At 42.9% G+C, this 67,511-nt stretch overlaps 11 protein-coding genes and 1 long non-coding RNA gene across 20 annotated transcripts; 7 read left to right on the top strand and 5 right to left on the bottom strand.

Annotated features, from left to right (window-relative positions):
- Window positions 1–22,502: 22,502 nt before the first annotated feature.
- LOC108115911 lies at window positions 22,503–22,754 on the bottom strand. The gene has a single exon (XM_017227548.2). It carries the CDS (start codon window positions 22,752–22,754, stop codon window positions 22,503–22,505), a length of 252 nt encoding a protein of 83 aa, XP_017083037.2.
- Window positions 22,755–23,990: 1,236 nt separating this feature from the next.
- LOC108116089 (M-phase inducer phosphatase) lies at window positions 23,991–27,494 on the top strand. The gene is made up of 2 exons (XM_017227807.2): window positions 23,991–24,551; window positions 25,357–27,494. The coding sequence occupies exons 1-2, from the start codon at window positions 24,496–24,498 to the stop codon at window positions 26,732–26,734; spliced, it is 1,434 nt and encodes a 477-aa protein (XP_017083296.1). The 5' UTR covers window positions 23,991–24,495; the 3' UTR covers window positions 26,735–27,494.
- A 1,395-nt stretch (window positions 27,495–28,889) lies between these two features.
- On the top strand, window positions 28,890–34,434 carry LOC108116073 (aminopeptidase Ey-like). Of its 4 annotated transcripts, none has more exons than XM_017227788.2 (7): window positions 28,890–28,979; window positions 30,833–31,310; window positions 31,377–31,532; window positions 31,602–32,459; window positions 32,519–33,068; window positions 33,498–34,018; window positions 34,076–34,434. In XM_017227788.2, the coding sequence occupies exons 2-7, from the start codon at window positions 30,841–30,843 to the stop codon at window positions 34,302–34,304; spliced, it is 2,784 nt and encodes a 927-aa protein (XP_017083277.1). In that variant the 5' UTR covers window positions 28,890–28,979; window positions 30,833–30,840; the 3' UTR covers window positions 34,305–34,434. The 4 variants fall into 4 exon arrangements, with proteins under 4 accessions (XP_017083277.1, XP_017083279.1, XP_017083280.1 ...); XM_017227790.2 differs by having other exon boundaries at window positions 28,894–28,933; XM_017227791.2 differs by lacking the exon at window positions 28,890–28,979 and adding an exon at window positions 30,318–30,341.
- Window positions 34,435–34,602: 168 nt separating this feature from the next.
- LOC108116098 (aminopeptidase N-like) lies at window positions 34,603–38,565 on the top strand. Of its 4 annotated transcripts, XM_041819356.1 has the most exons (8): window positions 34,847–35,047; window positions 35,371–35,848; window positions 35,903–36,058; window positions 36,119–36,976; window positions 37,029–37,578; window positions 37,629–38,149; window positions 38,211–38,469; window positions 38,529–38,565. In XM_041819356.1, exons 2-7 carry the CDS (start codon window positions 35,379–35,381, stop codon window positions 38,437–38,439), a joined length of 2,784 nt encoding a protein of 927 aa, XP_041675290.1. In that variant the 5' UTR covers window positions 34,847–35,047; window positions 35,371–35,378; the 3' UTR covers window positions 38,440–38,469; window positions 38,529–38,565. The 4 variants fall into 4 exon arrangements, with proteins under 4 accessions (XP_017083307.2, XP_017083305.2, XP_041675290.1 ...); XM_017227818.2 differs by lacking the exons at window positions 34,847–35,047; window positions 38,529–38,565 and adding an exon at window positions 34,603–34,671 and having other exon boundaries at window positions 38,211–38,521; XM_017227816.2 differs by lacking the exon at window positions 38,529–38,565 and having other exon boundaries at window positions 34,816–34,869; window positions 38,211–38,521.
- Window positions 38,566–39,098: 533 nt separating this feature from the next.
- Window positions 39,099–43,317, top strand: LOC108116028 (aminopeptidase N-like). The gene is made up of 7 exons (XM_017227715.2): window positions 39,099–39,132; window positions 39,639–40,110; window positions 40,167–40,322; window positions 40,378–41,235; window positions 41,302–41,851; window positions 41,904–42,424; window positions 42,492–43,317. The coding sequence occupies exons 2-7, from the start codon at window positions 39,647–39,649 to the stop codon at window positions 42,727–42,729; spliced, it is 2,787 nt and encodes a 928-aa protein (XP_017083204.1). The 5' UTR covers window positions 39,099–39,132; window positions 39,639–39,646; the 3' UTR covers window positions 42,730–43,317.
- A 1,219-nt stretch (window positions 43,318–44,536) lies between these two features.
- LOC108116026 (ubiquitin carboxyl-terminal hydrolase 1) lies at window positions 44,537–49,831 on the bottom strand. 2 transcript variants are annotated; one of them, XM_017227714.2, is made up of 6 exons: window positions 49,617–49,831; window positions 49,471–49,492; window positions 48,150–48,689; window positions 46,786–47,809; window positions 46,079–46,724; window positions 44,537–46,022 (listed from the first exon to the last, which is right to left on the bottom strand). In XM_017227714.2, the coding sequence occupies exons 3-6, from the start codon at window positions 48,676–48,678 to the stop codon at window positions 44,922–44,924; spliced, it is 3,300 nt and encodes a 1,099-aa protein (XP_017083203.1). In that variant the 5' UTR covers window positions 48,679–48,689; window positions 49,471–49,492; window positions 49,617–49,831; the 3' UTR covers window positions 44,537–44,921. The 2 variants fall into 2 exon arrangements, with proteins under 2 accessions (XP_017083203.1, XP_017083202.1); XM_017227713.2 differs by lacking the exon at window positions 49,471–49,492.
- Window positions 49,832–51,229: 1,398 nt separating this feature from the next.
- On the top strand, window positions 51,230–52,782 carry LOC108115953. The gene is made up of 2 exons (XM_017227590.2): window positions 51,230–51,760; window positions 52,113–52,782. Exons 1-2 carry the CDS (start codon window positions 51,306–51,308, stop codon window positions 52,780–52,782), a joined length of 1,125 nt encoding a protein of 374 aa, XP_017083079.2. The 5' UTR covers window positions 51,230–51,305.
- A 97-nt stretch (window positions 52,783–52,879) lies between these two features.
- Window positions 52,880–55,853, bottom strand: LOC108116095 (bromodomain-containing protein 8). The gene has a single exon (XM_017227812.2). It carries the CDS (start codon window positions 55,787–55,789, stop codon window positions 53,123–53,125), a length of 2,667 nt encoding a protein of 888 aa, XP_017083301.2. The 5' UTR covers window positions 55,790–55,853; the 3' UTR covers window positions 52,880–53,122.
- Window positions 55,854–56,189: 336 nt separating this feature from the next.
- Window positions 56,190–57,863, top strand: LOC108115948 (fibrinogen-like protein 1). The gene is made up of 2 exons (XM_017227583.2): window positions 56,190–57,577; window positions 57,635–57,863. The coding sequence occupies exons 1-2, from the start codon at window positions 56,253–56,255 to the stop codon at window positions 57,762–57,764; spliced, it is 1,455 nt and encodes a 484-aa protein (XP_017083072.2). The 5' UTR covers window positions 56,190–56,252; the 3' UTR covers window positions 57,765–57,863.
- Window positions 57,864–58,002: 139 nt separating this feature from the next.
- LOC108116039 (CDGSH iron-sulfur domain-containing protein 2 homolog) lies at window positions 58,003–59,225 on the top strand. Its single transcript, XM_017227736.2, has 3 exons — window positions 58,003–58,184; window positions 58,656–58,879; window positions 58,932–59,225. The coding sequence occupies exons 1-3, from the start codon at window positions 58,088–58,090 to the stop codon at window positions 59,010–59,012; spliced, it is 402 nt and encodes a 133-aa protein (XP_017083225.1). The 5' UTR covers window positions 58,003–58,087; the 3' UTR covers window positions 59,013–59,225.
- Window positions 59,226–59,371: 146 nt separating this feature from the next.
- Window positions 59,372–61,295, bottom strand: LOC108116038 (elongation factor 1-gamma). Its single transcript, XM_017227735.2, has 4 exons — window positions 61,274–61,295; window positions 61,167–61,205; window positions 60,892–61,041; window positions 59,372–60,833 (listed from the first exon to the last, which is right to left on the bottom strand). The coding sequence occupies exons 2-4, from the start codon at window positions 61,176–61,178 to the stop codon at window positions 59,697–59,699; spliced, it is 1,299 nt and encodes a 432-aa protein (XP_017083224.2). The 5' UTR covers window positions 61,179–61,205; window positions 61,274–61,295; the 3' UTR covers window positions 59,372–59,696.
- Window positions 61,296–62,014: 719 nt separating this feature from the next.
- Window positions 62,015–66,678, bottom strand: LOC108116040. 2 transcript variants are annotated; one of them, XR_001772821.2, is made up of 2 exons: window positions 63,365–66,678; window positions 62,015–62,820 (listed from the first exon to the last, which is right to left on the bottom strand). It is a non-coding gene; the product is annotated as an uncharacterized LOC108116040 (long non-coding RNA). The 2 variants fall into 2 exon arrangements; XR_001772822.2 differs by having other exon boundaries at window positions 65,936–66,678.
- Between the last annotated feature and the right edge of the window lie 833 nt (window positions 66,679–67,511).

Here is a 67,511-nt window from a genome sequence, read left to right as displayed (position 1 = left end):
TTGTAAATTCCGAACTTGGGGCTCTGGTGTCTGGAGATTCAAGTACTACGATGCTGAGGAGATGCTGTCGCTGCTTGGGGTACAAAATTCCGGGCCAGGCAAGCATTCGCAGAAAATGTGGAAACAAACAATTGGTTTAACTGGAAGAAGGCGTGCAAAATGCGTCAAACGCTCTTCACACTTGGCCTAGGCGCTAGTATCCCCAGGCCCTTTTCCTACATCTCCGCAGATTTCATCAACCATTTCCACACTCCTCGCACTTGGCACTTCTCTGGTTTGAGTTTGAGTTTGAGTTTGAGTTCGAGTTCAAGTTTTGTGTTTTCAGTTTCATTCATGTTTCTGTTTATTTTCGTAAGGCGTGAAGTTAGTGCCCAGCGAACTGGGGATGCTTGGGTGGCCACATGGAATGTGTTGCAGATAAGTCGAGTGTTAGTCACTCCGAATAACGGGAAACTTTTCATTGGAATCAGCAAATATTTTTCTAGGAACTTTGTTTAGGAATTCGATAAAAAATCAAGATTTTTAAGTGAATTTTTTAGGATTTTTTGATCAGAACTAACTTCTTATTCCTATATTAAAAGAACAAAAGCCGATTAACTAGATTGCTTCGTGGAATATCATGTTAACAGCATTCATAATAAACCAATTAGCACTTCCCGCCGAGATCAAAGGTCCACTCTCACGAGATCTCTCTTATACGATCTTGAGTCTCCTTTTTTTGCAATCCAATTGCGAGTGCACTTTGTATCTGGAACTGCATCCTACACGTTCCATCCAGTCCATCCATCTGTGTCGTTAAGTACACTCAAAAGTCACGAAGCATTAAAGATGCAAACAAGCTGAATGAACGGCCAGCAGAGGCACAAAATACATAAATACAAAGTGACTACAGTTTGTTTTCATTTAAATTGAAATTGAAGTCCGGCCCCACAAACTCCAACACCAACACCAACTCCGATCTCCAATCTCCCCCAATCCCTCCCCGAGCTATATATGCTGTCCAGGCCTTAGGCTCCAGCTTCAAGGCAACCGCAGACTCATTGCAAACACAAACAAGAGCTCCGACTTCAGCTCAATATGAAACTCCAACTGCGCTGCAGATGATTCTCATTGTTTTGCCTCGCTGTAATTCTCGCGCTTTGAAAATTGCATTACAAACAAAGACAAAAAATCAAGGAGAAGGCTGGCAAAAAAAGAACCAGAGCAAGACTTCTCTTCTGGGTTCTCTTCTGGATTCTCGCTCACAACATGCCACGCACTCTGTGCTCCCCCAATGGAAACCTCCTCTGAAAGTCCAACAGGGTCTTAAGTTTAACTGACCAAGTCGAAGAGTTGATAATCTCTTTGTGGTTTTCATGAGAAGTGCTCGATTTTGCTAGGTAACCAGGTTAGTAAGTTATTAAGCCGTAAAACTTGTATGTACTTTTCATAGACAACTATTATTGTAAAATATTTCTAAAGGTTTTTAATCAATGAATGAAAAAGTTTCCCACTTTTAAAATTCCAAAATATTAAGAATGAATTTTCAGAAAGGGTATAAAGAGCTTTCTTTTGTCCAAGTCAAAGTGCGTCTCGCACCAAATCGCGCGGCTGCTGATGATGTCGTTTCCCGTCCGATAATCATGCCAATGATGAGCTCAAGTCGGTTCTTGACTGGCGGTAATGATGCTGCCCCATCATCCCCACTTCTCGTCCAGCTTCAGGCGCTCTCTCTTTTCCTCTTCACTTCGGACCACATGCGAAAAGGCAACCCATCCCGACCCGTTGCAGTACCAACCCAACCCAACCCATCTCATAATTATAATTACGCCCCGGCACCGACAGACGAAGGGCCACCGCTCTGTGTGACGGTGTCTTCCCCCTGGAATCCCCCCTCTATAAAGCTTCCTTTCGAACTTGATGAAGCGGTGGAATTCGCTTTGCAAATAACAAGCAATTGTCGTTGTCAATGTTCGTTTCCGCTTAGCCTGGATGAGGACCGAAGGAGGAGGCTACTGAAGAGGCTTCAATTCAAGCCTCCGAAGTTGCGTGTTAGGCTCCGGGCAACTCTTCAATCGGGAAGACCCTGCCAGTACACAGGAAACAATATGAGGTAATGTAAACTAAGAACTTTATACAAATATATCTAAGAAATAGTTCAGCTTTCCCTAAAGATATTAAGAAGAACTAATGGCATTAACTTTCTATGTTCTATAACTTAATCTCGAATTTTCTCTCTCTGTACATGCACTTGCAGTGCGTTTTGTGAATGATTCGCTCACTTTGTGCCGCCAGTTATTTACTAATGAGCGCTAATTGAGTTTAAAATGCGACTAAAAGGATATACTTTCGGGTCTGGTGATTTGAAGACCCTGAATTTGTGAAATTGGGTGGCTGGGGAGGCAGGACCATAACGGTAGCCCAACTGGATCACCAAATGCCGCACGCATTTTGGTAAATGAAATTTAACAAAAGTCAAGCCGCAAAACGAGGAAAAACTACAATTACAAGCCACGAAGATCTGAGCAGCTGTCAGTCAATGGGGAGATATGGGATATCGCCCCTCGATCCTCTCGGGGATCTCGAAATAAGTGACTGTTGATGGGCATTATGCAGCAGGATCGCCCCAATTTCCCGCAGCGCTGACAAACGTCTCAAAACTCAAGACTGAAAACTCAAAACAGACAACGCCCCCAAACGATCTCGACTATTTTTAGATACTCCAAATGGAGCAGAAGGTGCCAGGAGATCGGGGAAACCACTTCCGGTTTTGGCGCGTGCTTGAAACCACTTCAAGAACACAGCTCAGCTGAAGTGAAAATCAAACTAATTTCTGTTAATTACAACAGTCAACGACCGCTCCGAAAACTGGATGCTTTCGGCTTTTCATAAATTATGAAACTTTAATGACGCCACTGACATTTATAGGCCCACAGCAAGTTGGCAAAATAGGTCAAGCCAAGCGATAAATGATGACGCAGCTTCCCAAAAGTGCTGCTGGAAACTGGATGAGGGGAACCCTCTCTGGATAATCCTCCTTACCCTTTCGCCCCGTCTCAATGACCAAGTAAATCACAAAGGAAAATAAAACTGTCCAAAGAAAGTGTCCACAAGAGGGGCAACAATCCCAAATAAAAAACAAAGATCCGAACTGAGCTGATTTCGAATGCAAATTTCCCTCCAAGGGGCCATTTGATGGCATTGTCTGGCTAATTGTGCAACTGGGCATTATGCTCTCCTTCCGCCACGGTCATTAGCCGCATCCGTGACCCTATGGCGGACACACATACGAGGATCGAGATCCCTGAGATTTTAAAGTCCTGAGATCGCGAGATGCTGCCCGCCGCACCTTTCTATCTTCCCATCGCAGCTTTTCCACCCCATTTTCCGCGACCTCGGGCCATAAAATGTAGCAACTTTCTGTTTGAGTTTGGGATAGATGTTGGTCCAGTTTTTGGGTTGTTTTTTTGGGCGGAAAAAGGGGCCAGCACTTCATGTAAATTACGAGGTTTTACCCTTGCCGCTCAGCATCCCATTCGCTGATCATTTCGTTTAGCGCTCAAACGGAGTAGAAAATTTTATGCTTAATTTTAAGTGCCCTTTTTTTGGGCCGGAAAAGCGATGGAAAAGAATGGAAAGTGTCTTAAGCTGCTTTATGGGAATTACACTCACCTCTGCAGATGGCCCATGTCAGACCATAACCAGATGGGATCACAAAGGTCGTTTCAGCTTTCTTTTTGTCTTCTAAGATGAAATGCCACATAAAGCTGTCCGAGGGCGCGATGCTTCTATTGTGATCCCAACAACTCCTTTCATTCGAAAGTAAACAGCAACATAAAGGAAAACACTTTTCAAATACAAAACCCAGAAAATTAAGAGCTCGAAACTCCGCTTTTTTCGGTTACAAGTCAATTGCAGGAGACTACCCCCATCGGGCATAAACATCCATTAGATCTCAACAGAACAGAACTTTTATGGCCGTTTCCCATGTCTCAATTAGCTCGAAAGCCCCGGGAAAGGGGCCTCGAGGAACAACTACGATTGATCAATTAGAGGAACATATGCCATTGATGATCTCACAATCAACCCACTTTCGATTCACTTCAAGGAGATCTTAATCGTTGAGCACAACGGCTTCCCTAGTCGAATTACACTAAATCATTGAGAAAACGAAACAAATTTAAATATGGAGAAATCTATTAAAAATGCCCCAGCATAAATTTCAATTAATAACGCCTAGGCCATTGGAAAACAGAGGGATCTGAGATCCCGGCACGAAATGAGGCCACAAAAGAGTACAACGAACCCCCACATATGAATTCATAGAAATTCGACAACATTAGAATCCCCTAAGCAGCGGGAACACAAGTGTTCTAAGCTTACCCCTGCACTGCGAGAAAATGATTTGACTTAATTGAGATTTAAGTAAAAGGTTGATTCATATTCCCTAGTGTCAAAAGTTGGACAAAGTGAAAGAGAGACACTAATTCTTTTGATCAATTTTCCTTTGGAATATATTGTTTTAGGCCCTAACATTTTTCCCAGTGCTCCTAAAAGAAGGTTTCTTGCGGGGGAGCCAAAACTTTTGTTTAAGAAACAAACACTTCAGAAATCCGATAGCTAAATGCCAGGCACTCAAGATTGTTGAGCTTGAATCACGTTTTCGGGACTGGGTTCGGTTCGGGACTGGGCTGGGCTGCTGCTCTACTTTCGCCCCCAGAAGAATCCCACTCATATCGATTATTTACGAGCTGCCGCAAATGGGTTAGACGTCACGTAATATAGCGACAAGCGTTTCCGACGATTAATCAACAGGGCCATTGTCCTATCTTGGGTACTCATTCCCAGGATGCCGATCATGGCCACATGGTTGTAATTGCGTTTTAAGTAGCTCCAACGACACAGGTGGCTCCACTCAGGAGAGTGGATTGCCGCAGGAAATGTATCTATCTCTAGCCGAAACTCGTTTCCCTTCACCCCAAAATGCAAATGATCGGTGAATTAGTAATGCATTCGCCAGGGCTCATAAAGTATTCGGAAATATTCATTAATTTGTGACGCCGCTGGCAGAGACACTGAGATTTTCCATATTCAAATTAGGTTTTTCCAGACTCCCGATTTTTCGCACTCCGAACGCCTGATAAGGGTCACGTACTCGTATATGATTATTATGCAGCAGCTTTGTGCCAAGGCGTCAAGTAAAAAATGCATTTGCCAGCATCCCGCCGCCAGACCCTCCCAGGAAAATTATCTGAAGGATCGCTGGAGAAGGGGGTAAGTGAAAAAAAAAAATGTATTTAAAAAAAAAAACATGAGCCTGACGCCTTTGACGGCATGGCGTGTGAAATCTTTGGGTTTACTTAGAGCCACTCAGTGCAGGACTGGGTGAGCAGCGCGATGCTATTTCTGGCACATCCAGTAGGGTGAGGATTTCTTTAGTTTTTTCTTTCTCTTCCCCTGCTGCTGGATCTGCCTGAGACTGCCAGTCGACGAGGGGTGGCGGTACGGGTGAGCCTGGGTGACTGACTGGCGCAAGGTTACTCCGATCCTCTGGCCTCTTCTGGTTTCCTGCCCAGCTCTGTGCCAGCTTTTTTACTTTTTTCCATGTTTTCCTTTAGGATTGCAGCCTTTTGCTTGGCTGCATTCGCGGGTAACGGCAATTTGTACTTGTTTCGGGTTTTGCTCTCTGCTTCTGGGTTGCCTTCTGTCGCAGGGTATCATTTCAGTGACTATTCTCTGTTCTACGGCACAATAAGCGGTCACAGGGAATCAGGATTCAGGTTATGCGAAGAAAAACGAAACTTAGATACTCTTTAAAAAGGATATTTAGAACCAAAACTGGGAAATTGCTTTATCGTTTCAGAAGAAGATTTTAGAGGAAAACCTGAAAACGTGTTAAGTAATATTACCGATAAGAAAATATTACTTTTAAATATTGAAAGTCATGGGAATTCTTTGGTTTCCTAAGGAAACAATATACCCAGAGAGTGAGGGTATGGACCCCTGAACAAGAATAATAATCAAGCAAACTTTTCATACTCATTCTTTCTTCTTTTTTTGTTTTTTTTTCCCTCAACGTCTTTTGTATTTATGGTTTTTTCATTGAAAAATCCTCAGGGTTGATGCATTTTTTGTGCTATTGCGCCTTATTACAAAACACTTGAAATTTTCAACATGAATTTACCCTTTTCCCTATAATTTATAACATAATTTTGACTGTTTTTTGTTTGGTTTTTTCCAAGACATATCAATGGCAAGACCCGCGGCGGGCTTTCTTTACATGACAAGGGAAAGGGTTTGCCCAAAAAAAGACAAGAAAAAGCATTTTCTTTTCGGGGCAAATGTTTTGTTCGAAATGGGATAAAAATTAGCTTAACAAAATGCTTTTTTTTTTTGGTAAGACGAAGCGTGTTGAGGCGCAAGAAGTCTCAATAGAAAAAATCTCATGAAAAAAACTACAATAAAGGACATTTTTTTCTCATTTTTTTCCTGTAATAAATGTAAATAGAAGTGCCAAAGGCTGAAAGAGCTTATGACACTCAATTTAATACAGTTTTTCTCTGTTTTTTTTTTTGCAATAAATATTAATTAAGGTTTATTGCGTAGCAGGAAAATCAGTGAAATAAATTTGCCATCTGCCAGAGGAATTTCTAATTATCCCTTTTGCGGACAATCCCAGATCAAACCCTCCCAAACGCCTCAAATTCAAATTGCAAAAATGCCAATTTCAAGAAGCGCAATAAATTATTTTGCAAAAGAATAAGACGGAAAAAATTGAGAAAATCCCTTCGTAATGGAAATGCATAGGGAAATCTATTATATATAATGAAATCGAAGGCTGTACATATCGATTCGAGTTCCGATCGATGGGAATCAGCACCCTCGAGACCCACTCGCGCCACCCTGTTTACCTAATCTTGGGCAAGGGCTGAGAACCGAAAGGATCCTTGTCGAGTCCTTGCAAATTGCGAAAATTCGAGACGCACCCAAATCGCAATCCCTTTCCCAAGATGAGTGCGTGGAGTGAGGCTCTAGCAGCACGATATTAACCGTAATGTATGTTCAATAAATATTTGGTAATTAAATAAATAGCAGCTGTGCAGCTTTGATCAATCCAAAGGGTCGGTTTTCGGGCAGAGGGTTGAGCAGTGGCAACTGCCACAATTTCACTTTCCTTGGATTTTTCGTGGGATTCCTATGGTCGCGATGGGAAAGTTGTTTAAGGCGGAACTGGGTCAGTTGCCAGGGAAATATTGGATAGATAATGTTGATGGGTGCTTCCCTGAGACTTTGGGTAAATAAAATTAGAATACACGAGCTGATTTCTATGTCTTATCGTTAAGAGTTGAGCCTTCTATTGCTCTATTATGGGGATTACTAAGTATATTCCTTTCATTCAGATACTAAGTCCGGTCGTAAATATATCGTTAGAAGAGACAGCTGAAAATCTGAACTTGGGTATTAGTTCAGTAATAAGAAGTGTATTTTGATTTATTTATAACAAATCATACGTCGCGTTATGAATGGCCATCAAAGAGAGGCAAGATTATTCCCTTCACTAAACTTAACTTGAGTTCCATTGATAGATATGAATTAAGACGATATATAGCCGTTAAAGAAAATCTTGGAAACTTCGATTTATCACGTGTTCGTCGATTTCCTCCCCTTTTGACATTTTCCAACTCACATGTCTCCTGTGACTTTTCCCAATTTTTGCACAATTGCCCTACAATCGATGCTTTCTCCGCAAATCAATTGCGAAAAAACACAAACAAAACCCCATGACACATTGCGCTGTTGAAAGGAGGAAACCTTACCCAACCCTGCTCCTCTCAACTTGCCAATACCCGACCTACCTTGCCTCACCTTGCCACTCCCTGAGACAGCCGAACAATGGCAGAAGGGTAAGAAACCAGGAAGGGTTGCGATTTTGGGGTACACGGATATAGGAAAGACTTAAGACCAAAGACCAGAAAACCCAAAACCAAAGACGTTTGCTACAAATTTCCTGTGGAAAGGGGCAGACGCAAGAACCAGACAGACCGTGAGGGGATTTAATTGCATTTTTTAAGCGCGCGCGCTAAGATTTTTGCGAATTTTCAGCTGGCTTTGGGCTTAAGGACTCCCTAGGAGTTGCCAAAGGATCGATGCAGCCGACGATCAACGATCGATCGGTTGATCGGTTAGAAACGCTCGAATGCACATCCCAGTGGCTGCTTTGTCATGTTAATGTAGCGAAATGCGATTTTGATTGGGATCAATAAACCCTAATGAGCCTTCAGGAAAAGCCCATTTGCATTTTGCACCAGCTTTGGCCTGAATTTTCCGTTTCGTTGGCGCTGAAAAGCGCGTGTGCCAGCTTTAGTTTAGACTTTGGGAATTTTCCCCCCGGGGATCCTCTCTATTCACATTTAAATTTTCGGAAAATCATGCCGCGCTCGAATTAGCCGCAAGGCGTTTTAAGTTGCTTTCTTTTCGGGTAGCAAGTTAATTGGTTTGAAGTCTTACACATTTCAAAATCACATTTGCATAGGGGAGTTTCAGCCTTTGATTAGGCAAATGAGTTGCTTCTTTGTTGCATTCAAGGTGTTGGAAATGTTAGCGGGTGGGCTTTCTTTGGCTAAGTAGTGAAAGTGACTTATCCTAAGGGCCAGATGGAAACTTTTGTAAGAACCTGCTAATGAAGCAGGCTGCCCAATTTTTCAACTGACTTGACACTTTCTCTTAATTGGTAACTCCCTGCCTAAGCGACCACTTCCTCGAGGCCAACAAAGGAAACCCCCAGCTTGCCAAAACGGAAAAGAAACCCCCCGATGGAACAATGCCAAAATAATTAGCTCCTATTGATAATACCGGAATCGAACTCCCTGGGCGTGACACGTCACAATATGTCCACATACGCCCCTCCAATGGATTCCGGGGCTGCGCTGCCTGCTGGCAAATAAATCTCCAAAAGAAAGTCAACCAACTTGGAGGAAACCAGGATAGAAGTAGGGAAAAAGAAGCGAATGCGAATGTCTTGGCACGGGACAAACGGTCGGGGGATTCCTCTAGATTATCCAAGTGACAGCCAGCCGGCATATCCAGCATTGTTGCAGCTTCATCATTTTCATTTCATTTTCCTCGCATTTTGCAGCCACAGCCACAGCCCAGCAGCTGCAGTGCCAAGGACCTCGAGCAATCGAGGATCTTGATTGTCTGAGGGGGGAAAATGCTTCACTTATTTATGTCCTAGCATCTGTATGTGTGTGAGTGAGTGTGCCTGTGTGTGTTTTCTTGTGTTTATATCAAGCGCATTATTTTTGCATATATTTTCACACACTCGGCTGGCTTGCCTTGCACTTTTGATTGGGTTTTTTATGCGGCTGAGATTTTTGCATTTTGCGCGCATTTCTACACCAAAAAAAAATGTAAGAACAAAAAGCACCACCGGCTGCGATTGCCGTTGCTACTGATCCTTCAGGTCCTGGTGCTGCTCCTGGCAAAGGCAAGAAACGGGAGGCGGAGAAGCCCGTCGTCACCCCATCGGCAAAACTTTTCATTATGCCATTTCTCCTTCTCCCTAGTTTTGTGTGTGCCTTACTGCCGCCCTTCGTTCTCCACACTGAGAGAAAATCAATGCTAAATGATAAAACTTTGAGCTGAGATTTTTAAATGAGATAAAAGTTCATCTGCAGAACTTCAACTTCAACTGACTTTTCCTAGGAATAAATTTCATTCTATTCAAGAAATTGGAAAATACAGTTTCCAAAACGAACTTTTATTTAATGTTCATTTGATAATAATTACAGTTCAAAGACCCCAATCAGTTTTTCCCAGTGCATCTTGCCGCTTTCCTGCTTCCTTCCTTACTGGCTCCTTCACTTCCTCGCTTCGCTCGAATGGCTGGGCTCGCCTGCTTGCGTGTGCATTTGCCACATAGCTCGCGCCAAGAAAACGCATATGCCACCTCGATCGCCCAACGGTAATCCTGCTCCTTGCACTCACACAACAACGCTGGCAAGGACACACGCACACAGACAGGGCCATGCAATCGCATTTGAAATGAAGCAAAAATTTAATGAATCGTGGCAAGGGGCCAAGGCAGCAGAAAAAGCAAAAGCAGGGACTCAGCAACAGCCTCAGTGCGACCCGGAGTCTCGGGGAAAACTCTCCAAGTCTCTGAGCCACAAGGAGCAGCTGCTCGAAGGCACTTCCTTGGCAGGGCGGAGGGTTCAACTTGATCCGCAGATTCGACTCGAGCTCTAACTCGTATTAGCAGGAAAGCACCACCAGTACCAGTAAGAGTACCAGTACCAACAACCATTAACAACCAGCAGCAGCACCAGCACCACCACTACCATCACCACCCGATCGATCGACTAGTTCCCTGAAATCCCAAGAATATTGATGAGGCTGCTGCTGTCTTATGGGTTGTAATTAGGTATTCATGGTAGTTCTCATGGTCCTGGTGTTGTTATATAACCAGAAACTGGAAACAAATTTTGTTGAACTATTAAAAAACGTTTAAGATGTTCAAAACTTAAAGTTTTTCCAAGAAAAAAAAGCTATTTTTTACTATAAAGATAGATTATTCACCTATTTTGAACTATCTAAGCATTAGGGACAACATTCAAGTTCTATAAATAATATTTGTAATTAACAAATATACCACAGATTCTTTAGATCCTTGCTTGCCTAAGAATAGTATATTCTATTCACAAGGGGGATCACTTTCCCCTCCCACCAACACCCAAAACAAACTAGAAAAGGGGACCTAATGAAACAGAGTGGAGCAGTCCCAGACCATAGTGGGTGAGGAGTACGAGCTAAGGGGGACGAAGACAGTTGCCGACATTTATGCGCCGACTATGCTACATAAATAAATGAAACTGGCGGCGTGACAATGACCCCGAGTGTAATTAATATGCTGCTGAAAATGCAGCGGTTCCGTTAGAGCGGGAGGGGATCGGAAAAGTCAGGGTGGAATTCGTGTGGAATGAAATTATTCCGAGCGGCGCATATGTGGGGCACTTATCTTGCAAATGTCTTAGGTTAGGGACAGCAAAGCAAACAGTTCGTTGAACTTCCTTAGAGCGTGCCACGAACACCCCGTATCTATAAGCGATGATATAAAAAACAGACACAAACTTCCCAGAAATCTATTACACACAGTATAAGCAATAGGGCATTAGACAAACTATTCCAAACTATATTTAGATTGAGATACCACCAGGGAGGGGAAGCCGGGACAAGGAAGTGGGTTATAAGCCAACAATCCAACATTCCAGAGTTCACAACATTTCTGCTGGGGATCTGTAAATATTTGCCCTTCCAGTAGAAAGTCTGTTGCAGGGAAAGTCGATCTGAATTGTGAGTTCCAATAGTATTATTGGAGAAATCAAACAAATATTTGTGCTATAAGATTAAGCCAAGTCACATGAAGTAATAACTAAGGGGAAAGTTCTTTGTATTTGTTTGCCATATTCAAGCCTATAGCTTTGGTATCCCCCTATTGAACATTATTTTGGGGCTTATCTCACTATTTAGCCCTTATTTACGATTATAACCTTTAACGGAAAATCCAACTGCAAGCTGTCCTATTTGCATAGGATGGCATTATTTTCACCTTGTGCCCATTAAGTGTTTATGAAAACGGCTCCCGGCTCCCCAGATCAATAATTCCAAATTAAGCTCAATTATGCTAAACAAGAGTTCAATTGGCGGGGATCCCAACCCCTATGGATATATACTCGTATATATAGATCCATTTTCAGTTAATACCAGGCCCCCCAATCGAACTCATTAGCCAGCAATACGCAAACCAATTGATGGTAAGAACCGAAAAGCCATTAAAACGTTTGCTGGGGCATAGTTTGTGAAGACTTGGAGGAGACCCCTTTTAGCTAGGGATCACTTACCGAATTTGTCGCCCTGCGATAAGGTCGCTGGCACCTAGAGAACATCAGTCGGCAGTCTGCGCATTAAAACCGCACAAAATATGGGACAGATGTTTGGTAACGCAAAGGTTCTTGGCTTGCGCCAAGGAAAACACAAATTGAAGGTGTCAGGCTGACTCTGACGCGAAGGAGTGGGATCGAAGGAGTCCAAGGAGACGACGGGGGTGAGTCGCTTAAAGAAGAAGAAGAATAAGAAGAAGGAGCGGTAAAGCCGGCTGGCAGGACCTCATTATTCGCTGCATTTACTTCTCGATCCGCTTGGCTCGGCCGTGTTACACTTATTTGGCCTCCTCCTTCGAGACGAAAACCCCGCGCACTTTGGCACGAGCTATGATCAGCTGTGGACTTCAGGGGGATGAAACGCAGGGTTCTTCCAGGTGGCGGCGTCTAGCTTAGTCCTACCAAGGACTAACTACACTGAACAAAAACTTGGGTTGCTTTAAAAGAAATTTGGAAAAGTGTATATAAGAAATGTCAAGAAAAAGGTTAGTCTAATAAGGATAGTAAAGTAAAGATTCCTAAAATATTTTCTCCTTATTTTATTTTCAGAAGATATTTTTCAACAAGCATTTTCCTCAGTGTATCTGTACCCACCCTTAGGACGTCTTGACGACTGTCTTGAGCATTGGAAATTGTGCAAAATCGATTACAATGATTGCATTTTGGAGACGGAAGAAGACGGCGATCGGGGATGGAAGCTGCTGCCCGGCAGCAGAATCGTAGAATGCGAGCTATATCGAGACAATGGGCCGATGTGCGCCGGAAGAATAATGGCATAAACATTGGGTCCTTTTGTCCCTTTAGAGGAAAGGGAACTGCAAGATGTGCGCCAGGAGCCCGGTGTTGCACTGATTTTCCTTGGCCGACCATTGTGCGTTGCATTGTTGATTTCTTGATTCCATTTCTTCTTGCTCAAGAAAGATTTTTGCACACACAGCCGCTCCTGGTGACATTGCGCAATGATTACCGTTGTGCGCAGCTAATGTCCTGCCAGTAATTTATATGATTTTTGGATTTGGAGAGGGAGAGGGAAAGGGAGCAGGCTGCGACAGAGTGTTTCCTTGCCTCGTGCCGATTATTTTTGGATAGATGGCCCGGTGTGCCCGACAATGTCCTGCGTTTCTGTGGTCAGTTCCTTGCCAGTCTATTGCACAAATTTGACTATTGTCCTGCACAGCGAATATCGAAATGAGTCGACTATATACCCAGCTGCGATTTCAAGATTGTTTGGACGGTGGCATATAAAGCTTTTGCAGCTGTCCAATATTTAAGAGGTTGTCGATGAATTTACAGGAAAATGAGGACCTACTCACTATATCCTTACATATATTAAAGTTCAGATTAATTGGTATCCCTCATGCTTAACATTCTGATAATAAACGTTCATTGTTAATCAGTTTTAAGAACCACTTTATACAAAAAGTATTAATACCTTCTCCAATGTAAAGGGATTAATATAGTTTGTGGTTAATATCATGAAGCACAGGCTGTACACCCAGCTGCTTTATTGAATTTGCTTAGAAGGCGGCATAAAGCTTTTGCAGCTGCCTCTAATGTTGCTGATGTACCGCCCTGATTTATGTCACCCATGTAATCACCGCACTGATTAAGCTGCGCATGGTCGTTGACTCTGCAAGGACTAGAGTGCAGCTGCCGCCCGTAGGAGCAGGAGCAGCATCAACGGCGGTGGAGTGGAATAGCAAACCGAAATCAGAGCCACGACTACGGGACTATCATCAACCGCCGCCAGCATGATACTGCACCTGCCTGTTTACAACTTACAACGGGAACGTGCCATATCCTGGGGGTTGGCAACCACCCCAAAAAAGCAGCAGCACCACCACCAATTAAACACTGAGAGGAAAAACACTGGAAAAGCTACACTATTTTGATATTTCTTTCAGATTTCCTATCGAAAAGAGCGAACTACCCCAAGTTTATATCCTGATTTACAAAGTCCTTACTACAACTTCATATTTTACATACTTGGATATAGATTTTTGGTTCAGTGTAACGCCTGGCACCAGCGATGCCACCCTCTCGCGCAGTCTCAGCCGTTGAATTCACACGGGCATTATCCTGGCGCTGGTCCTGCGCACTGTACCAGGATAACGACGCCGCCACCACCATCAGCCGTATCACCACCGCCCGTACCACCAGCACCACCATTAGCACTAGCATTGCCACCACCACCATGCAGGATCAATTAAAGGACTCGAGCCGTGCGGAAATGGCGTTCACTTGTTTTCATTTTCCAGCCCGGGGGTGAACGCTTCCCGCTTCCCATTTCCCAACGCACGTGCGCTGTGTCCTGATTTCGTTGCTAAAGCTGAATCTGAATCTGAATCTGAATCCAAAATCGAAATCCTGCTGCGCCTGCGCCACACTTTCGCGCATTTGGACTGACAAAGGATCTGCCTGGGCATACACACCCTCTACACATTCCGAGTTCGATATCCTGATGCCGGCCCTCTAACAATGCCACTTTAATGCAAATACAATCGCACATCCTTTCGATCCTTGCTCACAAAAGGGACCTTATTGTGAGCGCTGCATATTAACAATAATATATTTTGTCGACAATATATATACATTTTATGTGGGACAAATAGATGAGTATAGGAAAATACAGCGCAGAACGTGCCCGTCGATTTTCATGGCAATTTCGGTGAAAATTGTATCCGGCACACGTGCCAAATTGAAAGGATTTCCCGAAAATGCAGATCACGGTCTACGGGCTTGTTTATTTTTGTGGGCGTGAGGTGAGACGCGGCAAATTACGTATTTAAATTAAGACATTTTTGAGCAGGCAAAAAGGAAGAAAGGAAGGGCACATAAAAGTATATACTTTTACACCATCCATTAATAAAATGTATTTATATAAAGTTTATTTAAGTAAGAAAAGAAAGAAAGGTAAACTAACCATAGTACCCTGGCTTTCATAACAAGGACATGCTAAATTTCAGAGACTTGTCATTTCATCAAAATATCACAAATTGCGTCATCAATTTTATTACTTATTTACTTTTATTAAGTCTTATTCTCCTCTCAATCCAGGCAACAAAATACCATATAGGATCTCCTTTTCAAACATGATCCCCACAGAATGCCCATGCAGAGGCACTCGCTGAGCCATCAAGACACAAAACTATGGACACATGACTCTTGGCAGATTATAGATAGACACATGTGAAGATAATTTTTTTTAATATTGGAACCCAAAGCCACACCAAGAGGCGAGTCCCACTCCCAGACACGCCATGCAAACGAAGTTATTTTTGTAGAAATTCAAACCTGCAGTGAGTGAATTATGAGCCACGGCTGTCAAGGCTATATGGACGTGGACTTGGACTGGGAATTGGTCTTGAACTTGGGCTGATGCTTGGCAAGCGACACACACACGCTGGGAACGGGGTATAGGTATAGGTATAGGTATTATACCCGATACCATACGATGCGATACATAGGTGTGATCGCGGGAGGAAGGGAACACCTTACGCCGAATGCACAGAACAGGTTGCAGCTACGAACCCTGAGATCCGAACAATAGGTAAACAAACTCACGTACCCGAAAATCAGCGCTGTTGTTGTTGTTGTTGCTGTGGCTGTCTTCTCGTTTCTAACATTTTCTGAAATCTGCGCAATCTGCTTTGGTATGCACGGACCGGGGGAACCTGTCAATAAGGCTTCCCAACCAGCGATGGCAACTTGGGTGATTTAAAGTCATAATATATTCTAAGGTAAAAGAATTTAGCTAGAAAACAGAATTGGAAGATGGATCATGAAAGTCATTATTATTAATAAAGCCTTTTCTGATAAAACCCAAAATTTGTTATAGTTTTAATTTATGAATATCTTAAGACTTTGAGTTTTCAGATAGATTTGGCTAATTTTTGAAATCAAAACCCCGCAACACTATGCGCATCTTCAGGTGGCTCAGGTTGCCCAGGCTGATGATGATGATGTTTGAGTTGATCATCGGCAATGACTAGGAAATATTGGCTTTCCTAAGAAGGATTTGTGTCGGCAAACGTGACTCGAAATACCAAGTTCCGAGTGCGTGTATGTGTATTTGATTGCTGATCCCTTTGTGCGTGCCCATTGTTTGAATAGTTAATTATGGGCTGGATCGGCGGACACTCCTTTCAGGAGACCGTAAGCCCTCAAAACAAAAAAAAAAAAAAAGAAACCTAAAAGAAAACCTTTTCCCGCTCTCAGTGGCAGCTCAGATTGTTTTGCCGCCACAAGCATTTTTAACCATAATTTGGGAATTATTTTTAAAATTTTTTCGAATTTTCATCTACATAGTGAGTGGGCGGGGGGCGGCCATAGGCGTGGCTGCATTGACAACTGCTGACAATGACTTCATTTGTGTGCCAAACGGTCAGGCGCTGACAAGTATCAAAAAAAGAGAAATAAAAGATGACAAGACGAACTCCCACAAATTCTGTTCTGCAGATTAATATTGCACACATATGGCGAGGCTGGTTAGGATCTGTTGATGGATCGATGGAGTGTACTTGTCGAAGAATTCATAAACGTCATGTGCCCATTGTCCGGGCCACAATGTGCTGAATGTGTGCAATTACAGATATTCCGGCAAAAGATTGCATTCCAACAATCCATGCGATGAGCATGTGATTGCACTTGTAACGCCTTCAAATTCTGGATGAAAGACCTTGGATGTTTCGCTGGCCGATGATTACTCACTCATCGGATAATCCTGACGTTCAAAGAAGGTATACCCACTATCAGTTATTGATCAGAGAATTTCTTCATTAGGGTTTCCCAGCAATCCCATAAGGAATACATTCATTTTCCGTCTAATTTATCTATATATCTATTTTATAATAGGCGATTTGTAATAGGATATTACTTTTGGATAATCTTTCAGGCAGTAAGGAAGAAAAATGTACTTAAATTTCATTCAATTATATAATGAACCCAAGAACTATCTGATTTTTAAGAAGTTAAGTTTATGATCTTAAGTTAAATAATTTTTTTTTCCTAATAGAGAAGAAGACCTTAAGGCATAGCACTAACTCTTCCCATGGCCTCCTTAAAAGCAGGCCAAATTTCGAGACTCATTCCAAAGTAGATACTCCCTATTGATCTATTTTCCTTCCCAGAAGATCAACTTTCTTATGCAGCCCATCGCACACCACCCATCAACCCGAAAACCATTGGAAACTGCACAGGGATGGGAGGCAATTGCAAATTGACATGGACCATTTGCTTCAAGTTTTCCGACGGAAAACTCATCCCACGGCTGCGGGGTAAAATGCACCCATGTCACATAAATAAAATTTGTATATGCGATTAAATTTGAAATTCGAATCGTAATGCATCTCAAGGTGAGCAGAGGGGGAAAGGTGCTGTCAGTCAGAAAATGGGAAACTGAGGAACTCAGACAGTCCGTCGATCGCTGGCATCTTGAAAACCCTCCCTCCGCCCGGAAATTTTTTGGGGTGGAGAGAAAGAAGGAACGTGATAGACAAAATCTTGTCATAACTTTGATGTTGTTAAGTAAAACAATGCAATTGGCCGTCCTGCTGCTGAGACTTGCTTTTCGGCTTTCCTGCTTTTTTGCCTTCTTGCCCCTTCCAAGGCGAACGAGCTGTCCTGAACCCAGGACCCATCCTATCCTATCCTGTCTGGGAATGGAAATGGTGCGAAATGGGTGCAGCTGCCGGAGCTAAATACCGCTTTCTGATTATGCAACAACCACGAGCACATCGATGTCGTCTAATGTGCTGTGTAATTCGTCGAGACATTGAAAAATCACTGGACCAGGACATGTTTAAGACGATTTCCTTGACTGATTTACCTTGGAGTGTCATGGGGAATTTGTCAAAAGTCCGACTATTTCCGAGAACCGCAAGAACTGCGCATTAGGCAACATCGAGATGAAGATCAAGATCAGCTTTCTCGAGTGGATCCAGAGATGCCCAAACTTCTCCGACCCTGCCTCATCATCTTATCCCATATCCATTGTCCCAGATCTGGACAGGCCGAAGAAGAAGAAAAAACAAATCGCCAATCTTAAAGGGTTGGGCCAAACGTGTTGAAGGCTGCGCTGCCTTTGTGTTTGTAACGCGATAAGATCGGCTCACATCAATCCCGGGAATATAATGTTATCCCTAAGAACGTTAATCAATTAATTACATGCTGTGCATACACATAGGGATCGGGGTAAAAAGGATTCGCCACCAGCAAAGGGTAGCCTCTAGCCTTTTTCTTGATTAATTTCCGACATTTCCCCAGGCTATCCGGGAAATTGGCTTGGCTCGGGAAATTAGCTTGACCAGTGGTCAGCTCGTGGGCCAGTCGCGTGGCTGATATTAATATACAAATAAAATATTGACCATCAACAAAAGAGTGAGCAATAGATCAGAGTCAGGGAGTTTATTATTATAGTAGGGGATTTTGATATCAAGGAATCGAAGAAGATGAATGGCAACTTCAAGATCAAATTTAGAATTACACACTTTAATGACCTTTACCCCAAAAATCGAAACTTTAATTAGCATAAATCCTACAAATGGAACCTGATTTTATCAGAAAACGCATAAAGATTGCATCATTGCTCCCCCAAGGCAATCTTTATTTAAAAAAACTCTTATCTTGCCGCTCAACGACAAGGTTAGTGCGGATGCTATTTTGGGAACCCCTATATCTGGGCCATACAACCCAAGATTTGCGCGCCAAAAAGTCGAACCACTTGAGAAGTCATCCGAGGCTCGTAAAAAACCGAGAAAAAGGAATGATCCCAAATGCCTGCTGTGTGGGAACCAAATCGGTCCGATTGCATGTGACAAGAACAACAGTATTTTTGCACTGCTGCACTGTCCGCCGGACAGTTTCGGAAGGACAGCGGACAAGCGGAAAGGAGATCTAAACTGTTTCTTTGTGTGGCACTTGTTTTAGTTGTGTTGTTGCACACATTGTGACCCAAATTGCTTTTTGGCGAAAACAAAACCGTGCGGAGTTGCAAGAAAGGAACGACCATGTGCCGAGCCCAGAATAAATGACCATCCACTTGACCAGGACAAAGGAACGGCCGCTGCTACTATTCAAATTATATAGAAAATTGCCAGCAAAACACAAACTAATTGTGTTGGCCAATAGATCGAGCTAGCCAAAGGCCGGGAGGGGGTGCTGTGGGAAACCTTGCCAATCGAAAACAGATCACATTGGAGTTATAGAACTAGGCCTGGGAAACTCAAGTGGCACTCAGCGTGTGCTCTTTGATGGGGTCTCAACGCAATGCTTTCCTTTTCGCCTGGCAGCAATGTGGCAGGCAGATGAGCCCTATTCGGGTCCCAATCTAATCTTTATTTTCGCAACACCCTGAACTGGCCTGGAAACCCCGATATGTGCGACAGGCATATCAAAATCGAATTGAAATGCGCGCAACTCATAAAAATATTCAAATAAACATGGAACTAAGGATGGTTTTCAACATCGAAGCTTGGATGCTCTTTCATCAGTCAAATAAGATCGATTTGAAAAAGATTTATCCTGAAATGTTGATAATAAAATGATATGGAAACGTATTTGAATTTTAAAATTATGCCTGAAATGCCTTTTGACTTTTAACCTTTTCCCAACTAATGATCATACCCCCTGCAAAGGGCATAGGAGTACATGTGCCATATCTAAGCATGTCAAGAACATTGTTCGCTTATTAGAGGAGCGCGAACAGCGAGTGCATATGTTGATCTACATACGGAACTCCCGACATTCCCCACTCACCGATGTTGCCACACAATACTAACTCTTGTTGTACCGCCCAGCCGTTAAAAATATGTGCCGAGAGTGACGGAACAGAGAGCACTCACAGAGGAATAACGTTGATTAGTACTTCCTGAGGCTGCTGTATAGTTCAGATACGGGCCCAAGAATTTTCATATCATTCAACAATGCTATAAAAACATTAGCATAGAGCTCAACCAACAATCAAACAAACAAACAACTGCAACAATCGGAACTTGGGGAGCAAAAGCCACCTTATCAGGGAACCCGGTGTAGGGCAGGCATGTCCCCAAAACCATAGGGAAATCTTATACACTATAACATATCTAAAAAGTTAAAAATAGATATTTAAATCAATTTTAAACTAACTTATATATTCAATGGCGTATTTCCTGTAAGATAAAACTGATTTAATCGCTCTTAGTCAGCGCTATAAAGTTCTATAATGTCACCATGTCATGTTTAGGGATACAATTCTGATAACGAGCTTTAATTATCAGGGTTTTTCAAAGCTAATAGTTTGGAGAAATTAGGGCAACTGCCCTTCTATTGATTACGATAACTTCCTTTCCCACAAATCACATGATGACACAACACCCACCCATGGAGATCCCTGCCAGATACCATTCAGCACTAATGGACAGTTGATTTCCTCTTTCTCAGCTTTCTTCCACATTTAAACCCTGAACCCGGCAATTGATTGTCCGGGAGAGAGCTTCATTCCACGGACAATGGACCGACCGAGCATATGTATGGCTGTGGGGGTATGGGTGTGCGTTCTCTAACATCGAAATGAATTGCTTATTTTGACATTTATTAAAGCTTTAAATAAAATTTATGCAGAGAATCAATTAGTGGGGCAAGACCACAAAGGCGAAGTGAAATGAAAAATGAAAGAGGAACGACACGCAACGGCGGAAAGTCAAGTAACGAAGTGTATCTCGAAGATACAATATTTCTCACAATCAGTTTGTAGACGAGAAAAACGAAAAGAACGCGACTAAAAAAACACATATCACAAAAAGGCAAGAAATCACGGCTAAAGAAGAGGGCAGCGAAAGATAAACATAAGACGGATCGATCGAACTCCTCTTTCGCCCCCTCTCTTTCCTACTGAAACGAGTCCTGCACACACTCGTACACATACTAGTACCAAAAAGGTTTTGGCGCAAAAAAAAACGAAGTAAGGCTATTCCCTGCTCTTCACCTACTTCTTCGGCAGCGCTGCACTTCTTTGCTTCTCTTTCTCCCAAGAAATCTCAGCGCCGCGCCTCCTTCGTCCTTCCTCCTGCCCCCACCCCCTCGATTCCTACTCTCTTTCTCAGCTCGTGTTAAGGAATTTGCGCGCGCACGTTGTGAACGCTCCTTCTTATCCTTGCCCCCTCTCTTTTTCCCCTTCTTGCTCACACACACACACACAGGACTAATTTGGTTTCCCTGCTGTTCATATCCTTCGGCCCTCGATCAGCTGATCGAACATATGAGAGAGGGAACCGCTATCCCTGTCTAACTGTTTCTTCGTCCTACGTCCGTGGATATTTGTTCTAATCAGTATCTGTGTGCGCTTCTCCTCCGCTCTTCCTTTCCCACCTTATGTACATACTTCGAGATTTCCCCTGTCCACACCTTTACCCCTCAGATTTGTTGGTAATAATGCGAATGAGCAGGGGAAACTTCTATTTAGAAGATTTTTTGGAGCAATTATAGATAACAGTTCGATACATATGACTGCTTAGTATTCTTTGATTATATTATGTATAAAATCATAGAAATGGAATTTTAGGACTTACCACGTTATTTGTTGAAGTAATATGTAAAAAAATTATCTGTAAAAGTAATTTAATTAGTTAATCTTGAATATGTGTATGCATATGAATGCATGTATAAAAATACATACAATGTATGTACGTATGTATGTACATACATATGTACTTAAAATAAAAAGTTTTTAATAAGTTATCACCTAGACATCCAATCGCTGGCTCCTCTTTGGTTCTGCTTCTAATTGCATTTCATTGTCTGCCACAAACACACACACGCACTGGTAAAAAGCGGACCGCCCAGCCTTTACCCATTCCTGCCCACCGCACCACCCTTAACCCTTTTGGCAGTGATTTGCGAAACGCGCGCGCGCGCGCAAATGTATCTCAAACGCTTTTTTTCGCACACTTCACAGGCTTTTTAATGCACAAACCGAAACCCGAAAACTAAAAAAAAACCGATGCTTAAAGCTCACTTCTTGGAATTTCGATTTACAATTTAGCTCTTCACATTTTGACGGTCCAGCGTTGTTTTGCGGTCCCCCCGCTATTGTGCTCCATTCCCATTCACATTGTTGCTGCAATTTCTTTCTCCGCAGCCTATTCTCATTCTTTATCAAATTTGCCCACACGCACACATATATACATATGTATGTATGTTTGTACGAGTGTGCTTTTTGCATACGTTTTCGATTTCCACGTTTTGCCCTTTTTCTGCTCTTCGATTCCATTCTGGAGGCTGGCGATAGCACGGTGGTATCTGAAATCCAGACATAATTTTAAAACTATAAATATGACATCACTCTTATATTAAAATCAGCGATACTTTCCAGTACAACAGTAATGCCATACATTACTTAATTAACATTTATTATACTAATAGTTTTCATTTCGTAAACACTTTATCTGATCAAAAAATAACTAAAAAAAACACATGGCCAGTCGAAAATACCAATTGATATAATTTAGAGCCAGTTTATGTCCAGTATTTTTCAGAAATTTGAAGTTATTTTCAAGTCAAAATATTTTCCCTAATTACAGTGGTAATGTGATTTAGCAGTGCGCAACATTACATTTTGAACCACTGTTCATCACGGATCACTATGAATGAGATTCGGTCGGGAGCTTTTTCCTGCCTTTTTTCCCCTATGCGCTTTTTTAACTTGTTCAAAACCACTTTATGATTTCTGCGTCCTTTCTTGTTTTTTTTTTTGCTGCCCTGTTTGTTTGTTGTTTTCCATAAAGATGATCCTCCCGGCTCTTCCTGCAGCAACAACAAAAGTTTGCAAAAGGAATTCAGCGGAATGAAACCGTAGCTCATTTGGTATTTTCGGCTACGGTTTCTCAACAAATCATTTACTTCGATCGTGGTCCCACGTAACGTGAATGATATTGGAGGATTATACTTGGCTATTTTTTATTTGTGTGCTGGAAGTTTTACAAAAAACACACTCGGGTGTTCCATGGGCGTTCAGCCCCCTACCCAAAGCCCCTTGGATCCACCAAAATGACTCCCGCAGGGCCTTGGCGCATATGTAACTCGATTTCTGCTTTAACTTTGCCGATTGCACACAGACACTTGCATAGCTACAGAGGAACTTCAGTAAAACAAACCTTTTTGCACTGATTTCATACAGGAATAAATTTGCTTATCACATTCAAAGATGAAATTATGAAAGTATCATAATTCCTGTTAATGTATTTATTCTACTCACCCAATCATCCAGTTCATCAAATGTTGTTTCTCCTGTAAATGGATCTGTTGCTGGAAGCTTTGCTCATTTAACGACATTGGCGTCTACGTCTGCAGAACACAAAGGAGCCACGCCCCTCCACAGCCGCCCCATCCCGCCGGTGCGGCGATCATATGACTGCGACCACTACCTGCTGATATGTGTTTCCCAACGATGAGGTGGAGCATACCAGGGGGTTCAGGGGGTTACGGGACACCAGGAATGCGTGGATCTCACATTATTACCTGCAAACGACACAATCGATGCCGCCTTGAAATTCTGCTTAAAGATTCGCGCAATTCTGAGGCTGAAGCCTCCACTTCGCTCCTCCTCTCTTGAGGGCTCGGGATCCACTATTTTCGCATGTGTCCGAGGCTTCGGCTCCAACTCTGGGGTCTTCGGCTCCACTTCGGCATTCCCGTCGCGTCTGTATAAAAGCTCGCGCGCCAAAATCAACGGCCTCCATAGAGCTGGCGACCACCACGGCGCCTGTTTCATCTCATTTCTTGGGATTTCTTTGCAAGGAAGGAATGGAAAGGGGAAATGTAGGGGAAAGGATTTGGATTTGGATTTGAGCTCTACCTGTTGCAGAGAACGCTCCAAAAAGGCAGAGCTGCCAAAAACCGAATCCATATGCTCCTGATTTTCCGATTTTCCCTCTCACTGTACATATACATTTCCCTTTGCACATGGGTTTTGGTCTTACGCGCCGTTATGTGCTGGTTTCTCCCCGTCTTCTTCCCACTTCTATTTTTTGGGACTGGAATCAAAGAATCAAAGGAAAGGAAAGGAACTAAAAACTAAGAACCAACAACCAACAACTAAGAAAAAGGCGCCCTCTCTCTCTTGTGCATCAGCTGTGCAGCGGTCTCTCCCGTTCGCTCTCTCGCGATCCTCGACCGGGGTGCAGTTATAAAAACCAGCTGCTCGGAGAGGAACAGCACATTCGTTCTCCATTCGTCGTCAAGTCAACAGCTCTTCTTGTTCTGCCTTCCGGTTTCTCGTTCGGTGGCTTGAGATTGTGCGGTTAAAATTATTAACAAAAAAACCCTCGCACAACCACAAACATCAAAAGAAAATCATGCTTAAACGGACACATTATTAAAAAAAAAAAACAAAACAAAACGTTAACTAAAATGCAATATTAGCCAAAAACAAGGACTACCGTCAACCATCCAAAAATTCTGATCGAAACCAACAACTGTAAATGAGTGAAGAGTGACCAAGAAAAAATTGTGTTTTAGCAATTTTTCGGCTACAACAAAAAACTCGCCAACGAAATCAAAAATCTTCAGTTTTTCGAAACACCCAACACAAAAAACCAACAAAATGCTGTGGGAAACCATTGTGGAGGAAAACAACTGCAGCATGGATTGCAATATCAGGTAATTATACCGCCCAAGGATTAGCAAAACTATTTTGCACCAGGAATACCAGTTAAAAATACAACATGAAAAGTGCAAGTTCAAGAACAACAGCAAAAGCAAAAAGCAGAAAAAAGAAAAAAGATCGGGCCAACAAAAGTAAGAGTTTTTTTTATCACGCTCGGCACGATTACTTTTTGCCCGATTTTTTTTGGCGCTCAGCTGTTGTTGTTCGCTTGCCGTTTTTCATTCATTAAACCGGCTTCCGCGAGGCCCCCCCAAAAAAAGCAACAAAAAGCCCCGTCAGTCTGTCATTTTTTCGTATTTTTCCCCCGTGTTCTTTGCGGTTCTTTGTGCCGTTTTTTTATTATCGCTGCGCTTGCGTGACGTGTGACCCAAAAGTCAAGCTGAAAAGCAGATGCAACGAAAAGCAAAAGGGAATTCCGTTTGGAGTACCGCAAATGTTACTGAGCATCAAGAAGAAAAAGGCTTATATTAAAATTGGTTTATAATTTTTTTTACTGCACTTCTAAAACTTCAGTTTTTCAAGTAACATTTCCAAAATTCAATTGAAAACAATTCTAGTGAAATGCCTAGTTTAGATCTCTCTCACCCATTTACAACACAACCCCTCTGTGTTTCATTTTCGGGTATTTTTGTTGTTTTTACACCACCAACGCCGCCACCACCACCACCACTTTGTCAGTATTTTTAGCTGGGTTTAATGACCCGCTCTTTGGAGAGTTTAGGGAAGCAGAAACCAGCTCTCTTTCTCAATTCCGAACAGTTGACTAATCCTCCCCCTCTCTTTATCTGCTCTTTTTAGTAACACCAACAGTTCGAGTAACATCAACAAAATGAGTGGATCTCGTCGTGCTCGCCGTTCCTTGGAACTGATGAGCATGGACCAGGAGGAGCTGTCGTTCTATGACGACGACTCTGCGCCCCAGGATCAGCAGCGATCGGCCAGTCCGGAACTGATGGGTCTTCTCTCGCCAGAGGGCTCGCCCCAGCGTTTCCAGATCATCCGTCAGCCAAAGGTTCTGCCAGCAATGGGAGGATCGAGCGATGTCTCAACCCACACACCGGCTCGCAGCTTCCGCATCTTCAACAGCCTGTCCTCCACCTGCTCCATGGAGTCCTCCATGGATGATGAGTACATGGAACTCTTTGAGATGGAGTCGCAAAGCCAACAGAGTGCCCTGGGCTTCCCCAGCGGCTTGAACTCGCTGATCAGTGGACAGATTAAGGAACAGCCTGCAGCCAAGTCGCCAGCGGGTCTGTCCATGCGCCGTCCTTCAGTGAGGCGATGCCTCAGCATGACGGAGAGCAACACCACCCCACCACCAAAGACCCCAGAGACTGCCCGAGATTGCTTCAAGCGTCCGGAACCACCAGCATCGGCCAGCTGCTCTCCCATCCAGAGCAAACGTCATCGCTGCACCACCGTTGAGAAGGAAAACTGCCCCGCACCCACCCAAATCACCCAGGTTACCACCAGCCATCCACCTCCACTGAGGAAGTGCATGTCCCTGAACGATGCCGAGATCATGTCTGCCCTGGCCCGCTCCGAGAACCGCAACGAGCCCGAGTTGATCGGCGACTTCAGCAAAGCCTATGCCCTGCCCTTGATGGAGGGTCGTCATCGGGATCTGAAGAGCATCTCCAGCGAAACAGTGGCTCGTCTTCTGAAAGGTGAATTCAACGATGAGGTGGCCAGCTACCGGATCATCGACTGCCGTTATCCCTATGAATTCGAGGGCGGTCACATCGAGGGAGCCAAGAATCTGTACACCACCGAACAGATCCTCGAGGAGTTCCTCACCGTCCAACAGACTGAGCTGCAGCAGCAGCAGAACGCCGAATCGGGACTCAAGCGCAACATTATCATCTTCCACTGCGAATTCTCGTCGGAGCGCGGACCCAAAATGTCCCGTTTCCTGAGGAATTTGGATCGGGAGAGGAACACCAATGCCTATCCGGCGTTGCACTATCCCGAGATCTATCTGCTGCACAACGGCTACAAGGAGTTCTTCGAGTCGCATGTGGAGCTGTGCGAGCCACATGCCTACCGCACCATGTTGGACCCCGCCTACAACGAGGCCTACCGCCATTTCCGAGCCAAGTCCAAGTCCTGGAACGGTGATGGTCTCGGCGGTGCCACCGGGCGACTCAAGAAGTCCCGCTCCCGCCTGATGCTGTAGGATCGATCGTACAGTTCGTTATCTAAATTTTGGGTGTTATCGTATTGTATATATATAGACGTATAGGGGTATTTATTTCAAGCTGCTTTTAAGTTGATTTTTGTTGATTTTCATTTGTTAATCCCTAGACTAAGTTTCTGGCACTCGCAGACACACACACCCAACACTCTCATTCATGCAAATCAGACAATTTCTTTCGGAATTTAACGCTTTTATTTAGTTATTATTGTTTTTATGAATTCGGCTTTAGTTCAATTATTTAAGCACTCTAGTTCAAATTTAAAAGGTAACCATCGAACAAGCAAACGAAAAATGTGCATTATAATCTAAAAACGTGGAGGAACACTGTCATTTAAATTTAAGAGGCCGATCCCCCAATCAGACCCCTTAATCACTTGTAGATGATAAGCAGAAAAAAGGCTAAAAACAAACTAAAAAAAAAAAATCATACAAAAAATATCAAACACACGCTCATCAATCACATCCACATCCATTTAAATGTTTAAGAATTATCATTTAAGAGTTGAAAGTTAAAAACTTCTGCTAGGTACAATTTACGCTTATTATTTGTTTATTTTTATGTAATCCGTAACCGAACAAAAGCCTCCTTGAAAGGCAAATGCATATAAGAAAAACAAATATTTTACCATGTAATGATTATTATTTAAGCAAAGCTTATTTTTGCATCAAAAAAGGCAATATTATTGAACAAAGACCATCAATTTTAAATATACTTAATACACGACTAAAAACAACTGAATTCATTGGCATTTCTATCTGATAAAGGCGGCAAAAGCGCAATCTGGGCGGGATTTTGGGAGTCTATTGATTTTCCAAGAACTAACACTTTGAATTTGGCGCGCAAAGCGGCTGCTACATATTTTCGAAACACAGAGGGCGCTGTTGATGTATAAAAGAGAGTATGACAGATGCGTTTTTTGGCTGGCCTACCTGTTATACAAGCTGTTGTATGTTTCTTTTGCTTACTTTAAGCTAGAGATGGACTCGTGATATATTTTTGAAAATAAATTACAAAATTTAAATAATTTTGTTTTTACATTTAACTACCTTAACTAGCTAGTAAACACATTCAGCCTTAAGTTTTAGCTCTTAAATTATTCGTAAAGATATCTCTTCTTCATATAGAAAATTTCACAAAAATGTATTAACCTGAGTTCTTTAATCTTTCTTTCCTACACTTTTTAATCTGCTAGCCATAAGCTGATTATTTTGTATTTCGACCCACCTAGCCCTGATTCTCGTCCACACCCAGTTGGCTTTCTCTGCCTCTCCTTAAAACTATCGGATCATTAATCTCCCAAATAAAAAAATGTGGATATAAGCCAAATGTGGTTGCCGTCCATTCAGAGCTGCAGACTAATCTCCTTGCCAATTTAACCCACTAAGTTCTCACCATAACTTAGTCATCTTAATTTTTTCATTTATAAAGTTAATCAAAGGTATTATTAAGGAGACTGAAAAGCCAAATAGGAACTTTATAGTAAGCTGAACTTAAAGGGTTAACGCCCAAAGACCCCCTCCTGTTAGCCTTCATGCTGTCCGATTGTCTGCACTTGGTTTGTTTTGGTTTGTTTTTGCCACTTTTCGAGTCCTCTTATCTTCGAAGCTTCCGCCATGGGGGGTTGCCTCAAAGTGGGGGTGCGGTGGGATGGCTGAGTGAACTCTAGGGTCGAGTGCCTGAAGTGCCACTGGCATACGAAATAGAAAGAAATGGGTTAATCAGCGCAATTAAGGTCAAAAACACGTAGTGACTATGTGCATATGTGCGTCTGTGTGTGTGACAGTGCGATGTGAATCAAAATTGCGCATACGCCGGGTAAGCCCTGCTATTATTTCATTGCAAAATCTCCCGCTGTGTGGGTCATACATATGCTATTTTCTTTTTTCCTTTTTCGTTTTAGTATTTACCATGCCATGCCTCCCTTTCCTTTACACATGCTCTATGCTCTATGATAAAAAACAAAGTAAGAATCTCGGATTCTCTGCGCCGACGCCAAAGCAGCGATTCATTCTCTAAGCCGTCGACGTTTCGATGCTCTCCGGTTTTTCCTCCGCCTGTATGGGTGAGCGGTGTAACCACGGGCTATAAGATAAAAGCCTCGCGCTCAGTAAACTTTAGATTCGCGTCGACCGTCGACCGTCGAACAGGTCGCATTCGCTACTCGTCCTTCTACTCCGGTGTGTGCGTTTTTCGGATTTTCCTGATTTTCTAGCTCTACAAACGGTTGGTCTTCAGAATCTTTGTGTGACAAGCACCTCGAGAGTGCGGCTTGAAAAGAATCAAAAACAAACAGCGCCAAAATCTCGAAATTACGAGACACGAAACAACGCATTCGAAACACGAAGCGTGTGTTAAGTGTGTTAAGAACGCAAAAACAAAAACTGAAATCAAAATAAAAAACAACCAAAATTAAGAGAAAACAAGTTTCAAGTGCTGAACTGTGCACCATAAATTACCACTCGGCAAGGCGAATCAAAATTAAGGCAAAACTTCTCTCATTTTAAATGCAAAAATTATCATTTGGAAAAACAAGCAACCTTCTGGGTTAAAAATACTCCTTAAATCAGTGATACAGGCTATCAAAAAGCTGGCTTTCACATTGATAAGCGAGAAAACAAATAAACAGTGGGTGTCGCATTAAAAAGATTCCACTTCCGAATATTAAATACATTATGGCATGGCTTAAATTATACATATATTAGAAATTCGCATTTCCTTTCAAGGTCATTAACTTAGTATATGCTATATGGCAAGTTAACTTCGAAGGGATCAATTGATAGGTCAATGTCACAGCAGCACGTGCTTGATATTTGTGAGAGCTCATAACAAGTTATTTATTTTAATAAATTCACTTTCAAGTGAGCAATTTTATTGTTTTTCAATAAGGAAATTTACTTCCTGATTTCAATCTTCATTAGGAATATTGGGGCAGTGATCTTAAAAAGAAATTCAATGATAACTTTCTCATTTTTCTAGGAGTAGCTTTTTCTGTTTTGGCCCAATCAATATTCGGCTATCATACCTAGATACATATATGATTATTTCTGAAGTTCATTGGCCGCACCCGCATTAACATTTATTTATATGCAACCAAAGAACCAGAAAGCCGCACCGAAAAGAACAACTTTTGCATAAAATTAAAGGGGAAATAAAGAGAAGCACTGAGAAACTTAACTAGCCATTGCAATCTGGTTTGGGCAGTGTTAAAGAAAAAGCTTGCAGTTTTCTTGCTCATTTTCTCAAGATGTTCTTAGAGAGTTTAATCTAAGCTGCTCTTTTAAGGAACTTTAGTTGGATGATTTAAGTACTACTTACAGTTTGAAAATAAAAAAGTTAAAACAAATAGAACGAGAAGTCGTAAAAAAAGAGCTTAGGGCGTGGGAACAAAGTTGACAGCTGTAATAAACTCACTTTGGCTGTCAAAGCCCTGCTATTAAATAATATTTCCTAGTACTAAATGTTAACTAACAGATGAGTTACTTTAACGAGCAACGGGACAATATTTCTTCCTCCCATCAGCTGATCGACTATGAATTCTGCGATTATTTTTAGTACCCCTGGCAAGGGTATAACAAACTAAGTCAGGTAGCCGGCGCATAATGATTTCGATTGCGTTTGCGAGAAGAGTCTCAATCGGGTTTCATTGGCCCAGACCTTAATACGTGAGCGGCATAACGAGCCGAAAAAAAAAACACTGCCAAAGAAAACATAATAAATAAAACAATTTGCATTAATTTGAAGTAAATCAGCGAAGCCGCATAAACAGCAAAAAGTGCGCTTTGATTTATACAGTAGACATCGGTCGACCATCGCACACGCCCATTGTTGTCTTTATAATTGATTTTCTGTTTTGTTTAACAAAAAATAAATTGTTAATTATTGTCTGGGAGAGAGAAAGTTGTAAATTTAATGCAAAGTTTACTAAAAGGCCAGCAATTAGTAACTTATTTAATTAAATTATGATTTTGCGTTAGGCTATATCCACTGTTAACGATTTACCAAAGTGATTTAGTTAATTGCTTCAGCTTGCTCTGCTCGAACGCCCCGCTAACAATGGTTTTTCCTCTCCTCCGCAGAATCGGTCATGAAGTGGTTTCTGCTGTTCGTGGTGGCCGTTGGCCTGGGCCTAGCCACCGCCGACTCCGACTCCACCTACAACTACTACCGCCTGCCCACCTCGCTGCGCCCACAGAAGTACCATCTCCGCATTCTCACGCTGCTGGAAAATCCAGAGGACCTGCGCTTTTCCGGCTCTGTTAAGATACTGATTGAGGCCTTGGAAAACACAAAGAACATAACCCTGCACTCGAAAAATCTGACCATCGATGAGTCTCAGATCACTCTTAGCCAGGTCGGTGGAGAGGGCAAGAAGGACAACTGCGTGTCTTCCACTGCGGTGAATCCCACCCATGACTTCTACATCCTCAACACCTGTCAGGAACTGTTGGCCGGCAATTTCTACGAGCTGTATATGCCATTTTCCGCCGACTTGAATCGACAGCTAGAGGGTTATTACCGAAGCTCCTACAAGGATCCTGTGGCCAATACAACCAAGTGGGTCTTTAGAGACATTGGGAAGTAACAAGGAAAGGCAATTGATGGGGATTTCTCTTCTTTCAGATGGATCTCCGTTACCCAGTTCGAACCAGCATCGGCTCGGTTAGCCTTCCCCTGCTTCGATGAGCCCGACTTCAAGGCTCCCTTCGTCGTTACTTTGGGCTACCATAAGAAGTACACCGGACTTAGCAATATGCCCGTGAAGGAAACCAAGCCACAGTAAGGAATATATATTAAGAAAATACAGAAGGATATTCCCCAATTTGTACAACAACTTTTCCCTTTCAGTGAAACCCTTGCCGACTACATATGGTGCGAGTTCCAGGAGTCCGTACCAATGTCCACCTACCTAATTGCCTACTCCGTAAACGATTTCTCCCACAAGCCCTCGACTCTGCCAAACAGTGCCCTCTTCAGGACCTGGGCAAGACCAAATGCCATCGATCAGTGCGATTACGCCGCAGAGTTTGGGCCCAAAGTACTCCAGTACTACGAACAGTTCTTCGGCATCAAGTTCCCGCTTCCCAAGATCGACCAGATCGCAGTTCCCGATTTCAGTGCCGGTGCCATGGAGAACTGGGGCCTGGTGACCTACAGGGAGATAGCCCTTCTCTACTCGGCTGCCCATTCCTCGCTGGCGGATAAGCAACGGGTGGCCAGCGTGGTGGCCCATGAGTTGGCCCATCAGTGGTTTGGAAATCTGGTCACCATGAAGTGGTGGACCGATCTTTGGCTCAACGAGGGATTCGCCACTTATGTGGCAAGTTTGGGTGTCGAGAATATCAATCCGGAATGGCGTGCCATGGAGCAGGAGTCGTTGTCCAACCTGCTGACCATTTTCCGCCGAGACGCCTTGGAGAGCAGCCATCCCATCTCCAGACCCATTCAAATGGTTTCCGAGATTTCGGAGAGTTTCGATCAGATCTCCTACCAAAAGGGTTCGACGGTCCTGCGCATGATGCACTTGTTCCTGGGCGAGGAGTCCTTCCGCTCCGGTCTTCAGTCCTACCTGCAGCAATACTCCTATAAGAATGCCGAGCAGGATAATCTCTGGGAATCGCTCACCCAAGCAGCTCACAAATATCGAGCTCTGCCCAAGAGCTATGACATCAAGAGCATCATGGACTCGTGGACATTGCAAACTGGGTAGGTCTTGAAGAGTATTGGAGGCTGAAAGTAAGCACTAAACATCTTGCTATTTCCAGCTATCCTGTGATCAACGTTACCCGAGATTACTCTGCCAGGACAGCGAAACTTAGCCAGGAACGCTACCTTCTGAATACCCAGATATCTCGGGCTCATCGCGGTGGCTGCTGGTGGGTGCCGTTGAGCTACACCACCCAGGCAGTGCAGGACTTTAATAACACTACGCCCAAGGCTTGGATGGAGTGTGGCAAGAATGGCGAGAGTCTACCCAAGACCATCCAGGATCTGCCAGGAGCCGATCAGTGGGTTATCTTCAATACCCAGCTTTCGACGTTGTACAAGGTCAACTACGATGCCCAGAACTGGAAGCTGCTGATCGAGACTTTGACCACAGGAGACTTCGAAAGGATCCATGTGATCAACCGGGCTCAGCTGATCGATGATGCTCTGTACTTGGCCTGGACCGGTGAACAGGACTACGAGATAGCCATGAGACTGATTGAGTATCTGCAGCGGGAGCGGGAGTATCTGCCCTGGAAGTCGGCCTTTGAGAATCTGAAGCGTGTGGGCCGCATTGTTCGACAGACCCCTGACTTCGAGTTCTTCAAGGTAGGTTCTAGAGATCCTAGATAGTGCAGCTCAATGACCACCAACAACCTGCTCCTCGGTGTAACCTCATTCTCATTTGTATTTCGAAACGAACCTTTCAAAATTGCTCACACCTAAACTCCATTCATCCGCCCACTACACTTGCCGTGGGCGACCAACGAAAAGTTGTTCTTTGTCGTAAGTCTGAGAGTGTCGTAAGAACAAGTAAGAATGACTTGGTCGGACAGTTCGACTTTAAAATACCCGCCACTTTCAGAAGTTTAAGCAGACTTGACAAAAGAAGTATCCTTTCTAGCTTAAAATACTCTACACTGAATGTTTAAGAAGAATGCGAGATGAGTGTCGGGTATACGATCTTGAATTGGATTCCCCCTGAGTAGTTATCATAACTTTACTTATTATATTTCCCAACTTAAACCCATTATTCAGCGCTACATGAAGAAGCTAATCCTGCCGATCTATGAGCATCTGAACGGCATCAACGACACCTTCAGTTCGATTCAGCAGCAGGATCAGGTCCTCTTGAAGACCATGGTGGTCAATTGGGCGTGCCAATACCAGGTAGCGGATTGTGTGCCCCAGGCCTTGGCCTACTACCGCAACTGGAGATCGGAGGCCAATCCCGACGAGAAGAACCCGGTGCCGATCAATGTGCGCAGCACTGTCTACTGCACGTCGATAAGGCATGGATCCGATTCGGATTGGGAGTTCCTGTGGACGCGTTACAAGAAGTCCAATGTGGCGGCCGAGAAGCGGACCATTCTGACTGCTCTGGGCTGTTCGAGGGAGGTGTGGCTGCTGCAGCGTTATTTGGAGCTGACCTTTGACCCCAAGGAGGCCATTCGCAAGCAGGACTCGATGTGGGCCTTCCAAGCGGTGGCCTTCAACGAGGTGGGCTTCCTGCTGGCCAAGAAGTACTTCATGGACAACGTTGACTTCATCTACAAATTGTAAGTTTGTTGATTAATAATTGATGAAATCCTTAATGACATAACTCCTTCTTTCAGCTACCATCCCCTTACCAAGGACATGTCACGCCTTCTGTCACCGCTTTCTGAGCAGGTCATCACGCTGAGCGACTTCAATGAGTTCAAGGACTTTGTCAACAACTCCCGACAGTCGCTCAAGGGCCTGGAGCAGGCCATCCAACAGACCCTGGAGATAATGCTCACCAATGTGCAGTGGAAGGAGCGAAACTACCACCAGATGTCCCGCTCCATCCAGCAGCTTCTCTAGATTAACAGTCCTGTCCAGTCTCTCATCAGCTCAACAAGGAAGAATCTCTTGATTTCAGCAGGAATATTATGAATGTTTAAAGTTTCTTAAATAAACTATTTAATACTCTAGTATTATTCGTGTATCTCAAGATGAAGGTCTTTTCATTTTTAACTTGGAAGATAACATGTTGTTGGCTATGAAGGTGTTAAGGGGGGAAGAACTCAACTTTTTTAGTAAATTTACCTAAAACTAATTCGTAAGAATATCCAAGTAAGCATTTAAATCAGTTTCAACTTGGTCAATCGATATTATCTGCTTCAGAAATGCTGACTTTCCATTCAAAAATACTTTGAAAAATTGTACTTGAAAATTACGCATACGTCGGGTAAGCCCTCTTTTGAGTCACAGTACTAATTGATTCTCACCGCCATTCGCAAAGCCAATCTCTCAATTTTCCAAATTAGTCTCGCCTTTTAAGCTCTCTTAAATAAAGTTCTCTGGAAATTTAGATTACTAGACGCCGTTCGATCGTCGAGGCACCAGCATTCGGTCACCAGCCTTTGGTGAGATTAGTACTCCATCGGTTTGTTTGTTTTTTTTCATATATATATATATATATAGGTCGTGAAATGGTGAAGCACGTTTCAAAGTGTAAAATACACATTTAGAACACGTTTTATTTACGCTCTCGCAATTGCTAAAACTTAATGAAAGTCAATTTCGCCTATTTTGTAAGCTTCGCTGGGAGCTGTAATCCGCAGGTTAGGCTATAGGTTACTATAAAATCAAAGTGTCGTAATTAAGATGTTTTTGTTTACATTTAAATAATTCAATTAACTCAGTTCTGATTAACTATATAATTCCGGATCGAGCTTAAGCTCATGAGTTCATCAGATTTCTGTTCGCGATAATGGCTTTTCGATAAGCCACAGCAGTGAAAAATGAAACTAAGTGTAAATTAGAAACTATTTTTCTGCTTTCTTTCTTAAAAAAAATACACTTTTCACACCTGAGCTATACTAATTAAAGTTCACCGAACCATCATCATTCTCGAACTACAAATGTTTCTCATTATTCCCCTCAGTTTTGGTTATGAAGTGCTTTCTGTTGTTTGTGCTGGCAATCGGCCTAGGATTATCCGCGGCCAACTCAGTTACCAGTTACAACTACTATCGACTGCCGACGGCCCTGAGGCCCCAAAAGTATTACTTGCGTATTCTGACACTGCTGGAAAATCCGAATGAACTTCGCTTTGCCGGGACTGTGAAAATTATAATCGAAGCCCTGGAAAACACCAGGAACATAACGCTGCACTCGAAGGCTCTGAACATCGATGAATCTCGGATAACTCTTCGTCAAATTAGCGGAGATGGGAAGAAGAGTAACTGTGTATCCTCCACATCGGTTAACCCTGTCCACGATTTCTATATCCTTAACACTTGTGACGAACTTTTGGCCGGCAATGTATACAAACTGAGCTTGCCATTCTCTGGCAACCTAAGTCGAGATCTATTTGGCTACTATCGTAGCTCCTACAAGGATCCAGAGACCAACGTTACACAGTGAGTTCTGATCTACAGTCCTGGTTAAAACTAATAGTCTAACTCTCCTTGTAGTTGGTTGTCTGCTACTCAATTTGAACCGACTTCGGCTCGAAAGGCCTTTCCCTGCTACGATGAGCCAGGCTACAAGGCATCCTTCGTGATCACTTTGGGTCATCACAAGGAGCTCACCGGTCTCAGCAACATGCCCGTGAAGGAAACCAGGCCCCAGTATGCCTTCCTCGCTTAAGTACTTAACAATAATACAAGTAATGAACTCCCTCCTTGCAGTGAATCCCTGCCCAACTACATATGGTGTGAATTCCAAGAGTCGGTGCCCATGTCAACCTACCTGGTTGCCTACTCCGTAAACGATTTCTCCCACAAGCCTTCCACTTTGCCCAATGGGGCTCACTTCCGGACTTGGGCCAGACCAAATGCCATCGATCAGTGCGATTTTGCAGCAGAGTTTGGGCCGAAAGTACTCCAGTACTATGAACAGTTTTTCGGCACCAAGTTCCCGCTGCCCAAGATCGACCAGTTGGCTGTTCCCGATTTTGCTGCCGGTGCCATGGAGAACTGGGGTCTGGTGATATATAGAGAGTCTACACTTCTCTTCTCGCCAACTCGTTCTTCTCTGGCGGACAAACAGGACCTTGCGGAAGTAATAGCTCATGAGCTGGCCCACCAGTGGTTCGGTAACCTGGTGACTATGAAGTGGTGGACAGACCTCTGGCTAAACGAGGGATTTGCCACCTATGTAGCTGGCCTCGGTGTGGACAACGTCCATCCCGAATGGCAATCAAAGGACAGAGGATCTCTATCCGCTCTGCTAGCCTCGTTCCGTATGGATGCTTTGGTGAGCAGCCACCCCATATCGAGGCCCATTCAAATGGCGACGGATATCGAGGAAAGTTTCGATGCAATCTCCTATCAGAAGGGATCTTCCGTGCTGCGGATGATGCATTTGTTTTTGGGCGAAGAGTCCTTTCGCTCTGGACTGAAGTCGTACCTTGAATTGTACGCCTATAAAAACGCCGAACAGGACAATCTCTGGGAGTCCCTCACCCAAGCTGCCCATCAAGATGGCGCCCTGCCCAAGAACTACGAAATCAAGACAATCATGGACTCGTGGACTCTGCAAACTGGGTAAGTTTATATGAAAGTTCTACTGACATTTCCCTAAACGATATATCTCTAGCTATCCCATGGTCAATGTGAGCCGAGATTATGCGGCAGGAACTGCAAGACTCAGTCAGGAACGTTATCTGTATAATACCCAGATACCCCGAGCACAACGGGCTGAATGTTGGTGGTTGCCACTGAGCTATACCACCCAGTCGGAGAATGATTTTAACCAAACGATGCCAAAGGCTTGGATGGAGTGCAGCAGGACAGGCGAAAGTATTCCCGTGACTATTCAGGATCTGCCTGGATGCGATCAGTGGGTGATATTCAATAATCAGCTTGCGGCACCATTCAAAGTCAACTACGATGGCCAGAACTGGAAACTGTTGATCGAGACTTTGAACAGCGATAAGTTTGAGAGCATTCATGTGATCAATAGAGCCCAAATCTTGGATGATGTCCTGTTCTTCGCTTGGACAGGGGAACAGGACTACGAGACCGCACTCCAAGTGACCGAATATCTGGAAAGGGAGCGAGATCTTCTTCCTTGGAAGTCTGCCTTCAACAATCTTAAATTGTTAAATCGCATTCTTCGGCAAACTCCCAGCTTTGGGTTCTTCAAAGTAAGCTTTCTGCATTTTTGTAGCTTTCTTATGTAATTGTTTTTTTCCAGCGCTTCATAGCAAAGATCCTTACGCCAATCTACAACGATTTGGGCGGCATGAACGACACTTTCAGCTCGATCCAACATCAAGATCAGATCCTGCTGAAGACCATGGTTGTCAATTGGGCGTGCCAATACCAGGTGGAAGATTGTGTGCCCCAAGCTCAGACCTATTTCCGTAGATGGCGATCCGAGGCCAATCCCGACGAGAATAATCCGGTTCCGATCAACCTTCGCGCCATTGTTTACTGCGCCGCAATAAGATACGGCTCTGATGATGATTGGGACTTCTTATGGTCGCGGTTCAAGAATTCCAATGTGGGCTCCGAGAAGCAGACGATTTTGGGCACCCTCGGTTGCTCTAGAGAAGTTTGGATCTTGCAGCGATATTTAGAGATGGCCTTCAATCCCAAGGGACACATTCGCAGGCAGGAGTCCTCGCTTTGCTTCCACGCAGTTGCCTCCGGACAAGTGGGCTTTCTGCTGGCCAAGAAGTACTTAATAGATAATGTGGAACTTATCCACAAATAGTAAGTTCAGTTTTTCTTTGAATCGAAAGATAAAGAGTTTAAGATAATGTTCATCTTTCAGCTACTATCCACAGACCAGGAGTATGTCTCGCCTTTTGTCGGCGATTTCCGAGCAAGTTATCAGAAGGAGTGACCTGAATGCCTTCAGGGCCTTCGCCAATAACTCTCGACAGTATCTGAAGGGGATTCAACAGGCAATGAAACAGAACCTGGAGATAATGCTCACCAATGTCCAGTGGATGGACCGAAACTATCACCAGGTCTCTCACATCATCCAGCAGCATGTATAGAGGATTCAGTTGTTCATTTTTTTACATTAGGTATACGAATTATGAGAAACTTAAGTTCCTTAAATAAACAACTTAATACTGACTGGTAGATCTCAAATCAAGCAGATGTCTTCCTGAGTGGCGGGTAGCTTTAACATGGAAATATGGGGCCAAAACTTAAGTCCTTGGATGTAAATCAAGTTGAATTTCTTGAACTATTTTCTACTGTGTCTATAAACCGAGGAGAAGAGAAAGTTTTTAGACGTTTATTTAAATGAAAAGAATAATTAAACGAAAATATTCGGCATTAGATAAGCAATCCAATAATGAGTTCTTTCCAATGAGCATCGGTGACCCTTTCCATCAACCAATTCATGTAAGAATTTGAATATCCTTTATGGCTTTTCCATTTCCAATGTTATATACATTTTCTTTTTAGTATTAAATAAATAAATACATATATTGAAAAACCCAATTAATCATCTTCTAATAAAACATATTTTTCTGAGTACCAAACACAAGATTGTACATAAGCTTGGAATGATTTATTTCATCGAAGGCAAGTCGCTGAGCTATAAAGAATCTCAGAAAACTGTGAGTCAATCTCTATACGGTTCGCCTCTCTCAACTCAAAAAGCTCAAAAACCTTTTTGATCCGTTCGAGCTCATCAGAAGTCTGGCATTCGGTGTTTGCCCTCCGTAGTGTTAAGAGGTGTAAGTAGAAACCAGTCCTAGTAAACTGGTACTAGTTTGAAGATCCCACAAAATGAAAAATACATAGAACCTAAAAAATAATTAGTTTGTTAATACCCGAGCTAAGTAACAAGTTTTTTTTATTGTCGTTAAGTGTTTGCCGTCATTATAATTTCATTCTATTTATGATGATAATCATGTTATTCATCACATTAATGAAGCAGTTATTAAAAAAATAATTTAAATCCGCTTGTTGTAGTCCAAGCTTTAATTATTTATAGTTTAATCACGCTTTTTTAATTTCAAAAGATCTTCAGCTCAGTGGCTTTATAGTTTTGATAACAGTTTCGTAAATCAACATGAACATTTTTTGTTTCGGAAGGGAAGCAACTTTTATTTCTATTAGTTAGTTTGTTAGTCTAGTTAGTTAGTTTGCCATCTCATAAAACTTCGCTCTCTCTTAAAGAGAGTTAAGAGTAGAAACCACTTAATTCTGATAATCAATTTCATTCATTTTGTCATATTAGATCTGAACATGAAGTGGGTTCTGTTACTATTGGTGGCACTTAGTCTGCGTTTTCGAACGGCTGATTCTGTCTACGACTACTTCCGTTTGCCGACGGCTCTGCGACCCCAGAAGTACGACTTGCGCATCCTGACACGACTGGAAGATGAAGGGAATCTCAGTTTCAACGGAACTGTGAAAATCAAACTAGAAGCATTGCAGAATACGAAGAACATAACCCTTCACTCGAAGGATCTGGAGATAGATGAGGCTCAGATCACTCTTCGCCAAGTTAGTGGTGAAGGGTTGAAGGACAACTGCGTGTCTTCCACTGAGGTTAATCCCAACCACGACTTCTATATTCTCCACACCTGTCAAGAATTAGTGGCCGGCCATGCCTATGAGTTGGAGCTGCCCTTTTCAGCCGAGTTACAGGATCAACTGGTGGGTTATTACCGAAGCTCATATGTAGATCCAGTGAGCAATGAGACGAGGTGGGTAACGAGATGATAAGGAGACGAAAAGATATTTAAGGATATATTTTTTGCAGATGGATCACTATTACACAATTTGAACCAGCCTACGCTCGAATGGCCTTTCCCTGCTTCGATGAACCTGGCTATAAGGCAGTCTTCGACATCACCTTGGGCTACCACAACAAGTTCACAGGTCTCAGCAATATGCCAGCAAAGGCAACTAAGCCACAGTAAATATCCGCTAATAACTTATTTAACCATCTCACAAATATTAATTCCTTGCAGTGAATCTCTCCCTGATTACGTATGGTCTGAATTTGAAGAGTCTGTGCCCATGTCCACCTACCTGGTGGCTTATACCGTTAACGATTTCACTCACAAGTCTTCGACTCTGCTAACAGGCCCCCTTTTTCGCACCTGGGCAAGACCCAATGCCATCGATCAATGTGATTATGCCGCAGAGTTTGGACCAAAAGTACTCAAGTATTACGAGCAGCTGTTCGGCTTAAAGTTTCCGCTCCCGAAAGTCGATCAGATCGCTATTCCAGATTTCAATGCCGGTGCCATGGAGAACTGGGGCCTGGTGGCGTACTCGGAGAGTTCACTATTGTACTCCAAAGAGTACACGTCGCAGGAAAATGAGAAGGATATTGCGAGCACGGTGGCCCATGAGTTGGCCCACCAGTGGTTCGGTAATCTGGTCACCATGAATTGGTGGACTGATCTCTGGCTCAACGAGGGATTCGCTACTTATGTGGCTGGTTTGGGTGTCGAATACATTCAACCGGACTGGCGTTTTATGGAACAAGCGACAATGTCCAGTCTGCTTACAGTTTTTCGAAAGGACTCCTTTAATAGCAGTCACCCCATATCCAGGCCAATTGAAATGGTTTCAGAAATTTCTGAAAGCTTCGATGAGATCTCTTACGAGAAAGGATCATCAGTGATCCGCATGATGCACTTGTTCCTGGGTGAAGAGTCATTCCGCTCTGGCCTGAAATCGTATCTAGAAAAGTACGCTTATAAGAACGCCGAACAGGACAATCTTTGGGAATCCCTAACTCTGGCGGCTCATAAAGCTGGTTCCCTGCCTAAGAACTACGACCTCAAGACAATTATGGACTCGTGGACTCTGCAAACGGGGTGAGCTTAGGTTTTTCATTAGCCAGTGTTCCTATCTATATATTAATCTGTCCATCTTATGCATAGATATCCCATGGTCAACGTGACACGAAACTACACGGCAAGGACTGCGAAGCTTAGCCAGGAACGCTACCACCTGAATACCGATATATCTAGGGAACACCGTCGTGAATGCTGGTGGGTGCCACTAAGCTATACCAGTCAAGAGAAGAAGGACTTCAACAACACGGCACCCAAGGCGTGGTTGGAATGCGATAAGAATGGGGACAGTCTCCCGAAAACGATTAGCGACCTTCCAGGACCCGATCAGTGGGTAATCTTTAACAACCAGTTGTCATCGCCGTATAAGGTAAACTACGATGCTCGGAACTGGAAGCTTCTGATCGACACATTGAACAGCGAAGAGTACCAGACCATCGACGTGGTCAACAGGGCTCAGCTTATCGATGATGTTTTGTACTTCGCCTGGACAGGAGAACAGGACTACGAGATCGCCTTGGGAGTGATCAATTATCTGCAGAGAGAGCGAGAGCTTCTTCCTTGGAAATCGGCTTTCAACAGTCTTATGACTGTTAGTGACTTTTTCCGAAAGCTGCCGAACTATATGTATTTTAAGGTAACTGTTACAAAAAATGTATTTTCCTCTTAATGCAATCCTTTTCCCACAGAGCTATATGAAGAAACTGATCACCCCGATATATGAGCACTTGAACGGCATCAACGATACGTATTCCACGATCCAACAAAAGGATAAGGTCACTCTGAAGGGAATGGTGGCGAGTTGGGCGTGCTCATACCAGGTATCCGATTGCGTAGATCAGGCGTTGTCCTACTTCCGCAGCTGGCGAGCGGAAGCCAATCCCGACGAGAATAACCCGGTGCCACTTGGGGTGCGTGGCAATGTGTACTGCACTTCTATCGAGCATGGAAGTGACGAGGACTGGGAGTTCCTATGGACAAGGTACGAGATGGCAAACGTGGCTTCTGAAAAGGAGACCATTCTTAACGCCCTGGCTTGCTCGAAGGAGGTGTGGCTGGTGCAGCGCTATCTGGAAAGAATCTTCGTCCCAAATGGGGAGATCCGCAAGCAAGATTCGGTCTCTGTTTTCCAGTCAATTGCCGCCAATGATGTAGGCTTTTTGCTGGCCAAGAAGTACTTAATGGACAATGTGGACTCAATCTCAAAGTTGTATGTTTATTGACATTGATTCTCCTAATCATAAGACAGCTTTTATTAAGGAATCTTTGCTTTTCAGCTTCCATCCTCAGTTCGAGGCAATGTCCGACATTATGAAGCCCCTATCCGAACAGATCTTTTCCCGCAAAGACTACAACGAGTTCAAAACCTTTATCTCCAATTCAAAGGAACAACTCAAGGATTTAGATCAGGCGATCGACCAAACGTTGGAGCAAATCTTAACCAACGTTCAGTGGAAGGAGCGAAACTATCATCAATTCACCCGAGCCATTCAAAGGTTTTTAGTCTCTAAATAAGAGTTTTCTTGAAACTGATACCCATTGGTATCCTTAAAATGAGTTCGTCTAATTGTTTTCAACTTTAACTAAATTCAAAATTACCCATACGCCACGTAATTCTCATGATTAAGTCATAAAATCTGTGCTTTAAAATTGAACTTTTCGCTTTCAGTCTTCAATCTCTATTCTGCTAAGTATAGGTTCTGTTACTTCAATAAATACAAATTAATAGTAATAAATAAGTGAAAAGAATAAGACCCAATTTAGATATATTTATTGTCAATTTTGGTAAGTATCCGGTAATAATCGCTGTTCTGGTAAAACAAAGAGGAAGCGGAACAAAAATGTATAAGCAAATATATGCTAGCTATTATTACGTCATATGCTTCAATCGTTCCGATTATTTTGTAATCTTTCCTAGAACTACAAGTACCGAAGTTCATAAGTTCAAAACCAGTACAAGAAGATAAGGTACATTTTCATTAACAAAATTTTTAGAAACGTTTTGAAATCGTCTTTAATTCTTGGCATGAGGTTAGCTTAGGATGATTCATTTTAAAGGGAATTGTGATGCTGGTGATAGTGACGCTGAAGGCAGACCCAACGAGTGCCCATTTTTCAGTTTACGGTTCTAATGAGGATTGGGAATTCTTTTAAAGGCTCTAGGTTGCTTGTGGTTTTCGTTGGCCAAAAATAACTTTATGGACAACGTGGACCATATTTGAAAGTTTTTAGTAAGGACAGCCAAAATCAGAAACGGTGTTCCGTCCTAGTTTTATTTCCAGCTGGAAATGACTGGACCGGATGAGCTCTATAATTAAAAGTAGACTATTTTGTTTATATGTAAGTTGTATATATCGTATATTTAGTTAAGCATGTTCTATAATGCTAATCAATAATAAACATAAATATAATTGGAATCAAACGGTTCTCACTTTGACCAAGCCGCTCCGTAATCAAACTTATGAGTTTCATAAAACAGCTGAATCGATTCCTTACGTTGCTCAGTGTTAGTGTTATACTAAATGGTTAAATGTAAACTTTACACATTACAATGTACACGAATCTTTGCTCTGTAAATGTTAATATCACTATAGCAGCGCTCTTGAAAAAAATTAAACTGAACTAAACTAGAGTCATGTTATGCGTGGAGAAAGGAAACTAAGGATAATCCACTAAACATATTGCGTAAGTTGTGTGCTATTACAATTATTACAGATATTATAATTTTATTACAATTATTTATCAATATTACATTACAATCGTGTGTGTGTGTGAGTGTGTTGTGTATGAAGTTCTGCTGCAGCTTGTCATATGAAAACGCTTTTATAAACTATGCAATCAAATTCATAACAATTCTCAGTTGTTCGCTTGATCTATGCCTGCCTGTCCGTCACTTTCGATTCAATCGTCTATATTTCACTTTTGAGGTGTGCCATGAGTTTAACAACTATTCAACACTTCGTATATATTTGTGTTTGCATGGGTAGGTATAGCTCATTGTTTACAATAAACCATTCCAGTTACTATATGTATATCGGATGCTGTAATTATTACAGATTTCATCGTCTGCTAGACCCAAATGTCAACCCCGTGCTGCCAATGCAACTGGGTATCGTATGTCCTATGAGAATATTGGAGATTATTCATTACTATTAATAATAATTACTATTATTACAACACTCGCCTGTTCTGCCATGCACTATTTTGAATCAAAGATTTTGTAATTTTATTGCTTTCGCTTTTAATTTATGTACGAGTATATCGAAAACGTTTTCCGAATGTCAGTTACATTCAATGGAGCAAACAATCTCAACGTTTTAAATTCGTGTTCTCAATGTGACGCGTTCGGTATGTTTATTTAATAACGATAAGAATACTATAATATAATGCTAAATCAAATGCATCGATTGAACAGAATGAACTGATTGCTACTAGTAAAAACAATAGTTATATGATCTTCGGATATGGGGAGAGGGAGCCTTGGGGCATTTGGAATTGAGGCCTCAGTCAAACCACTGGTTAGTTAATGAATAGTTATGCATGTAGATAAACGATAGAGCTTAGTACGATTACATTGTTTAACAAACAGACTTCTTCTTTTGCTTATTATTCTAGGCTAGAGACATCTCCAATCTGATCAGTATGCCGATGTCAATCCACATTCACTTTTCCTACTTTCCACTGGATTTCTGGGATACGACACTGCCTCATATCTTGTGCGATCCGCTGGCCACGTTGTCGTTCGCCCAAGAGCTCTGGGCTGTCGATGCTGGTGGAGGCGTTGAGGATGTTCCTGGCTTTGGCGGAGTGGCCTTTTGCGGCTGAAGATCGAATCGTGCGTAGAAGAGCAAGTAGGGCGTTATTGTAATCTTTCGAGTGGGTGATAGAAGCTCCTCAAACTCCCTTTGGGTCATGGCTTTGATCTTATCATCGTCGCACATGTACCAAATGGGATCTGTGCCTCCGTGGGCGTAGTTGGCTCTGACACCTCCGCGTCCCGTGCTACCGTAACCCGTCGGATATGTAGTGCCCGGTGCACCAAAACTGAGATTGCTGTTGCTTCCATTTTGCAGGGATTCCTCGCTAAAATCGCTGCAACTGGCCGAATTGCTGCTGCTCGTCTGCTGGTTACAACAGAGACGCATGGCACAGCAGTTGACCCCCTGACAAGTGGTGTTCATGCTCAGTTTTCCGATTCCATTGGTGATGTTCTTGCTGCTGGTCCCATTCACCTGCTTAACATTCTTGCTCATATCACCACTGCTGGAGGCCTTACTGCGCCCGAACTTCATCTTCTTCATCAAAATGTTACCTGAGGAGGCCAATGCCGAGGCTGCTGCAATCACTGGGGTACTGGCCACGGAGCTGCTTCCATTGCTTGGAGCTGTGTTTTCATTGGAGGACACCGCTTGCGAAGACATCGTTTGCGAGCCCGTCATTGTATTTCTTCTATCCTTCGGACAATTAACATAGTCACTGGCCAGATCCAAGAAGCACGTATAGGCGATGTAGTGGCCAACAGTCAGAGTGGCTCCGACATGGGTGATCACGCTGTACAGCTTATAAACGTGGAGCTTGTTGCCTTCGCCCAGCTCACAACAGGTGGCGCAAAAGCAGGGCAGAGTGAAGGTAGTGGGCACGTACGTACTCACCTTCTCCATGCCACCTGAAAAGCGGTTCAGCTGAATGACCAGTAGGCGGGGCAGCACCTCGTACGAGATGGACCTTATGGCCTCGGTGTAGCCCGTGCACTGGTTACAGCTGTACTTGTTCTCCCCGCGAAAATACTCCTTCGTGATACACGAATTCTGAAAGATCGATATTATTAAGAAATACGTTCTGTGCTTTTATTTAGCTCACTCACCTGAATATAGGTGCTAGGTTTGTCCTGGAGATCGGAATTGTCATATCCTGAAATGGGAACAGGCACAGAAATATCGAGCATGCCCTGCTTTTGCCTCGTGATCGTCTCACAGCTGAGGCACTTTGTTGTCAGCACCACAATGCCCTCGAAGTCGGAACTGAAGAAATTCAGGTTCAACTCGCGTATTCGCTCCTCCAGACGCATTTTGTCTTTCAGCATGGTGGCCGAATTCGTTTCGTCATCGCTGGAGCACTTTGTGGTCTGTGGTGCTGGTAATGTCGGCAATGCAACACTTGTGGGAACAGCGCTGCTGCCAGTGCCACTTCCACTTCCGCTGGCACTGCCACCACTGAGATCAACTGTGTTTAGATAGAACAGGCTGTTGGCGGTGGCGTGGGCAGTGCCCGCTCCGCTTATCCCGCCCGCCGTGGGACTATTGTCCTTGAGCGGCGACTGAACGCGCGTCGACTTTGATGACTTGACCTCGTCTTTTCTTTTTGATTTGCGGGAGAAAAACGACGTTTTAGTCGTGGTTATTTGACTAGTTGCCAGCGATCCATTTCCGGAGCTCAGGTTTTGTGACGCAGCGGAATCTGTGCGATCCTGGGACTCACCGGTATCGACTTCATCTGGGTTAGCTATATAGCTAAAAATATAAGGAAAACATATTAAATTTAATTCAAAATATTCTCGTATAGATAACTTACCCATTGGCAATGACTTCGGGGCATTCGCCGATGGCCTTGATCAGCGACTGATTAGTTTCGCGGATGCAGTTAAGCACGCACATAAGAAACTCATGAGCATCCTGCTGCTGGTTGCCTTCAAAAGTGGCATTCACATCCTGGATGGCATGCAGCAGCGTATCGGCATGATAGGGCTCCGTGGAGTCAGCCATCTCATTGCCGTGCAGGTTGTTATACAGTTCATGTAATTTTTCGGTTACCGACTGATGAGTTGACTTGCTGGAACCGCTGCCACTGCTTCCGCTATTAACTCCTCCATTGAGGCTGCTGTATTGATCCGTACTGGTGGCTAGATCCTTGCTGCTCCAGCTGCGAGCATTCTCCAACTGAGCGGCACTCACATTCCGACCAAGTGACGCCGACCTGGCCGTTTGCTGGCGAACGATGGTCTGCTGCACCACGTTCAGGTCCTGTATCAGGTGATGCAGACTGTGCAAAAAGTGCGGCGCAAAGCGCAGGGTGTATACCACCGAATTCAAGTAGCAACTATTGCCAATGTTGCAAAGCGTTCCCATCGAAGGAGCGTGGTTCAGGGCCGACGCACTTCCATTCAAAGGCGCGCCCGCTCCCGACGTTATGCTACCTCCATTGGGCCCGTAATACTGATGGCTCTGCAGCTCCTGAGACTCGATGTCGTTAGATGAGGATCCAGTGCCTGATCGGGCACCGTTGCCTCCATATCCGTTCGCCACACGACGCTCATCGGTGGTTGCCTGAAATCGACGATCGTACAGTGACATCGTATTGGTATTGGTCCTTTTGCGGCTGGACCGCGTTCCTGTTGCTCCCGACTTTCCTGCGGCGTTGAGTTCAGCCTGCGCTGCCGCAATTGCGGCCGCCGTTTCCGGCGAATGGATCTCGATCTCTCTTAGAAGTTTGTTACCCCTAGTTCGTTTGGGTCCTCCCGCAACGCGTCGCTTTTTCCCAGCTGGCTTTGTCTCCTGCGCCTCCTCAACGCGATTCCAAAACTCCGGACTAAAAAGTTCTGGAAAAAAGATGAATGTTATTAACACGATTAAAAATTGTAAAACTTTAAAACATGAGAACTACTAGGATAATATAAAATAAAGAATTTATATTCCAAAAAAAATTAACTAATTGGAATTGGGGAACTTGGTTCACATACGTGTGTAGGAGAATGAGATTATTGTAATCAGTTATGTGATAATCAAAAGTAGCTATCTTTCCAAACGTAATCACATAGGTGTTATATAATTTTATAACTACGCTGATCACAATATTTGCTTTTAACATGTTGTGGCGTTTAACGGAAAACAGTGAAACCTGGTATATGATTCTCATTGACTTTCAGAGCCAAATCCTACCTGGTGGAGTGTATTCAGTATATTCTGTGGGCGTAGGCGAAGGTGCCTGAACAAGCGCTGGTGGTGGAGCGACTTCTGGCTGCTTTAGGCCAACTTCGAGTGGATCCTTGGTCGCGGATTCTTGACGGGAACGTAGACTGGAGCAGCGTGAAGTGTCGGCGACATAAACACGACGCTGTCGCTTTTTAACAGGTGAACTCTTCGACGGGTCCGCAATCAGAATAGTCTGACTGGGTGCGACCTGACCGCAGACTACCAAAGGATAAAGGATAGATACTTCGAAGATGTGTGCTTGCTGCTGTTGATCCGGTTGATCTGGCTGTAAATTTAATTGCTCGTGCTCCTTATTTGGCAGATCCTGCAGATGCTGGATGATATTTTCCTGTGAAACCTGCTGGTCCTGCTCTTCTTTTGGTTGATCCTGCTGCTGATTACCCTGGATGTTGCTGACCGTATCACTGGTCTCGATTTGAGTGGGTGGAAGACTGGCTGGTTCCTCTTTGCGCTCATTTACGTCATATTCGTGCATCTTTCATTATCCTGCGGATGTGGATATGTAATTAATACCAGGCATTGTACAGCAGTTACAATATCATATGAAAGTGTGGAATCGAGGTGAGCAATGCCAGGCGACTGGCCACAATCACAACAGGTTCCCAGCGATAAGAGGTCCGCTATTGATAATCAATTACTAATCTACACATGTGGGGACACAAACTCAAGTAGTGATTCATAGCCAGGTAAATACCGAAGTTCAAGGGGGAACGGGAATATATATGGTATCAGTATATCTGTGCCATCTTCTCAAGCTAATAACTTTCAAAGCTTAGCCTGCAAAGCTTTTAAATTCAGCCTCGGTCAGCTGTTTTCTTGATTTTCCTTTTATGGTGGGTGCCTGCACCTTTTGCCCGATCACATGCGGTGTCATCCAATCAGACAATATATAATGTCATAATCCCACGCTCGTTACTGCAGCCAATCAAAAACCAATTGAATAGATATAGACATGAACCCGTGAACTTGGCCATAATTATGTAAAAACGGAAAGGGGGCGGTGGGTGGCTAGGTGGATGGATGGATGGATGGATGCATGGTGGATGGCAAATGCAATGTAAACTATATTACTATTGATTTTGTTGCTTTTGCTCGGATGAAGGTCACTGCGAAATACGGAGGACAGATTTGTTAAAACCCAAAATCGGGTGCCCCAAACTAGGTAAACAGTTAAGCCGTTATAATGGCGATAATTTATGCACGGCTATGGGTATAAGATGCTTAAGTAGGTTTGCACATTGCAAGGCCTCTAAAATATAACACTCACATATCGGGGAAGCAATGCTGCGCTATACGGATCGGGGAAAAAGTTATAGAACGCCGATTTAGCCGCCGATCAAATGCAAAAAAAATTGTAAAGAAATTTTGTTTGCAACGTAAGACACGCACACACATACGTACACCCGTACTCACACATTTACACGCACACGCTACTCGCTGCGTTAACAGCACTTTTCACTTTTTTCACGCACAGTTGCCGGGTTTATGACCATTTGTCGATTTTTATCTCACACACGACAGTCAACTAGCTGCCGGCTAATCAGCATAAGCTTTAGTTCAATTTAGGCCGGACTTTAGTTAAATATTCTCATTTAGTTAGTCCAGCGAAATTATTATATGCAGCGGACGACTAGGGATGGGATGCAGAAACTATAATCGATGTCAGTCGGGCTAGCGATTGTTTTGCTATTTCTACTATCGATATCGGTCGCCAATCGAATAATACTTTTTTGAATACATTTTTGGCGCTTTTCCAAACTTTTAAAAAAAATAAATAATTTGTATAAATGTAAGTAATATAATTTTTATAAATGTACAGTAAGAAACTATACATAGTTGATGATTGCAATCGGAAATATGAAGATTATATTTACGGTAATTCCAAAAGAACACATTTTTATGGAGATTAAAGCATATTTGGAAAGGCAAAAGGTGTTGGCAAAGGTAATTTAAATATTATGCTATTCCATAAAGCCAGCAAAGTGATAATTAGCAGAATACACTCATTAATATGAATAAGTAGTTGCGTGGAATAGCGATTAGAGGGCCTAAATATACTCACAATGACAGCATGAATTAAAATAAGCTACATAAGTGCAATTGACTTGTTTGCTTTGGCTTTTCCTTTCGCGCGCACTGAGCCACTGGACCACTGAGCCACTGGACCACCGAAAACCACGGAGTGGGCCAACGTAACAAGAGGGCGGGCACAATAAATTACCGATGTGCAATTGCCAGTCGGCAGTGGTCGAGCGGGCTGGCTGGTTACTGGCATGACCATATAAAATCACTCCAGGCACACGAGTGGATATATTTTATCTCCATTGTCAGTTTTGTTTTGCACACACAATTTCGCAGCTGGGAAAGCAGCCGAGTCACGCAGTCTAAACTGTAAACTATATCAATTAAAGCCCACTAAAAATTGACCATGAACTGGTTAGGACTGCAACGGAATCATCCACTTCTAGGGTTCGACCTTTGCCTTAACTCTCAAACTGAGATTTGGTGGGTAAATGACCACCACTCTCAAGTGGCTTTGAATTTGTGCCACCGTTTCGGCCACCCACCAGCCCCTTACCACCTTCTCTGATTTATTTTTATAGTCCACCCAGAGAAAATATTTCCAGCATTAGTCAGCAGTTCTTCTAGCTTTCTTATAAAAATATGATTTTCATTGTCAAAACTTAATGACTTCTTGAAAATAGAAGAATAAGAATTTTTATACCAAATTCACAAACTTAGAATTAGAAAACATTTTTTTTAATTTACAAACAATACAATAATTTTTTAATCAAATTATTTGTTGTGTATTTGCACCAATTCTTCCAAAATTGTACACCTGCTCATTGTTGTTATTATTGTTTACGCTGGTCTTACTGTTCGTATTCAGCTGCTATTTTGCTATTAACACGCTTTTGAGCCATTTATACCGGTGTACTTGGTGTTGTTGGCCAAGCAAACTACAAACTACCAACTACCGCATTTCCCCAAACCAAGCCAGCTTCAATTTTCGATAGCCACTCGAGGCGAGCAGTTCGGAGCGGATCGACGGTACAGAGTGTTGGTGTCCATCGAATCGAACGTCAGTTCCTGGATTCGAACATGTTGTGGATAATGGGGCTAGTAGTGACCGCCATGCGGCTCTATTACGAGGCAAATGCCACTGTGGCAAATGTCACGGTGATTGAAGACATTAGGAACGCCTTCAGAGGCGTCACCAATGATACGGAGTTGGTGAATCACATAATACCGGAAATGTACGGGGCGAGCATGCGTAGTGCGAATCCCTCGTTTGTCTTTAAAATGCCCAGAAAATCGATCGGTGGTGGTGATGTCTTTGAGCTGCTAACAATGCAGCGATCCGATTTCGCGGAACCAATCTTTCCCAATGTCACCCACTTGGCCACGGTCATAGATTCATCCGCCACGACTCCGCCGGACACCAGCGTGAAGACCAGTCTGGTCAAAACGCCGCAACTGGAGTGGCAGCAGATGGGACTGGATGGATGGACAGGGGAGTTAAAGCCCCCAGAGCCATGGCTGGAACAGGGTCATAAGTGAGTTAGAATTCAGTAGTTCTAAACCCTATGGTGTCAAATTTTAAAAATATTGTTTCGTAACTTTCATTACCTTAAATGAGATTTTTATAGTTTCAAAAATTAAAAACGAACAGGTGTAAAAGTTTAATTAAAATTTAACTTTAGGTAATGCTAGCTCATTAAACGTAATTAGTAGATTTAGGTTTCACCTTGGGCGAAATTTTGTTTATTGTTAATCGAAAAGAAAGTTCTTTAAATTGGATATATATTTTTAAAAACCATAATTAAAATATTTCATATCACTAATCATATACTCTAAAACTCACCCGTAAAAAGAATTTTAATGATTACGCCTCAAGTTATTTTCCAGGGACACTAGCCCGCCTATCAGCTGGCAGAACTCGTATCCCCATGATGAGATACACCTTGACTTCAAGAACAATCATTTCGATGGCCGGGTGACGGACATACGTGTGATAACATCAACAACTGGTAAACCAGCGGAGGTGGAAGACCTGATGAATGGCCAAAATGTATATATAGCAAGGGTAAACGATCCTTTTGGATTCTCCATGAAGTGGAGCTTCAATAATGACAGCGGTCAGGAGCAAGAACTTTTGCAAGAGGGAGATCGTGGTAAAAGGGATGTAGCTCGGCTATACTCCATGATCAAGTGTTCCACGGGTTGTGACCCGCTGATTTACAAGGGCTATGGCTGCTATTGTGGATTCGGCGGACACGGAGTTCCCGCCGATGGCATCGATCGCTGTTGTCGCCTGCATGACAAGTGTTACGGCCAAAGCAACTGCATCTCCTATCTGGAATACTTTGTGCCCTATATATGGAAGTGTTATCGTGGCAAACCACTTTGCGCCGTAGACCATGGAGAATTCGGTGGCCCCGATTCCTGTGCTGCCCGTCTCTGCCAATGCGACCTGCGACTCTCCAGATGTCTAAAGAAGTTCTACTGTCCGCAACGTCGCTCCATTTGCCACTCATCCAGATCTCGGCGCTTACAGAACCTCATATTTTTCGATTGATGTTTATTGTTAATGGTAGTTTGTGATATGTACTACCAAAATGAAATTTTGTTACTAGAAATCAATGGAATAAATATAATAAATAAAAAAATATTCATCAATTGTTATGGGAGAATATATTTCCGTAGTGAAATAATTACAAGAGCATCGACAGAAAGACTTCAGTTAGCAGATACATTATGCTCTGCTATGACGTCCTTATATATCAATTTTTTTTATATTTAGTTTATGTTTTAATCCAGGACTTACATCATTAATTTAATAACTATTTTCTCTTGGGCATTTTATGTATCGATTTTAAATTCACCCATCATTGAGAGTATAAAATAATGAAAAGAAACTAATGATGCCGTTGACTCTTTCGAGAGCCGCTCCGGGCCTTGCTTCCGATTGATTTCTCTCCTCGGGAACTGTTGCTGACCGGCGTAGCCGTGATCCCTGCAATCTGCGTGTCCGACATTGGTGAGAACTCCTTGATCGCCTGACAGTCTTGCACGAACAAACGCGCCGTTTTGTGCTGGTTTGTATGGGGTTTATAGGCCACCAGAACATTGTGGGCCATCAGAAGGACATCCCTGTGCAGCTCGCTCAAACTGCGAATCAATCCCGAATCGATGTTCCGCTTGATGGTGGGCAAATCCATAGGTCGCAGGCAGAGATCGGCATGTCGCTGGGAGTGCTCGTCATGGAAGGGACGCTTAAATGGGGCTGCATGCTTACTATCCTGCAACATGGCATAAATGGAGAGAAAGAGTTTCTTGGAAGCGGCTCGCGTTTCTCTTCGATCATCTGTGTGCTCGCTAGAGGCGGGAGAGTTGGGTATACTGTCAATTACAGGCGTGGAGGAGCATCTACGTCGGGTGGACCTAGCTGTCGAATGATCACTGGCGGTAGTGGCATCATCATCCACCATTGGACTCTCGGATCGATCTCGGTGTGGTAGCTTTCGTAACAATGGAGTACGAGCTGGGGCAGAGGGAGGTTGAGGTGTTCCACTTAACTCCATCTCCAACTTAGTGTCGTCCACTGTCAATTTCGATGTTGAGGTCTTCGCTCTTGCACTTCTTGGCTGGTCATCCTGCTTGCTACTGTCTGTTAGGGAGGACGACTCTTCATCAGTGTCCTGCAGAGATCCAGGAACGGGAACGGAAACAGGAGTCAAAGGTGTAGCGACCTTTTCCTCAATTGTTGAAGGTTTCTCTATCGTATCTTTGCCTGTTTTGCTTCGTGCTTCTGCAGTGGATTGGTTTTCAATAGATCGGGCTTTTTCTGCGGTTTCTCGTGTATCATCTTTGCTTCGGGAACTAGTTTCCTTTACGGATTTCTCCTGCTTGGCTTCCTCTTTCTTTAAATGGGAATCGATTGTCACTTCATCCTCAATTTTAGTAGGTGGTGAGCCTGCGGTATCCTCACTAGAAGTGCTGATGATTGTGATGGTCTCACCAATCTCTTCCACCGCTATCTCGCTGGCCAAAGGTTCAGACTCTGCTTCCTCGGTACCATGAGAAGATTCCCCACCTGACTGACCACGATCTTTGCTTTCCTGAGATGCTACAGCAGCCAATGGTATATTATCGTTTGAGTCATCGCTTGATCCAATCACCAATTCAACCGATTTTGGTTTATCATTGGCCGGTGAACTCTTACTTTGCTCGCGCTTCAAAGCATCCAACTTGTCCTCAAAGTCAATGACCTCGGCCTTGTCGCTTGAAGAAGATGCCACGGCGTCCTCTACACCTTTTAGAATCTCTTCATCAATGACACTGGCCATGTCTATGTCGATGTCATCGATTATCTCGTCAATATTTTGAAAGACTTCCAACAGCTGGTCTTCGTTGGGATCAGCCTCATCGGAATCTACTGTGCCAGTGGTCGCCCCTGTTGTGTCATCCACTAATGTCTGCTCCTGTCCTCCTGAACCCTCGGGTCTTATCAATACTCCGCCTTCATTAACCTTCGCAGCTGCTTTATTCTTCTCAAGCAGCATGGAGAGGGTAGGTGCCGACTGGGAAGGACTCCGTTCCAGAGTGGGCGTTGTTGGAGTGAGTGCCTCGTTAACCGGAGGTCCACTAATAGGTCGAGACATGAAAGCAGCATCTGTGGGACTCTTCATGGTGATGGCTGGCTGATTGGAAACGGAGGAACTGGCGCCACTAGTTAAGAGGGATGTAATTGTCGGTGCTGTGACCCTGGCGACGCTACCAGTTCCAGCTGCAGCTGCACTTGATCCACTTGTAATGGGCGCGGCAGGAGCATTGCCTGTAGGGGATTTTAGAAGAGATGTGAGTAGAGGGGATGGTCCCGTTTGCTGTTTTCCCATTCCATTGCCACTACTATTTATATCCTCCACGTCCATGTCTACAGAAGTCGTGTCCGTAGTTTGGTTGGGACGTCTGGGGGCAGGACTGCTATTTCGCCAGTTGCTAGCCAAATCTTTCTTCCGCTGCTCCCGTTCCCGCATGCGATTTTCAAACTTCATCTCCTCGATGCGCCGCGTTTCCTGCTCCTTCTCTATATCCAGCCACATTTCCTGCAGTTCTTGTTCGGACACAGCATTTGATTGCAGGGAATCAATCTCACGTTGGATGCGACGATAAGTCTCCTGATCATGGCGCATTTGGGCCTTAATCTCCGCCTGTCGTTCTTCTGTGAGGCGCTTGAGAAGAAGTTCCGTTGGCGTTTCCACTGTGGCCGGCGAAGAGACTCCGGCGCTACTCTCGCTACTACGTTTCTTACGCTTAGTGGCCTCTACGCTCTCGAGAAGATTGCCATACTGGACGGCGCAGTTCTTCTGGGAAAACCAATCCGCAGGTCGGCTGTGGTTATTAGGACCACCGCCGCTTCCATTGCCGTTGCCGCAAATCGCCTTTAGCGTGCGACTCACCGTTATCCAGTTTTGGTCGCCGCTGCAGGAAACCGCAGACGCAAGGATGAGCTGCTCACGCTTCGACCAAGTGTCCAGCGGAACTCGACTCAATTGCAGGCGTTCTTGAACCCCTGCAGACATTTTAAACAGCAAATAATTGGTGCGAATTGAATCGAATATAACAATACTATAATAGTGAGACCATATTTTGAAAATCCCATGAAAAACCAGTAAACGATAACGATTACACCTTTCTGGTCACACTATTTCATAGAAATACTATATTTGTATATCGTACCCTTTATTTTCAAAAACAATTAGGCGTTCTGAATTTCCTTTTTATTATTATTATTCTTTTTAGAAACAGTTTACAATATAGTAAATAAAAGTATAAAGCGGATTATTTCTATAAACTTAGTAGTTCAAATGCACAAATTTTGATTGACCAAAGAAGAAAAAGGCACCTGATAGGGTATTTTTGCGTATTTCCGAAATCAAAAACATCATCCGACTTGACCTTTCTTATCCTATAAAACCACTTTCATTTGCATTCAATTCAGTTTAATTCAGAGTGGGCTGCAGTTGAGTTCGCATATTCAACATAATGAAGACGTGGTTTTTTACCTTTTTTATGATGACTTGGGTCTTGGAAAAAATATCTGTTGAAGGCAGTGCAAATAGGCTTCAAGAATCGTCTTCGCCTAATACAAATCTGGAGAGTACATGCAATTTACGCTGCTTTTCAATCCTTAAGCCAATCCTCGATAACTATACATTGCTCAAACCGGAAGCTGATGCCATAAATACAATGTCAAATAATATTAAAGACTTGGAGAGTAAGTTGGCGATTGCTGTAGAAAAAATAGGATTCAAAGAACTTATTATAAAGGAAAAAAATGAACAGCTCAAAATTAAAGATGATCATGCAAGCACTCTTAACAATTTGCAAAGTCGTTTGGCAAATCTTGAGTGTGAAACACGAATTAAAGATCAAGTAATAATAAAAGACAAGGAAATTACCGAATATATTGTACAACTGAAAAGCAATGAGCTTTTAGTAAAACAGAAGGATGAAAAAATAGAAGCTCAGAGTGAACTCATAAAGGCCAATAATGGTAAAGTGATTAATATGACAATAACTATAAGTAACTTGCAAAATCGGATAGAAAGTGCTGAACGTCAAATTAAAATCCAAGAAGATCTATTAGTTGTTAAAGATAATGAAATTAAAAAGAAAACAGAAGAAATTAAAACAAGAGATAATTTTATTAGGTCAAGAGATGAAGAAATCAAGGTTCAACTTGATAAGATTACAAGTAAGGAAGAGGAAAATATGTCTCTAAGAGCACAAATTTCGAGTAAAGATAATCAAATCGATGGTCTTAACAAGCAAAATAAAATGGATTTGGAAAAAATATCGGAAATAACCCAAGATTATTCACTTTGTCGGGGCTTTGGCAGTTGTCCTATAGGTCAACCAAATGGTATTTACACAATAAATATACCAGGAATGACTAAATTTTATGCTCCCTGTAATATCGATGGATGGATGATTATTCAAAGACGAAAGGACGGGTCTGAGAATTTCAGTCGAGACTGGCTTGATTATAAAAATGGATTTGGTAATATAAACTCTGAGTTTTTCATCGGTCTAGAAAAACTACACCAGCTAACTAAGAAACCCCACGAACTGCTCATCGAGCTTGCTCATAAAAATGTTAGTAAGTACGCCCGATATGATAATTTCAAAATTGGAAGCGAGCAGGAACATTATATGCTTACAACATTGGGAAATTATTCTGGGACAGCCGGAGATTCATTAAAATACCATGAACAGAAAAACTTTAGCACTTGGGATCGGGATACTTCACCTAACAAATGCAGTTCTGATTTTACAGGCGGTTGGTGGTTTCATTATTGTTTTGAAAGGTAAACATTCTAATAAAAACTAAAATGAATACTTGTTTAAAATGATTTTAACTGCAGCAAACTGAATGGACTATACCATAAAAGTGGAACTTCGCCCAGCAGCAAGGGAATTAATTGGAAAACATGGAATAACGAGTATACGACCTCTCTTACGTTTGTTGAAATGAAGATAAGACCCATATCCTAAATCTTAAAATGTTCTAAAGGAAATTCACAATTAAACAGCAGCATACAAATTTATATTATTCGTTCTGGAACATAAATAAATAAATATACATAAATCCGTCTAATAGCTTTTAGAAAAACGAGAAGGCTCACGTTATTTCAACTTTAAGTCTCGTGTGGAAACGTTTAATTAGTAGGACTGATTTTGAGAAAGATCTTTAAGCCGTGTGATATCGATAGCTTCTATCTATCGATGTGCTGCCACCATTAACCGATAGGATTACAAAAACAGAAACAGGTTTTTCAGAATATATATTCCCTACTAGAATACAAAACCAATTTGAAATGGAGCCAATATCACAGCTAGTTAAATCCACTTTACCCAATTATTTATCAAATCTTCCGATTCCTGATAGCGTTGGCGGCTGGTTTAAGCTTTCCTGTAAGTTAATAAGTTTTACATGGATATATATGGTGTGGTCGTGGTTGGAATTTGATTTGCCTTCAAAAGGGCGCCCTATATAAACCCAAAAACTGTGATAATGACGCAGCATCTAGTTCCCCGACTTTTGGGTTCTGTTCAAGTGCTGAAATCGCTTTAACACTAAAGCGAAACGAAAACGCATTACCTGCACTTCCAGTTAGCAAATTAAAAAGCATGCACCGCGATTATGCAACATTTGTTGGGGTCGCAAAGAAATTTATATTTGTAGCAAGTTTATCTTTTAGATAGGAAACTATATAACCCAATAAAGCCACAAACACTTACATATAAGCATATGTAGATAAATCTTGCAAAACGCACGTAATCTGTGTATAAAAAACGACCTTGTGCCGGTTACGGCTGATTGGCCAAAATATCTAGTTCTATAGCCTAAAATATACCGTAGTCTTATTCCATTTTAATTTTCAGTCAAGGATTGGCTAGCCCTTATCCCGCCCACCGTTGTGGTGGCCGGCTTGGGTTACACCGGTTATCTGGCTTTTTGTCCGGCTGCAAAGGCCAAGTGCTTGGCCAAAAGCAGCGGGCGATGCAACCACCAAATCCGGAAACATGAGCCCAAGGTGGTGGATATGATCGATGTGGAGGATATTGCGGAGAAGGCAGCTTTCTGTCGATGCTGGAAGACCAAGAATGTGAGTGAATTGTAATATTTAAGCAAACCCAATCTCACCTTTTTGTTAACAGTGGCCCTATTGCGATGGTAGCCATGGCGAGCACAACAAGCTGACTGGTGACAACGTTGGACCTGTAGTGGTGAAGAAGTAAATTCCAGCGATGCATCGATTTAAAACACCTCTAGCATTTCCTTGTTAAAATTCTCTTGGAGCTTCTGTTTGCTTTTAAAACCAAGATTAATGGTTGACCTTCTTCGAAACACTTATACACTTTCAGAACCCCTTGTAATCGTAAGCAATAATTGATGATATTAATGGATGGAGTTAAAAGAAGCCAATAAAATTGCCCAAAAAACATCGAAAACGATTTGCTTAATTTGATAGCAAACAAGTATTCACATCTACGAGTGCTTGCTTTTGATAAAATAAAACTACATTGCGACAAAGCGAAAAATGAATACCCAGTGTATCCTTAAAATACAGTCCATTAAACCAGACAGAAACGTGGTATTATTAATAGAAAACTTTTTATTTTTTATAAATTATGTTCTGGCTGCAGGCTGCTGTTCCTTTGACAATATCATGGTGTAGTATGCTTAGGCGGTTACATAGAAATATTTCAGTATAAAATGCAGAAGGCTAAACACAATGCCACCGAATCTGGGAGGCAGCACGATAGATATTGGATATCTTTAGGATACTATCAGTTGGAACTTTAGAAATAGGCATCGTGATCTTCCTGCATTTCAAATCTCAAACTTTATTGTTACTGCTGCTGTTGTTGTTGTTGGTCTAAATGTGTGCTGCTGCTTTGAGCTGAGCTGAAATGAGCTGTTTACTTGAAGATCTTGCCCTGGTTGAACTTGCGGCCATCCTTATCGGCACCGGTCCAGGAGAAGTACTGGGTGACCAGCTTCTTGGTCTCCTCGCTCTTGGCGTCAAGCTTCTTCCAGTCGTAGACCTCGTAGTCGATCTGCCAGTCGGGAGACAGGGTGAAGGCCAGATCCTGTCCGCGCCACACCCAGATTCCGGAGATGGTGCTGTTGCCGTCCTCGCCGAACAGGCACACGGAGGCAAAGGCCGCCTTGCGCATTTTATCCAGACGCTGGAACATGCCGGTGATGAGATTGCACGACATGAAAACCTTGGACAGCTCTTCGTTGTACTTGTACTCTCCAATCCAGATCGAATAGTTCTCGGCATCGAACTTCTCGAAGAAGTAGGGAATGGACTTGGCCTCGTCCTCGTTGGAGTAAACGCGCTTGAAGTCATCAAAGTTGAAGGTCCCCTTGGGCAGTGCATCGAAGGGATCCTTTGACTTGGGCTCGGCGGCCAAGGCCTCATCAGCGGCATCCAACTCCTCGGCAGGTTCGGGGGCCTTCTTAGGTGCCGGCTCCTTCTTCTCCTTGGGTTTCTTCTCCTGCTTCTGTTGCTGGGCCTGCTGTTGGGGCTTGCCGGCTCCAGTCTTAGCCTGGAACTCGGCGTACTTCTTGGGATCGAAGACCAGTGCTTTCTCGCACAGCTTGTAGTCCTTGACCACGGCCTGGACCTGCTTCTGGTTGAGAATGGTGACGAACCAGCGGTTCACGTTACCAAAGGCACTGCGTGCACTGGGCTCCAGAACGTATTCGTACAGATGGAGGAGACTGCTGAAGACTACAATATCGGCCAAGGTGATACGCTCACCGGCAAGGAAGGTGGCGTCCTGCAGCTTCTGATTGAGCTGCTGCAAAACAGCCTCGGCCTCCTGCTTGGCAGTGCTGTTCTTCTGCTGTGGGAGGATGCCCAGCAGGGGGAAGACCCAGGCACAGGAGGCAGGCACAATCTCGTTGTCGGCGAAGGAGATCCATTGCTGGACCTGGGCCTGAACAAAGGGGCACTTTCCACCACGCAGCTGCTCGTTTGCCAACAAATAGGCAATGGCGTTTGACTCGCTCAAGTACTGGCCATCGGCGGTCTCAAAAGCGGGCACCTGCGAGCATATCAACTTGATGACATGGCAATAACCGCACCCAAAAATAAAAACTCACCTTGCCACCGGGGAACTTCTTGAGGAACTCAGCCGATTTGTTGGTCTCGCCAAACTTGAAGTTGTCGGCTACTTTCACCTGGGCTCCGGAGTACTGGGCCGCAATAAGAGCCTTGTAGGCCCGGAAGTTCTCGGGATAAGTGTACAGAGTCTGCAAAAACCAAACATGAAGATAAGCATTAAATCGTGGCACATAACCGGCACTCGCAAATTCGCAAATTTTCATCGACCAACGCCACGGATTTGCAAATCTGTATTCCTGGCATATTTACGTACTCCTTGCACCATGGTGGATTCGCCGTTTAAATCGTCTGCCTACAAATATAATATTAAATACAATATAGTGACAAATTCAGCGAGAAACGCGGAGCACACGCACTCACCGGAAACGAAGAAGAGAAGGGACGGAAACAGGGCTGCAGAAGACATCGATGTTTCACCGATATATCGATATCCTTTTCAAATTTCAAAAATCGATTGTTTATTTTGTTACAAGCAAGTTGTTTCTATATATTTTACTATACAAAATGATCGAAAAAAACCTTTCCTTTTACCATTTGTTTTTGAAAGCAGAATTAATGTGGGTGCGTTAACAGAGTACTGTAAGACGCATGATGTTCCACCACTAACAGAGCGTTATTGGAAAAAAAATTTTGAATTTAAACGTTATATTGATAATGACAACAAAATTTTTTTTTTTAAAGTGGAATACGGGTCAAAAGGCATTTCTGTAAGGCCTACAGCTTAATCGAAAGCTTTACAATGTAATCCCATTTTAAATTTCCATTTTATTTTTATTTTCAATTCACTTGATCTTAATTTACGTTATATAAACTTATTTGAAATCCTGCTATCCAGTGATCAATCTATTGTTTTTAGCAGTGTTGCCTAACAGCTGTTGACTTGCACCTTTCTTTTGATTAACAGCCACAAACTCTGTTAAGATCCCCTTTAAAATACTTCACTGAAAACATTTTCTGCAGAATTGTTCAGTTCCTGTTTTTTGTAACAAGGAATTGAACTAAAAATTTCATTTCAACACGTAAATACATACATGAACACCTCCCCCTTCTGACCTGTTCCCAACTCAAATAAAATCAAAGACAACACCGTTTTTAATGAAATACATTACACGTACTTTATTTAGATGTAATAAATATGATTACTACTACGTCCCCTTGCAAAACCCATCAGCACCGAACCGATCTATAGAGCCTCGGCTGCATCCTCCTTTTTTCCCGAACGGAAATGCCGCGCATTGGGACTGCGATTGTGTCTCGGGGATTGGGGTAAACATTTTTCCAGCTGCCGTCGATGAAGATAATAATGACGCTGAGGCTGCTGCTGCTGATGATGATGATGATGATGACGCCGTGGAGCTGTAGAGTTCAAGTTCTGCATTGCTGCTTGTGGGAACGAGCACACATAGCAGGAAAGCTATTCTCAAATTGGAAAGGTTTTGCACTTCAGCAACGCCGCGCGTTCGCCGACGACAAGCTCTTTCTCGTTAGTTTGTTATTTTAACTATTATATCAATTAGTTGCAGCGTTTGACGGCTTCTTGTTGCTACTTCTGCTGCTGATGCGTCGTCCAGGAGGAAGTGGAAATCCAGTGCAGGGAAATCTGCTGCCACCGTCGGTGGTGCTGCTGCAAACTCGTAGCTGCCACATACAACATATATTCATTTAGAAAATATGTAAATCAGCTAGCTATCCATCGAGCCAGCCGAGCAAGCAACTAATGTTTTGTTAGATGACTGCTCCTCTGTTGCAGCGCCCTCTCTTTTCACCCAGTGCGTTGGTATTTAAATGAGCGTGAAGCCAATGCGAATGCGATCGTGTAGGAGGAGTAGCTACCATATAGTAGTGGCTATGGTATTAACAATGGCTGGCAACAGGGTTGAAAGGTGTTCCGGCTTCATTCCTTTGGCCTGAAATTAAAATTGGAGAGCAGAGAAAATGTTGTGTTAATAGCGGCAGCAGGTGTTACAGTTACACTCAATCGCCCACGCAACAGTATGTCGTGTTGTTGTCGTTGGCAACAAAAGTGCACGGGGAAAAATATCTTAAAAAACTTATATCACTTAAGGTTCTTTTTATCATTATCAATATATTTTAAAACCTTATTTTGGTTGAAAGTTTTCGTTTAAGGTTTTGGATATACTCAAAATCGTATTCTTACGACTTTTTTCTACTTTAATTTTTTTGGTTAATAATGTAGAAGCTAAGTTTCAATTACACATACTGACATCAGAACAACACAAAAAACATAAGATAGTTCATTCTTGATCCAGTTAATATATAAGGAACTTTTTGTGGAAGTCAATATTGTTACATTAAATTAAAAATGAACACCTTTAACCGATTAGTATCAAATTGGGTTTAAGGCAAGTAAATATTTAAGTCAAAAAATCCACAGATATTTCCTTTTTTTCTCACCATATGACAAAAAGCGGGTAAAGAGCCGTTACTTACCCGCAGGCGCCACAGCAACAACCCTCGCTGAGTTTTTCACACGGAAATCTATGGGAGTTGCAGTTCCCTGGGTTTCTGGGCTTCTGTACGGGCCGTTTGGATTCGATTTTTAATCGCGTGTCGCCAACCCATAAATTGGTTGTCGCGGGTCTTGGTTTTCCACATTCTGCAACTGTTGGCAGCACAAATCGCAAAACGACTTACGTTTCTTTTTTTTAGAGTAAGTTGTGGGCACATACAGCATGCGGGACAGTCGGCCGTTGACTCTATTTACTTTTATTATTTAAACACGCCCTCATTTTCGGGAGTTATTTGTGCAGGGCGTGTGCCACTCTATGTGGGTCACGGGTCAATCAGGCAAATGCACATTTCCCATAATTAATGCGTCTGCTAATTGGCCACTCAACCAGTAGAAAAGTCCCCTTCTCCATCAGCTCCTCGGGGAGAAAAGCTCTCTTCGTTGTGCTGACCCAACTTAATAGACGAGCATGAAATCTAGTCACGAACTTAATCATGAACCACCGTGCACTAGATCCATGTTCGCCGACAAAATAGAGTCAGAAAAGAGCATCCTTCCTTTCCTTCCCCATTCGCGGATGATGATTATTGCCCCAGCACGACTTTCTGTGGCATTTCTGTTGTGATTGGTGATTGGGTTTGGTTTTTCTTTTTGGGTTTGGTTTAAGTTTAGTTTTGGTTTTCCAACTACGACTGCTGCTGCTGCTTTTGCATGTCATGTCATTGCTCTCGTGCCTGGCAACAATTGCGATCGGTTTGATCGGTTTTCATAGCTCAATTGGGTGGTCAGTCAGCAGTCCGCTGCCCTCCCGTCTCACTCTCTCTCTCTCTCTCTCTCTCTCCCTCTCTCTATTTTTTGTTTGTGCTTTCAGATCCCCGGGTAATATGAATGAATCAAGCTCCGAGCTTCGAATTAAGGTTTATTATTTTTTGTTCGCTTGTCCGCGTTTGCTGTTTTTTCTGCTGATTTATACAATACCACACACATATATAAATATATGTATATATCGGCCCCTTATTCCCGCCCAGCGATTCTTCTCAGACGAAAAGCCGACAGAATCAGAATCAGAACTGTTTGAGAATTGTGGCGTCGTTGCAGTTTCAATTTCTGCTGATCGAGGCACAAAAAAGGGAGGACAAAGTTGGATAAAATCCGATACATATGCGAGATGACAGGCCATCCACATTATTCGACGGAAATTATTGTTTGTTTGCCAAGTCGGGGGTGTATATACACATATATAACTATCAATCTGAACTATGCCACAGCGTTGTCTTCTCAGAATTTAGTATTTTAGCAATTTGTTCCGGTAGAAACCAGAGAAGAACAAGTCATAGGAGTTGGGGAGGCGGAACTACAGGAATAGAGAATAAATACACAGTTGCCGGGCTAAACCGCAGAACCAGGCTCTCGGAAAACTGTACAAATAGAGTGTATAAATATGGAAATTTATAATACATTGTTGTTTTCTAAATGTATTATTCGTTATTTAGAATGATTTCCCCATCGGATTGGATAAGCAAATTAAAAAACTACATAAATACATCCTTTTCTCCTGATTTTTTAGAGTTATACTGAAAACACTATTATTTCCACAGCAACTGTACGTTGAAAAGACGTTGTGAGTCAGCTGGCAACAGTTGTTGAACTTTTAACCTTTGTTAGCTCGGCTAACAATTTTCCCACTTCTTAGCTACAATTAATTTTGAATTTGGGGATCGTTTTCTGGGTCGCTTTCCTAGGCCCGAAAATAATCCAAATTAGCATTAATTTTAATTTTAGTTTCGGGGCTGCAATCAAGTCGTTCTTCCGCTATCACTCTTCCTTTTGCTCTCTTTCGCTCTCTTTTGGGCACTCGAACAGGTGCTCTTTTTCTTTTTTTTTTGTCGTTCTGTCTGAATGACGTTGTGTGCGTGCGAGACGTTGACTAATTACATTTTGTTGTTTTTAAGAACACCACCTGTTTGTCCCTTTTCCTCCCTTGGAAGGAATAAGTTACTGTCCAGAAGTGCAGAAAACACGTGCTCGATGATTGAACTACCGTTATTAATGAGTGTGGATCTAGTCACAAATACTAAGAAAATCAATGTGAAACACTGGACCCCCACCCACTAAAAACAGTAGTATGAATTCCAGTTTCATTTCCAGCTCCGATTCAAATTCCAATTCTATTGTAATGGGATTTTTGAGTTCTGTTTCTCTTGCCTCCTCTTTAATTTCAATTATTAAGCGATAGTGCAAAAACAATACACGACAATGTGGTCGACCCATTTAGTTCGTTTCTTCTTCTATTTTTTTTTTTGTAGCGTTGATAAGCAGCGTCTCTTTTCTGCTTTCTCTGCGTCTTATCAGGTCTACAAACAAGCACACACACACGCAAATACAGATGTGCATGAGTACGCAACGAATCTTTCCCAATTCCAATTAAAAATTCCACGATCTGCGCGGCAGTGTGGCAACTCCACCAAAGAACCGCTTATTGGCAGGCGCAAAAAATATAGGGAAAATTGAGCGTAATATATAGGTTTTTTTTCGCCCGCTTATATACATACCCATACACTAACAAAGCGAAGCTTACACACGCGTACAGCTAAACAGTAAAGAGCGGGATGGAACGGGAGAGTGCACAAGAGAGCCTGCGCTGATGGCTCAAGTTGATAGCGATAGCTGTTGTAGTTGCTTTTATTTTTCAAGTATGTCTTGCCTTCTTGTTGTTGTGTTCTTCTTCTGTCTGTTCTTTGAATTGAAGAAGTATGGCGAATTACACACAGGCACATGCATACATACATATATATATATACATACAAAATACACACGCGGCGTCGTTTCGTTTTGGAAATTCGCTTATATCAAATCGCTATTGAAACTAAATCATTTCTAATAAGAAGTCACATTTAAACTCAACTGTAAATGCTGCGTGCATCCGTTCGTTCATTCGCTCATTTTTTGTATTATGTACATATCGGTAAAGTAAAGTCTCGAGTGTGTGCGATAGAGCATGCGTGTGTGTGTGAGTGAGCTCGGCTTGTAATCAACGGCAATTTTAGTTAAGAACGACATACGAACACACACTGGCACGCAAAAGGCGAACGCAGAAAACACGCGTAAACCAATTTAATTTCAGTTACTAACTACTATTTGTTTATGACATTTTACTTTAAAATTCCTCAACTATTTTTCGAAAGGAGCGCAGAAACGCGGGCGCCACGCCGACGGCGCAGAAACAACAATTGCTCGCGAGTGACGCTCTTCCATTTATATACCTCGGCTCGTTTTGAGCAACGAGAGAGCAAAGCCGCTCTCACGACGCGATCGTAGGGTTGTCGAAGCCCTCGTTTCCTGGTTACTTCAACTGCTTAGTTTGCTATGGGTTTAATTTGGGGGTTACCTTAGAATAACTTATTCATAATGTCTTTTAAATATTTACTAGTCTAAAAAGAAATTAGAATTTTCCCCTATTTTTTGCTTTTTGATACCTTGACAACCCGCAAGCTGGTAATTGAACTCTGCTCACATACACACATTTAATGCTGAGCGTGAATTTCTTTTCCCCTCTCCAACTCTTTATATGTGTGCAATCGTGTGTGCAAATGATACAAAGAAGAAATATATATCAAAGGCAGAGAAAAATAATGATGACGCAGAAAATTATTAAAATAATTACAACGGCCGTCGACTCTTCGACAGTGAAGAAAGAGAGAGCAAGAGAGAGATCGCACCTTTTTTTGCCCCTCTCTTTCTTCTTCTTCTCCTTGGGGTGGTTTCTTGAGGATTGGAAGTGTAATGGAAAGGTTTTCCAGACAAGCAAATACATACAAATACATTTTGTATGCACGAAAAAAAGTAAATATTAATTTCTGTTATTACAATTTAATACATTTTTTTTATCGAAATATGGTTAATGAAAAGATTAAATGACATTTAAAATTAATACTGCTTGACATTATTCACTAATAAAATAATATTATTTGAAATCGGTCCAGTTTTTCTTCAGTGTAGTAAATAAGGTACTGCACACAGATACGCGGAATTTCTGTTGTTTCCTTTTATTTTGGTGTGTCAATGGCATTGCCAAAAACTAAGAAGGGTTGTTGTCTGTCTTAGCTTTCCCCTCCCTTACCGTTTCCC

This window comes from Drosophila eugracilis, unplaced genomic scaffold (genome assembly GCF_018153835.1).
Source record: "Drosophila eugracilis isolate 14026-0451.02 unplaced genomic scaffold, ASM1815383v1 contig_616, whole genome shotgun sequence".
NCBI classification, from domain to species: Eukaryota; Metazoa; Arthropoda; class Insecta; order Diptera; family Drosophilidae; genus Drosophila; species Drosophila eugracilis.
Note: the sequence above shows the minus strand (reverse complement) of the source record. Positions and strands in the feature narration are given on the sequence as shown.

Bases quoted from the DNA above. Each gene is read 5' to 3' on its own strand.
- LOC108116028 (XM_017227715.2), top strand. From the start codon at position 39,647: ATGAAGTGGGTTCTGTTACTATTGGTGGCACTTAGTCTGCGTTTTCGA. The intron at 40,111-40,166 runs GTGGGTAACGAG...TATTTTTTGCAG, and splicing joins CCAGTGAGCAATGAGACGAG to ATGGATCACTATTACACAAT. The intron at 41,236-41,301 runs GTGAGCTTAGGT...TCTTATGCATAG, and splicing joins TCGTGGACTCTGCAAACGGG to ATATCCCATGGTCAACGTGA.
- LOC108116098 (XM_041819356.1), top strand. From the start codon at position 35,379: ATGAAGTGCTTTCTGTTGTTTGTGCTGGCAATCGGCCTAGGATTATCC. The intron at 36,059-36,118 runs GTATGCCTTCCT...CCCTCCTTGCAG, and splicing joins GTGAAGGAAACCAGGCCCCA to TGAATCCCTGCCCAACTACA. The intron at 38,150-38,210 runs GTAAGTTCAGTT...TTCATCTTTCAG, and splicing joins GTGGAACTTATCCACAAATA to CTACTATCCACAGACCAGGA.
- LOC108116095 (XM_017227812.2), bottom strand. From the start codon at position 55,789: ATGTCTGCAGGGGTTCAAGAACGCCTGCAATTGAGTCGAGTTCCGCTG.
- LOC108116026 (XM_017227714.2), bottom strand. From the start codon at position 48,678: ATGCACGAATATGACGTAAATGAGCGCAAAGAGGAACCAGCCAGTCTT. The intron at 47,810-48,149 runs GTAGGATTTGGC...TCTTTTTTCCAG, and splicing joins TACTGAATACACTCCACCAG to AACTTTTTAGTCCGGAGTTT. The intron at 46,023-46,078 runs GTGAGTGAGCTA...TCGATCTTTCAG, and splicing joins AACCTAGCACCTATATTCAG to AATTCGTGTATCACGAAGGA.
- LOC108115953 (XM_017227590.2), top strand. From the start codon at position 51,306: ATGTTGTGGATAATGGGGCTAGTAGTGACCGCCATGCGGCTCTATTAC. The intron at 51,761-52,112 runs GTGAGTTAGAAT...GTTATTTTCCAG, and splicing joins TGGCTGGAACAGGGTCATAA to GGACACTAGCCCGCCTATCA.
- LOC108116089 (XM_017227807.2), top strand. From the start codon at position 24,496: ATGCTGTGGGAAACCATTGTGGAGGAAAACAACTGCAGCATGGATTGC. The intron at 24,552-25,356 runs GTAATTATACCG...TGCTCTTTTTAG, and splicing joins AGCATGGATTGCAATATCAG to TAACACCAACAGTTCGAGTA.
- LOC108116039 (XM_017227736.2), top strand. From the start codon at position 58,088: ATGGAGCCAATATCACAGCTAGTTAAATCCACTTTACCCAATTATTTA. The intron at 58,185-58,655 runs GTAAGTTAATAA...TTTAATTTTCAG, and splicing joins CGGCTGGTTTAAGCTTTCCT to TCAAGGATTGGCTAGCCCTT. The intron at 58,880-58,931 runs GTGAGTGAATTG...TTTTGTTAACAG, and splicing joins GATGCTGGAAGACCAAGAAT to TGGCCCTATTGCGATGGTAG.
- LOC108116073 (XM_017227788.2), top strand. From the start codon at position 30,841: ATGAAGTGGTTTCTGCTGTTCGTGGTGGCCGTTGGCCTGGGCCTAGCC. The intron at 31,311-31,376 runs GTGGGTCTTTAG...CTCTTCTTTCAG, and splicing joins CCTGTGGCCAATACAACCAA to ATGGATCTCCGTTACCCAGT. The intron at 33,069-33,497 runs GTAGGTTCTAGA...CCCATTATTCAG, and splicing joins CTGACTTCGAGTTCTTCAAG to CGCTACATGAAGAAGCTAAT.
- LOC108116038 (XM_017227735.2), bottom strand. The intron at 60,834-60,891 runs GTGAGTTTTTAT...ATATGCTCGCAG, and splicing joins AGAAGTTCCCCGGTGGCAAG to GTGCCCGCTTTTGAGACCGC.
- LOC108115948 (XM_017227583.2), top strand. From the start codon at position 56,253: ATGAAGACGTGGTTTTTTACCTTTTTTATGATGACTTGGGTCTTGGAA. The intron at 57,578-57,634 runs GTAAACATTCTA...TTTTAACTGCAG, and splicing joins TTTCATTATTGTTTTGAAAG to CAAACTGAATGGACTATACC.
- LOC108115911 (XM_017227548.2), bottom strand. From the start codon at position 22,754: ATGAGCTACGGTTTCATTCCGCTGAATTCCTTTTGCAAACTTTTGTTG.